This window comes from Bombina bombina, chromosome 6, assembly GCF_027579735.1.
Source record: "Bombina bombina isolate aBomBom1 chromosome 6, aBomBom1.pri, whole genome shotgun sequence".
Lineage (NCBI taxonomy): Eukaryota > Metazoa > Chordata > Amphibia > Anura > Bombinatoridae > Bombina > Bombina bombina.
In genome coordinates, this window is record NC_069504.1 from 424125663 (window position 1) to 424197751 (window position 72089).

Here is a 72089-nt window from a genome sequence, read left to right on the forward strand (position 1 = left end):
GGTGAAAATGATCTGTAAACTACATAAACTTCCCAAGTTGAAATAAATATGTTTATGGTGTGTCATACATATGATGTCAAGTTATTTTTACATTAGCTGTCAATTTGAGATACAGTACAAGGACATCTCTGCAATGCATGATTTACTTTATTATACAGATTGTTATTAGGATGGCAGTCATACTAAAAGACACTGCATAACAAATTATTACAGATAAATTCCAAGGACAAGGATTGCAGAGGCTGAGTCATTAATGTGTGTTGAACAGGTGTGAACAATAATTGCATGCATCACAATATACAGTTAAAAACTCTGCATGGCGCAAATTAAAAATAGTAAACAAATTGATGCATAAATGTGACTTTGTGGTGATATTTTTTGCAATGAATAAAAGCTGCTCTTCAAGGACTCAGCTACCAGACACAGTTATAATATATGGCTTAGTAGCCCTTTCTTGCAGCTAAGAGGTTAATAGAGATTTAGCATCTGACATATCTGCATTCCTCTGCCAATATACAACTGCTTTCAGAGTGAATTCTACACATGCATATTCCACTTACTTTTATGGGCTGCAACCAACGACTTTCCATCTTTGATGAGCTCTTTAATGAACTTATTCGTTTTCTCCAGCTCTAGTTCGTGTGATTTCAGCCTCTCCCTGAACTGAGGGCTATCCAAGTAACAATCACTGAACTCCAAAGGAGGTAATCCCATTTCGCACTTAAAATTCAATGGCAATAAAAAAAAATGCAATTAAAACCAGCAATGCATTAAAACCAGATCATATACACACACCTCCAGCTGTGTAGGGTGTGTAGTATCAGATTGAGTATCCCCAGCAGTTCCTGTATCCCTCTCTCTCTCATGCACCAGCATTTGGCTCCAAACCACGCCCCTATCACAGCCTCTCTCCCATTTGCTTCCTTAAGGTGGAATAGCAGAATTGTATTTACATAAATATTATTTAAAATTAAATTATATAAATATATACATTTTAAATATAAACAAATAGATAGATAGATAGATAGATAGATAGATAGATAGATAGATAGATAGATAGATAGATAGATGATAGATAGATGATAGATAGATAGATAGATAGATAGATGATAGATAGATGATAGATAGATATAGATAGATGATAGAGAGATTAGATACATAGATAGATAGCTAGATAGATGATAGATAGATAGACAGACAGACAGACAAACAGACAGACAGACAGATAGATAGATAGATAGATAGATAGATAGATAGATAGATGATAGATAGATAGCTAGATAGATAGATGATAGATAGATAGATAGATGATAGATAATAGATTGATAGATATATTAGATGATAGATGGATGATAGAGAGATAAGATAGATAGATAGATGATAGATATATAGATAGATTAGATAGATGATAGATATAGATAGATAGATGATAGATAGATAGATAGATAGATAGATAGATGATATAGATATATAGATAGATTAGATAGATGATAGATATAGATAGGCTTACCAGAAGTCCCAGTTTGACTGGGATTGTCCCTGTTTGGAGGCGCTGTCCCAGTGTCCCACCCGGTTGTTCATTCTGTCCCAGTAGGGTTGCCACCTCCGAGTTTCATATATACACACACATTATACCTATACAGTATATATATATATATATATATATATATATATATATATATATATATATATATATATATATATATATATATATATATATATATATATATATATACTGTATATATATATATATATATATATATATATATATATACTGTATATATATTAATTTACATAACTTCTTGGGTCTGGTTTTTGTAATCCTAGGAATTGGATTGCACAAATCGGTAAGCAAGCTGGGTGTGTGCCGCCACTTCCAGAAAAAAATTCCATTTGTCAAGAAAATGTTTATGGTGAGCCGGGTGGGTGGTGCAATGCCTCCATATTTTTGGGTAATAGAGTGCTCAGCTCACTATGTAGGGAACTCAATGCACATGCCTTTGGCATGATATAGTGTGGGAGTTAAGACGTGGGCGCGGCGATGAGCAGACCAGGCCGTGGTTAGAGATAAAAAAAAGGCAGTATACTTTTTAACATTTTTCATTAGAACTCTTTTTTGGGCCCCACCACTGGTAGGTCTGCCCCTGATCATCTATCTATCATCTATCTATCTATCAATCATCTATCTATCTTTTCAGAGAGAGAGAGAAACTGCCAGTCAATAATTATTGTAATATATCACCAATAAATTTGGAGGTGGCTGCTCTGAGTATTGAGCCAGATGAACAAACTATTTATATAGAAACAAGAAAGCGGCAGCATTCAATAAATAAACCAGAAATCTGAATTGTCCCCCAATTTCTAGATATTTAGGACTATGATATAGTTTTGAGTTTTCCAAAGAAAGGCAGATTGAACTATCATCAGGCTATTGGTCACAGATTGAGGGTCCAATGGATGGCAAATCTAATTAAAAATGTTTTTAGTTTATATTTGAAAAAGCAATGTAATGTTTTATCTTTTAGATCAATCTGACAGTGACTGTTCCAACATGGTTGCTGCCAGATGTAAATATTAATGCGAATGCACTCCTCTTGGGCGTATGCACATTGGTAATGTTTACTGGTGGTGGTCATTGTTAAATTAATCTGCCAGTACTTGAAAGGAAAAACACTAAATACATTTTCTGTACCTCCCTCTAATTATGGGTGCTGCCATTATAGAACATTGGTTACACTGCAGGTATGTAAAGGAAACACGTCAGTACTTGAAAGTAGTAAAAGATAGATTTTACAACTTTCCAATTTACTTCTATTAAAAAAAAAAAAAAATAGCAATGCACATAGATGGGCCAATCACACAAGGCATCTATGTGCAGAAACCAATCAGAAAGCTACTGCGCCTATCTAGATATGCATTTCAACAGAGGATATCAAGAGTATAAAGAAAATGAGATAATTAAAGTAAATCGGAAAGTTGTTTAAATGTGCATCCTCTTTCTAAATCATGAAAGAAAAAATTTGTGTTTCATGTCCCTTTAATTTTTCAACGCCCATGACTATAGGGAGGTGGGGCATAACCTTAAAGTGATGGTAAACTGAAAGCAATGTCTACTTCTCATACGATCCTAAAATAAAAATAAACAGTTTAAGTCATGAACATTTTTAATTTTTTCTATTAATACCTTTATTTTCAACGCAACAGGTACTATTTATTGCGATCCGCCGACAGCCCCCAGACAAACAACATTTTTTTTTTTTATGACGATTATTGCGTGGTCCAATTAAATCCATGGCGTTTTGGCATTTTTGCATCGGGTTGAAAAAATGTATTTAATTTGCGCATGTGTTAGTGACGTCATGCAGCTTCTGATCGTTCCTTATTCGCATGCGTAGTTTAACTTTGAAGAAATCTGCCCACAGTTATTTGGAATATAGATATTCAGCGTAGTAAATATTTGGATGAAACTTAGTGTAAGTATATTAGCGCTGTCAGAATATACTTACATTAAGTTTCATCCAAATATTTACTACGCTGAATATCTATATTCCAATAAATTGTGGGCAGATTTCTTCAAAGTTAAACTACGCATGCGAATAAGGAACGATCAGAAGCTGCATAACGTCACTAACGCATGCGCAAATGAAATGGGTTAAACACAGAAGAAATACAGCTCGGGACCATCAGAGCACTGTTTGTTTTGAAAATAAACTGTTGCTGATCCAATCAGCAGGCCCACTCACAACACTCAGCTGCATGACTAGTGCTGCTGATTGAACCAGCGGCAGCTTCCACTCTAGACCCACAGAGCACTGCTGGTATTTCTACTACAGGTTGAAAAATGTTATCCAAATTACTTGGGAACGGAAAAGGTTTGGATTTTGGAAAACTTGCATCTTTAAAATGGAACAGTTGGTGGAGGGGATGGGACCATGTGTACACAATATATTGTATGTCATTTAGGCAATAATTAAATGTCTTAATACAGCTTATACATGCAACTAAAATTCGTTTATATCATTTGTAATACTTTTGTGACTTACAGGCAGGAAAATAGTAATTTTTGAAAAGTTTATATAAAAAAAATATATATAATATATATTATATAAATATATTTTGTGGGGGTTAAACACTTAGCATTAAAAGGGTCACTAGACTTAAAATGACATGCTCTAACAAATTGTGTGAGGGATTTAATGCACTCACACTATCCGACATGCAGATGTTAGTGCACACTAGACTGTCACTTGAGCGATAAAAAAATGAGTGCAAAAATGAAAACAGTATGGATTGCGCTCAAGCAATATTAGCACACCATAGCGCTAATATTTTTGTGATACACTATCTAGGCCTTTGTATCTTCCCACTAGATTTAACCATAAGGTTGAAGTTGGTATGATCCAGTATATGTATACGCAGGTGGCACATATACATAAACAATAACAATTAACCCCTTCATGCCAGTAGCAAGTGTTTAACATTGAATGAAGTTCTGATGTAAACAAAGGCTGGAATCAGATCATAGGGGACTACCTACACTGCTAGGCACACCCCGGTCTGATTTTTTTATTCCCTAGAAAAAGGAGGCTGCAGGACACCATATAAGGTAGGACATTCCATGCCATCCTAATGGCGTTAAAGCCCAGTGCCTTTAGGACAGCATAGACCGTCCTAGCACGGTGAAGAGGTTAACATCTTCACAATTTTGGCACTAATGCAGGTATAAACAATTATATTTACTTTGATAATATATTCCTAATTAAAGGGATAGTAATGCATTTCAGTTTTAAATAGAAGCATTTTTTGCAATATACTTCCTTTGTCTAGTAAAACTTATTAATGTTTCGTGCACAGATATGCTAAGTGTGAAGATCGGGATTCAAACACTATGCCATGGGTAGTGCTTGCTGATTGGTGGCTTAATAGGCCTGCTCCTAAGCTTACATCCCTGCCTTTTCAAATAAAGAGAACAAGAGAACAAAGAAAATTTTATATTAGGGGTAAATTAAAAGTTGCTTAAAATTGCATGCTTTATCTGAATTATGAAAGAAAATATTTGGGTTTTATATCCCTTTAAGTATTGGCCTTTGGTTTACAGACAGCGAAAATATAAGGAAGCGTGTGTGTACAAAAAAATGATAAAATAAGGAAATCTGATTTCCCTGTAAGCTCAACCCATTTTGAGGAGTTGTTGTTTCAAATAACAAAACAAGCTATTTCAAACACAAAAACAAACATAAAGAAGCAAGTTCCGATACATTTTCTACTCTGCAACTGGTATAATAATTCATTAAAAACACATTAAGGTAAAAACAATTGTACAGTAAACTGTCCCTTTAACATTGAGTAGACTATAAACTTTTTCCTTCTGGACTAGTAGCTCATTTTAAAAGGTGAGCACATCCGATACAGTGGTATAATATGCAGGGTGTGTTATTAGTTGATATTTTTGTAAGGACCTCTGTAATGAAAAATCGTCTAGGTTTATAGAAAGTTAAAACCAATACATTGTACTTGCCATTGTACTAAAGCAAACCATTGTTAAGAGATATACACATATGTTTCTGTGTCAGTTTATGGGGTCATGTGCTAGGATGATATTAGCCATGGATATGTAGCTGTGTAAGCTAGTTTGTTGTAAACTATTCAAATCATTTTTCATAATGCCTTAAATGCTCTGCTCCTACATTACCCATGCATTATAATAGCTTTAAAGGGAAAGTCAACACCAGAATTTTTGTTGTTTTAAAAGAAAGATAGTCCTTTTATTAACCATTCCCCAGTTTTGCATAACCAACACTGTTATAGAAATACACTTTTTACCTCTGTGATTACCTTGTATCTAAGCCTTAGCAAACTGCCTCCTTATTTCAGTTCTTTTGACAGACTTGCATGTTAGCCAATCAGTGCTCACTCCAGGGTAACTTCACGTGCATGAGCTCAATGTTATCTATATTAAACACATGAACTAATGCCCTCTAGTGGTCAAAATGCAATCATATTAGAGGCAGTCTTCAAGGTCTAAGAAATTAGCATATGAACCTTCTAGCTTTATCTTTCATCTAAGAATACCAAGAGAATAAAGCAAAATTTGTGATAAAAGTAAATTGGAAATTTATTTAAAATTACATTCCCTATTTAAATCATGAAAGTTTTTTTTTAGGACTTGACTGTCCCTTTAACAACATATTATGGTACAGAAGTGTGCACCAGAACCACTTGTTGGCAGCTGTTTAGTCCTTACTGGAGCTCGTCAGTCCAATGTGGGTTTTGTTTGAAGCTCAATCAACCTGGTAAGGGGTACTTAAATCAGACTTTCCAACAGTCTGTATTTTAGAGGGACAGTCCCTTATTCTGAGCTCTGCCAGCTGTCCCTCTAAGACAGCCATATGTCCCGGCTTGCAGCCCAGACATTCCCACAAACCACCCAGATATGTCCACCAACCACCCAGCCACGCCAACAACCCAGCCCACTATCAACCCATAACCCTACCCAACATGGCCTGCCCACAAAGTAGCAATGGCCCCCCTCAACCTCCAAATTCCCTAATACCTAGCCACAAATGTAAGGAGGTATGCGTAAACATGCATTATGCTGCTTATTTCCATATTGATGGTTCTGTTATTTACACTTTATCCAATGCTATGCTTTTAAAGCTCTCGTGTACAGTGTGCCCCAAATATAGATATCTAGTAGTGACCAACAATTTACAAGACTGTTGTGTGTTTTCCCATTTTCCTCCCAGCCAGAAGAGATATTGTCAACATAAATGTAAAAAAGCATTAGAGCGTTTTATTATTGCTTTTTATGTATGTTTTATGTATGTTTAGAAGCCGCTTGGGCTTCTAAACATCTCAGCACTCTAGGTGTCCATAGCCTCAGTCAATTATTTGTTATTAGGAGAAAACAGGTGCACAGCCAATCATAAGCTGTACTGTCTGCACCATTGTGAAATAGGACAGTACCCCCCCATGCTTCTTTCTACTTCACTGTTCATATTCACTGACTGATATGTCTTGCTACAGTGCACGTGAGACCCATCAATCAGTGTATACTGTGAAGCAGGATGTGTCATAGTGCTCTGCTATTTCTCAGTGGGGGTTATAGATTCACATTGGCTGTACCATCTGCTTTGTTATATAGAAAAATATGTCCTAACAAATGTAAAAAAAAAACACAATATCTCCATATTATAATCCACGAATGGATTAAGGAACCTTGATGCAGGAACCAACAGGTCAGGGACGCAATATGGGTGCACTAGGCTTTCATGGGCAATGTGTTGATGGCCCAAAGTTTTTTTAAGAGAAACTGGGATGCAGATATGGTTTATAAAAAAAGGAAGGACTCCCGAGGGGGGGGGGGGGGTTGGGCACACACCAAGTCAGGATGCAACTATTGTGGCTGGCAACTTGCAGTTTAAAATCCACCACTATATTTAACTTTGTAAGACATCATTCTCATTATTTGCAGGATTCCGATTTGCTTTACCAGATCTTTCATTTAATACTACTTTTTGGAAAACTGTAGCCCTGATATTCCAGAATGGTGTAAGCATTGGTGATCCTGATATTTAAAAGCCCTTTATATAAACCACCATACATACACACACACTGGTGATACAGGTTAGCAGTGACACTATAATGTCAGAATGTCAATGCAATTCTTCCAGTAGAGCTGATTTTCTTTGCTTTTCTACAATTCATACTGGAACTGCTATTTAGGATTAGGGACTATTATCCTGAGTTTTAAATTTAGTCAAACAATCAAGCCCTCAAGACAATAAAAAGGGAGAGGTAAAATGCCCAGATAGATATGGTTTTTTTTATGTCCTAACTTTCTGAGTTTGAAAAGGTTTTCTGTGAGTTTGTATACTCAGCATTTGGTGTTGGGTCCCCTGCCAGAAGAGATGAGAATCAGCAGCAAGATCTCAAGTGTTTTGGATCAGGACTTGCTGCCCATTGTACGCTCACATTGCCCAAGAGTATATCATGTCATTGAGGAGAGGAATTTATTTATTATTTTATTTATAAAATATTTTACCAAGATGGATACATTGAGATTTCTCTCATTTTCAAGTATGTCCTGGGGAATCAGCCTAGGCTGTGTTTGCCAAGACTGAATCTTGGAGTTGGGGGCTGCTTGGATAGCAGTAATCATAATGAAGGAGACTATTTGTTTCTTAATACCTGGGGATGTTACTTACCTGTATCTGAAATGAAGTCTCCTATGACAGTCTGGGGGCTGACACAATCACCACTGCAAATTATTTCCTTACTTATGCTGTCACTTTGGAGACAGGTGTGGCTGCTTATAATAATTTATTTGGTTGGTTTGTGTGACCTGCTGTAACGTTACCTATGTCTATTACTCGTGGGGCAGTCAAACTTCACTAATTGGACATGTTGATCCTTCTTTGATGTATGTCTTACATTGTGATGTTTGGACATGGCAATCTCTTCTGCACTGTATGACTTACAATTTGAGATAAAATCAATACATCTTGTGAAGGAGAGAAAAAGATGCACTCCTTAGTAAGAAGAAAAAGTAAAAATAAATCTGAATCTCTAATTAATGTTGTCCATAAAGGATTCATATTTTGTTCCCCTTCTTCCCTCTGATTCCAATGTTGAGACATTAGTCAGTTATGTCTAACCAACTAAGCCCTAGTTTCCATTGAGGTGGTAAAGTTTTTAAACTGGTGGTAACATAACAATTCTCCATAGACTTTAAAGGGATAGTCTAGTCAAAATTAAACTTGAATAATTCAGATAGAGCATGCAATTTTAAGCAACTTTCTAATGTACTCCTATTATCAATTTTTTAATTGTTTTCTTGCTATCTTTATTTGAATGCAAGCTTAGGAGCCGGCTAATTTTTGGTTCAGAACCTGGGTAGCACTTGCTGATTGGTGGCTACATTTAGACACCAATCAGAAAGTGCTACCCAGGTGCTGAACCAAAACTGGGCTGGCTCCTAAGATTACATTCCTGCTTTTTTCAAATAAAGATACCAAGAGAACAAAGAAAAATTGATACTAGGAGTAAATTAGAAAGTAGCTTAAATTGCATGCTCTATCTGAATCATGAAAGTATAATTTTGACTAGACTATTCCTTTAAAGGAGATAAATGTTTTTACAACCAGTTACCAAACTTTACCAGCTCAATGGAAACTAGGCCTAAGTCACTTCACTATAACATTGTTTATAGGGTACATATATAATTTAGAATGAGTGGTCAGATATTTCTGACATATTAGGACAGTTACATATCATACTGGACTAAATTGTGTTATTCCTGGACTCATATTAAATAAGATAACCTTGATACTGACATATCTATGTATGGCCATGTTTATATCTTATAACATTTGGTGCTTTACATGTTTATTATTATAGTATTTGTAAATCCCTTATAGTAAATCTTGCATATGTTACCTATACCCAGAGTTGTACATTTCCACTATTCCCAGACAAGTAAGAAATGTCAATGTTTGAGTAAAACTCTTGATTTTTCTCCATTCTTTAAAGGGACAGTAAAGCCACAATTAGACATTCATGATTTAGACAGAGCATACAATTTTTTTTTTTTCTATGTTTTATTTTATTTGTTTTAACAAGAATAACATTGTCTGGGGATTCGCAGATCCCCTGCATATCATGGTACAAAGCAAATCCTAGATTGTTAGAATGAAATGCAATCAAACAAAAGGGAGATAGATCGTTGAAGAGGATACAGCTAAATTGTTAAGTATCCAAGATAGAAGTCAGTACATTACATGAGTTATTACAAAAGAGAAAAGAGGGGGGGGGGAATGAAGGGGTAGGGGTCATCCTTATGGGTGGGGAGGGAGGAAGGGGAAGGAAAATATCTATCAGAATTCGTCAAGAGCGGGAGATATGTGCGTTACTATACCCTGACCTGGGGGAGCCATGTGGTGTCGTGTATTTCCGTCCAGTCGGCCCAAACCATCTCAAACAGGTCACTTTTGTCCAGACTATAGAATATATCCCTTTCCATGGCCTGTAAGTAGGCCATGTTCCTAAGGATATCAGACCATCCGGGGGGGGAGGTTTTCTTCCAGCATCTAGCAATGCAGGTTTTAACCGAGGTCAGAAGATAGATACAAAAGATCTGTTGGTGTTTGGGGAGGGTATGTAAGTTCAAGTGTAGGAGTGCTGTGGCAGGGCTTTTGGGCAGTTGTATCTTAAGAGCAGATAGAGTGCGGAAACATAAGCTCCACAAGTGAGACAGCTTGGGGCAGTCCCACCAGATGTGGATCATGCTCCCCTGGGCCCCACATTCCCTCCAGCATTGTGGGGAGGACGTCGGGAACATCTTGGCTAAACGGACTGGGACTAGGTACCATTGAGAGATAACTTTATAGTGTGTTTCAAACATTGTCACACAATGCAAGGATTTCCTAGTCAGGGTAAGAGATCCCTGCCAGGCACTAGCCGGGATTCTAGTGTGGAGAATGGTGTCCCACTTATTCAAATGCGGGGCCAGGTCTGGGGGCACAGTGCCCTCAAGTAGACAGTAATGTCTCGACAGAGGTTTGTATAGTCTACGCCCTCCCTTCCAAGTAGACTCCCATGGAGTAAGTGGGCGCGTAGCGGAGGGGGAAAAACCCCAGCTAGATAGGAAACTCTTAATCCTAGTAAGCTCGAAGTGTAGATGGGGTGGGACGTCTTTACCAAGACTGTCCCTAGACAAACTGATATAACCATCTTCGCTGGCCGTAGACCAGAAATCCGAAACTTGTGACACCCCCATTCTGGCCCATGTGTTGGGGTGTGTATCTGGGAGGCCAGTAAAGAGGCCGGGGATAGAGGTAATTGGGGAGGGATGCGGCGCGATAAGCTTACGATGCCGGATCTTATTCCAAACCTCCAGGCATTCTATGATTACTAGGTTATGGATGTTCAAGGATCTGCGGCTGTGGGCCGGAGTCCAGATTAAATCTTTTAAGTAGATATCAAAGGGCAGTGAAGCTTGTTCGATATCTCTCCACCTGTCTTGAGATTGCAAAACTCCCCACTGGGAGATATGCGTAAGCATGGCTCCCTCGTAATACTTAAGTATGGATGGGGAGGCCAATCCCCCCAAATGAACCGGGAACTGGAGCGTTTTGTGGGCTATCCTCGGGGTTTTATTCTGCCAAATGAATTTGGTGCATTCGCTTTGGAATTGCAACAGTAAGTGGGAGGGTACCCTGATCGGTAGGCACCTAAACAGATAGGTGAGCCGTGGGAGGAATGACATCTTGAGAGAGGCTATGCGGCCCATCCAAGAGATGTTCTTATGGTCCCAGGTGTTTTTTAGCGCTCGCAAGTCTGCCAGCAAAGGTGGAAAGTTATCTTTGACCATTTGTTTCGGGTCATTTGATATTTTGACTCCAAGGTGTGTGATATTTTTACTAGACCATTTAAAATCAAATTGCCTCTGGAGGGCCGAGATATATTTTTGGGGGAAGCCCCACCAGTAGATTTCTGTTTTAGGGACGTTAAGTTTATAAAAGGAAAGAGAGCCAAAGGCCTCAAGTATATCCAGAAGTTTAGGGATGGTGTGGAGAGGGTCCGCTGAAAACACTGTCACGTCATCAGCAAACAGGGCAATGCTATGTTTAGAGCCCGAGAGTGTAATACCCATCAGGGCCTTGTTAGTGCGTATAGTTTCTGCAAGTGGTTCTATTGCTAGGGCGAACAGAAGTGGGGATAGAGGACATCCCTGCCTCGTGCCATTTCGGATGGGGAACGGAGTTGAATGGAACCCCATTCCCCTAACTGAAGCTGTGGGGTTGGAATATAGGGCTTGGATAGCGAGGCATATATCACGGGGGAATTTAAGGACGTCGAGGGTCTCCCAGAGATAGCTCCATCTAACCCTATCGAAGGCCTTCTCGGCATCTAAAGAGATAACCGAGAAAGGCTTGTTCATTCTTGTCGATTCACAAACTATATTAATAAGGCGCCTGGTGTTATCTGGGCCCTCCCGGTTGTGTATAAACCCCCTTGGTCTGGGTTGACCAGGGTAGGCAGAAGTTTGCAAATTCGATTCGCAATAAGCTTGGAATAAATTTTTATGTCCACATTTATAAGCGAAATAGGCCTATAGTTGGGGCAAAGAGAGGGGTCTTTATTTGGTTTCGGGATCATAATGATCTCAGCTTCCAAAAATTCTCTTTTAAAGCTTCCTCCTTGCCTGGCACTGTTAAAAAACCTAAGGAGAAGCGGCACTAGTTCTTGATTGTAGGTTTTGTAGAACTGTGCAGGAAACCCGTCAGGACCCGGGGCCTTAAGCGATTTGAGTCGCTGGATGACCTGTTTGACTTCCAACTGAGTGAACGGGGTAGCCAGGTACTCCTGTTGTTCCGTCGAAAGGGAGGGTAGATTTAAGGAATCGAGAAAGTCTCTAATCTGTTGAGTGGAGGCAGGGGCCTTGATCTCATTACCCTCAAGATCGTAAAGCTTTGAGTAGTAGTCTGAAAAGCAGTCCCCTATCTGTGAGGGGAGTTTGTGAGTCTGGTTGTTATAAAAGATTTGGTGAATGCGGGACGTACTGTTCCGTTGGCGTAGTTTATTCGCCAACAGTGTATCTGCCATATTGCCCTTATAATAAAACATCTGTTTGAGCCTGGTGAGATTCTCTTGGGTGCGTCGCAACTCAAGATGGTTGATATGCGAGCGCACCTCAGAGATCTGGGAAGATAGCGCTTCCGTGACTGTGGTTCTGTTAGCGGACTCCAATAGTCTTAGTTTACAGTGGGCTTGTGCTAGGGAGAGCCCAGCTAGTTTCCTAATGTGGGGTGCTTACGGATGATGTAGCCTCTGGTAACCGCCTTAATGGCTCCCCAGAGTGTGTCATCCGCGGTCTGGCTATTATCATTGAGTTGGATGAGATCTATAAGATCTCTTCGTAGGTCTTCCCTAAAAGGGATGTCCGCTAAAATGTTACGTGGGAGAGACCATCTGCTTTTATGGGGACAAGGGTCACTAAGTTGTAAATCAACAAGCACCGGGTCATGGTCAGACCATGGGCATAGAGGAATGTTGGATTGGAGTACTGAATCCAGGGTCCCAGACGAGCAAAAAATATGGTCCAACCTAGAATAGGTTTTGTGGACCTGAGAGAAGTGAGTGAAGTCTCTGTCTGTAGTGTGTAGAGATCGCCAGATATCATAATATCCAAACTCAGACATGATTGCTTTAAATCTCGTAGAGAGAAGGGTCAGTTGGGGGGAGGGTCTATTTGGGTTTAATGCCTTACGATCAAGATCGGCGTCCCAAATCATGTTATAGTCCCCTGCAATTATGACTCTGCCCTGTTTATGATGGTCAATCAACCTCAAAATTTTCCTGAGACAGGCAGGCTGTCGGGAATTGGGTAAGTAAATCGAGACAAGGGTGTGCGGGATGTGGTCTAGTTTACATACTACTATTGTAAATCTGGCCTGGGGGTCCCTAAGTACCTGGATTTCCTCATAGGCTATCCTCCTGTGAATCATGACAGCGGTCCCTCTCGCTTTTTTTATAAATGAGGAGCACTCAATGGTCGTGTACGATCGGGAGTGGAATCTAGTGGGGGAAGATAACAGCCAATGTGTTTCTTGTAGAAACACTACGTCGGGGTTGTGGTGACGTAACATTCGTGAAAGTAAACTCCTCTTGTAGGGGGAATTTAAGCCTCTGGAGTTATGTGTGCATAGTCGTAAGTGGGACATTCTCTACCTCCTGACTAGGGAAATAAGTGTGCAGGAGAAATTTTTAGGATACTTAGATCCTCTTGTCTGTGGGAAGTGTGAAGAGGTAAGGGGTTGGGGTGAGTGGTTAGCATGTGAGAAGAAAATGTACTGACAGCACAGGTGGAAATAGTCCACCAAGTTGGAACCCTGGCGTGGGTTAACCAGTGGGGGGGGGGGGGGGCTAAGAGCGAATATGTGACGAGGGGAGCTGGAAAGTCCAGCCCCACTCCATTATCTATATAGGTAATCTATAAGGAGGTAAACAAAAGTGCAAGTGGGCGAGTATGAACCTATATACCCGCTAAGGGCATAACCCAAACAAAAACTTCAAGTTGAACATGGAAACCTGACAAGGAACAGAAAATGCAATAAGGTCTAAACACATAAACATAATATATAAAATGGAGTGAAGACACATATGAATATATAGGTGCATATTTAAGACAATGTAGGCCCCACTCATTATGACATTGGTATAACCCTCTAAAGTAGGGGTGGGAAAAAGGGAAAGACGTTCCACCACATCACGGCCAAGGGGCCCCCGGCGTAGAAAATACGAAGGCCAGGTAAATTGCGTTGGTCATAAAGGGGGTAGAAAGTACCCAGGCCTGTCGTGAGGCGGTGGAACGCGGACCCATACAGTTAGTAGTCACATTTATCAACATATTCTTCACCACATTTAATGATCCCATAGGATAGAGCATACAAGGGCGAGGTATACTTGTCTAATCACATTAGGCCTGTAAAATATGTTGGGCCTGTAGGTCTGTCAAAATAGTACAGAGATCGTAATTACATTTCTAAACACCTAACCCTAGCATATGTGAATCCATAAGAAATGGCCGGGGAGACCTTGGAAGGGGCATATGAGAGGCCAAACCGTCACAATTTCTCTGCCCAATAGCAAAACTTAGCTGGTAGGCCAAAGTGGGCATTCCTGTAGCCCGTCAGGTTCCTGAGGTGTGGAAAACCACAAGTGTCACTTATCATGAGGGCCGGGACTCCAATTGGGTAGGATCTGGGGGCTGCGATGTTTTAAGTCTCTTCAGTCCTTGTTCTTTCACCGACCACTCAGGGGCCGAGGCTCTCAGCTTGGATTGGGTCGCGGGGGGTCCCCTGGGGTCCACTGCCATGAGGCCCCACTGACCCAAGAGGGTCGTACCCTGAGACAGAGAGGTTACCGTGAATGACTTGTTGATAAACACCTAACCCTAGCATATGTGAATCCATAAGAAATGGCCGGGGAGACCTTGGAAGGGGCATATGAGAGGCCAAACCGTCACAATTTCTCTGCCCAATAGCAAAACTTAGCTGGTAGGCCAAAGTGGGCATTCCTGTAGCCCGTCAGGTTCCTGAGGTGTGGAAAACCACAAGTGTCACTTATCATGAGGGCCGGGACTCCAATTGGGTAGGATCTGGGGGCTGCGATGTTTTAAGTCTCTTCAGTCCTTGTTCTTTCACCGACCACTCAGGGGCCGAGGCTCTCAGCTTGGATTGGGTCGCGGGGGGTCCCCTGGGGTCCACTGCCATGAGGCCCCACTGACCCAAGAGGGTCGTACCCTGAGACAGAGAGGTTACCGTGAATGACTTGTTGTCCTTTGTAATTATTAATTTAGTAGGGTAACCCCATCTGTATTTGATGTTCTCTCTACGGAGAATCTGTGTGACCGGCTGAAAGTATCTACGATGTTGAAGAGTGTGTGCAGATAGATCGGGCAGCAACTGTATTTCTTTGAACCTTTCTGAGATCTGCGGTTTCCTGAAGGCCGCCTGCATGAGCCTGTCTTTGAATGGAAAGCTATGAAAGCAGACTATGACGTCTCTCGGTTTCTCCTGTGAGACAGTTCTAGGTCGTAAGGCTCTGTGAGCTCTTTCCATGGTATCGTTAACTCCGTCTGTTGGGCCCAGCAGGTCCCTAAATAGGTCCTTCAGGAAAGTTTGAAGTTCTGCAGGTTGGACATCTTCTGGAATTCCTCTGAATCTTATGTTGTTTCTACGAGACCTATCCTCTACATCAGCCAGTTTAAATTCTAGTTGGCTGATCTGGTCTGCCAAAGATTCAGAGTATGCCAACAGGTTGGTATGATCGGTGGCAAGATCGTCCTGTTTCCTTTCCAGGGAGTCCACTCTGTCCCCAATCTCAGAGATGTCCTTGCGGAGTTCAGCATGATTGCGCTGAATTTCCTTAGTTATGGAGATAGTTTGGTTTGCTAACATTCTTTTGAGAGTGTCCTCAGTTATCAGGTGTTGTGATCTGACCTGAGGTGTAAGGTCAGGTTGAGATCCATCTCCAAGAGATTCAGAGTCACTCTGATCCTCGAGAGGATCTTCCTTCCGGTGTTTATTTGGATGTGTGAAGTGGTCTCGGACGGTTTTCTGCCCCTGGCCTAGTGTTTTCGAGTGTCTTTTGGTATTATTAGGCATTTTCAAATCAGGCAAGAATAACCTATTCTTGACAGGCAAAACTGGTATTTAGAAATTGCTAAGGAGAAGTGTAGGCCCTATAAGTTGACACCTTGAGTAAAAAAAAAAAAAAAAAAAAAAAAAAAGCTTGTTTGACACCTCAGGTACCCCTTGATGCGGACGCCACCTCCGGAGCGGAGCCCCGACCCTCCGGAGGGATAAGGCCTAAAGCTGTAAGTCGCCTCTAAGGTTTTTCAGCCAGATATATTCGTGGATGTAAAAAAGTTATTAGGACTTTGCCACTATGTCTGAGGCTGATAAATATTTTTCAGTTCAGGCTGTTGATATAGCCGTGGTGCCTGTATAAAGTTGACTGTCAGTGAAAATTTACCCTTGGGAAGCTGGGCAGACCTGCCGGGTATTATTTAGTACTATTTAGGGCTGGCGTTAAGTATTTGCCCTTACCTCTTCTCTCAACTGCCGCTCCAATGCAGTTAGTTGTTGGCTGATGGCGTGCTCCTTCACCCCGGGCCCCAAAATGGCGCTGCTTCGCGCCAAAACAGTGTCCGGCAGGCTCGGTCTTCAGAAACAAATCTTGGGTTCCCTAGATCTCCACGGCCGACCAAGCATGGGCTGGCTCACCTCCGGAGCCGGAAACTTCCTCAATACGGTCAGTGGCAGGCACGGCCGCCGGAGAACCCAGGGAGATCCACAGCTGTCAGGTGATTGTCTGCCCTCCGCTCACTCACCAGATGTCTGCAGCGCCTCTCTGCTGTGCAGGAGCGGAGCCCCGACCCTCCGGCCAGCAGTGACAAGTGAGCCGGTAAGATGGTTTGTAGGCGAGCTAGGGAGCCTAGCCGATTGGGTGACCTCCGATGCTCCAATAAACCACAGCCTTCTATAGGTCTCCACACTTTAGATGGCGGTATTGCCGCTTCTCCACTCAGCTCTGCAGATCTTCAAAGGCAGACCAGATAGATCGCAGATCACAAAAGGTGTTTGATCAGGGTGTTCTAAGATGAAAAATCCAGCACTATATAATATAAACTAGACAATTTATTTAGTTAATTTGTGCCTAATCAAGTTAGATAGGAGAGAGCTCTTTCTCAAGACGTCTCTCCTGTTCGGCAGTTAGCTCCGCCCCCAGAGCATACAATTTTGAACAACTTTCCAATTTACTTCTATTATTTAATTTGCTTCCTTCTCTTGTTATCCTTTGCTGAAAGGTTTGTCTAGATAAGCTCAGGAGCAGCAAAGAACCTAGGTTCTAGCTGCTGATTGGTGGCTGCATATATGTACCGATTGTCATTGGCTCACACATGTGTTCAGTTAGAAACCAGTAGTGCATTGCATCTCCTTCAGCAAATGATACCAAGAGAATTAAACACATTTTGTAATAGAAGTAAAGTATAAAGTTGTTTAAAATTGTAGGTTCTACCTACATCATGAAAGAAACAATGTCCTTTTCATGCCCCTTTAACTTTGAGTGTACTAATAACTTTTTTCCCCTGACCAATGAACTATAGTGACATTTTCCACCCCTACGTATACACCTTTCTTTCCTATACTTTGTCAGTTTTACACTTTTCTTAGCGTTATTTATTACTTATATGAAGTCTTAACAAGATCTTACTAAATAGCTACATTATTTGAAATGTAATAATGGACCATATGGGGGTACTGGGAGCTTAGTTTCACTATCCTAATCATGGTTAATAGAAACATGTTTTATTTCTCATATTTGCAGGTCATCTGATTGAAATGTAATTTATAGTATAAAACTACCTATATTTTGTAGTCTGCTATAGCACCTTTTGATTATTCTCTATACATTAAAAAGTACTAATTTTATTCAGAGTATTTTTGCATATAGTTGATGGTATGTTAACCCCTTAATGACCGGACCATTTTTCAATTTTCTTACCCTTAATGACAATGGCTATTTTTACATTTCTGCAGTGTTTGTGTTTAGCTGTAATTTCCCTCTTACTCATTTACTGTACCCACACATATTATATACCGTTTTTCTCGCCATTAAATGTCTTATAATTTACTAAAAAAAAAATAATAAAATATGAGGAAAAAATGGAAAAAAACACACTTTTTCTAACTTTGACCCCCAAAATCTGTTACACATCTACAATCACCAAAAAACACCCATGCTAAATATTTTCTAAATTTTGTCCTGAGTTTACAAATACCCAGGGCCGGATTTGCCATTAGGCACAGTAGGCATGTGCCTACAGGCGCATTGCAGCAGGGGGCGCCACAGAGTCAGTTTTTTTTTTTTTTTTTTTTTTTTTTTAAAGTGAAGTTTTTTTTTTTTCCTGATTTTGTTGAGCCTGTGAGTGAGTGCTTTGTTACTTTCTGTAGTGTTTAATTTGTACAGTAGGCAGGGGCTAGTGCTTATCAACTTTATCAGAACAGATGTCACAGTGAGCAGAACTAGGAGACTAGCAAGCAACAACTTTAGCAAGTAGCAGTAGCAGCGCACGCACTGCAGTCGTCTCCTCGCGTCCTCCTAGGCTGACTCCCTCCCACCCCTGACTCCACCCTCGCTCCCACGCTCCAGTTGGTAGTGCACAGCCTGCACAAGTGAAGTGACTGACAAGTCATCTCATACATACTCCAGTCCCCGGGCCCAGGTGAGTGTGCTCGCAGCTGCTCTGAAACTGCTGTGGTCGGCGCCGCGGGCAGCGTCACGCCCACGTCCGACCATCACATGATGCCGACTGCCGCCCTCTGCCTCTCAGAGTCAGAGTACTAGGCGGGAAGAAAGTGAGCTGATGTGCGTTCTCATTGCTGCTGGCCTGGGCTGGCTGAAGTTTTGGTTGCTCCTCCACGGTCCACCTTCTGACGCTGTTGGAGCGGAGCCTGTCGCCTGCCCTGGGCCCTGAGACGCCTCAGCCTCTCTACAGCATATAAGTGAGTGTGACTAGTAGTCTGTGAAAGACAAAGTGAGTCAGAGTGACCAAGGCCAAGCGCACTAACTGTAACACTTACACAGTAAAAAGTTATTATTAGACTGACTGGACTGTGACTGTGACGCAGGTACCTGTGTGAGAGAAGGTTCCCTCTCATAGTGAGTGTGACAGTGTGTTTGATCGCCCCAGCGGTGGTGCTAGCCATGTATTTCCTTCTGCTTAAAACATATGTGTTGGGACTGGAGACCGTACTGAGCTACATCCTGCTGTTCTATAGGTTACAGTTTATTCTGAGCTGTGCAGCCTTGGTCATGTTTAGCAGAGATTTGTCTGTATATTCTGTCTCTATGATGTTTGATCAAATTCTGAATTATAAATACTTGAGCTGTCACTATAATCTCAGTAACTTCACTGTTAATTTATTAACTCTTTTAGAAACTAGATATCATGTAAAATGCATGTTCACATGGCTGCAGAAGTGTAATTGGCTTTGTTCGTCTCTTTTAAATCCTTGCAATGCTTTTCCCTTGCCATTTAAATGTTCCTCAAATAAAAGAATTAGGGACATTTAGTACACATAAAATTATTGTGTGTGTGTGTGTGACTGTGTATGTGTATGGGTTTATGTTTGTTTGTGTGTGTGTGTGTGTGTGTGTGTGTGTATGTATGTATATGTGTGTGTGTGTGTATATATATATATATATCAGGTAATAGATCATTGTGTTATCCCTTTGTGTACACACACTTGCTTACTTATATTTGTAAATTCAATACTTAGAGAGGACAATGGGGAATTTATATTTTATTACCTAAAGGGACAGTCTACACTAAAATTGTTATTGCTTAAAAAATATAGATAGTTGTCCTAAATAATATATAAAAAAAGTCCTCACTTTTTCACTTTTTTGGGAGGGGGGAGGGGGGGGTGGGGGGGCGCTTCAGGTTTTTGTGCCTACAGGCACATGAGATGTAAATCCGGCCCTGCAAATACCCAATGTTTACATGTTCTTTGCTTTTTTTGCAATTTATGGGGCAATAAATACAAGTAGCACTTCGCTATTTCCAAACCACTTTTTTTCAAAATTAGCGCTAGTTACATTGGAACCCTGATATCTGTCAGGAATACCTGAATATCCCTTGACATGTATATATTTTTTTTAGAAGACAACCCAAAGTATTGATCTAGGCCCATTTTGGTATATTTCATGCCACCATTTCACTGCCAAATGCGATCAAAAAAAAAAAAAAAGTTCACTTTTTCACAAAATTTGTCACAAACTTTAGGTTTCCCACTGAAATTATTTACAAACAGCTTCTGCAATTATGGCACAAATGGTTGTAAATGCTTCTCTGGGATCCCCTTTTTTCAGAAATAGCAGACTTATATGGCTTTTGGGTTGCTTTTTGGTAATTAGAAGGCCGCTAAATGCCGCTGCGCACCACACGTGTTTTATGCCCAGGAGTGAAGGGGTTAATTAGGGAGCTTGTAGGGAGCTTGTAGGGTTAATTTTAGCTTTAGTGTAGTGTAGTAGACAACCCCAAGTATTGATCTAGGCCCATTTTGGTATATTTTATGCCACCATTTCACCGCCAAATGCGAGCAAATAAAAAAAAAAACTTAACATTTTTCACAATTTTAGGTTTCTCACTGAAATTATTTACAAACAGCTTGTGCAATTATGGCAGAAATTGTTGTAAAAGCTTCTCTGGGATCCCCTTTGTTCAGAAATAGCAGACTTATATGGCTTTGGCGTTGCTTTTTGGTAATTAGAAGGCCACTAAATGCTGCTGCGCACCACACGTTAATTATGCCCAGCAGTGAAGGGGTTAAATTAGGTAGCTTGTAGGGAGCTTGCAGGGTTAATTTTAGAGATCAGCCTCCCACCTGACACATCCCACCCCCTGATCCCTCCCAAACAGCTCTCTTCCCTCCCCCACCCCACAATTGTTCCCGCCATCTTAAGTACTGGCAGAAAGTCTGCCAGTACTAAATAAAAGAGGTTGTTTTTTTTTTAAATAAAAATAATAAAGTATTTTAGCTGTGATGGACCCCTGCCTTAGCCCCAACCTCCCTGATCCCCCCTCCAGCTCTCTAACCCTCTCCCCTACCTAATTACCACCATCTTGGGTACTGGCAGCTGTCTGCCAGTACCCAGTTTGGCCCCAAAAAGTATTTTTATTTTATTTTTACTTAAAAAACTATTTCTGTAGTGTAGCAGCCCCCCACAATACCCCACCCCCACCCCCTCCCAGATCCTTTTATATATTTTTTTTTTTTTAAAAATCCCTTTTTTTCCCCCTTTCTGCCCTCATTCATTGGTGTCAGTGTGACTAATGGGTGCATGTGCACGCGCTCACGTGCACACACGCGCACCCTCACACCCGGCACTATCGCTACCGGTGCAGAGAGGGCCACAGAGTGGCTCTCTCTGCATCGGGGGCTTGTAAAGTGGTATTGCAGGATGCCTCCATATCGAGGCATCACTGCAATACCCTCAGAGCTGCTGGAAGCATTTGTGATCGCTTCCAGCACTCTGTTAGACAACTGACGTACCAGGTACGTCCATTGTCATTAACTGCTTGTTAATGCATGACGTACCTGGTACGTCAGTTGTCATTAAGGGGTTAAAAGGAGAGTAAATGATATATATATATATTTATTATAATTGTGCAGCATATGCACAAATAGTTACTTCAACTATATCCTTGCGTTATTAGAAATAAAGCTATATTTATTGAGATGCTTTGTGAAGTCATTTCCCAAGTCCTTCTTCTTTGTGCAGCATTTTTTTTTAACTGTTGGCTGCTTTATCCAGTGTGTTTCAATTTGCATCAATTGTTCAAACTGCCCATTTGGGAGCTTTGTGTGTGTGTATACATTGCAATATGTAGCTGTTCCACCATTATATTTTTAGTTTTTGCTATATAATCCTATCAGCTGTATCTGAATAATATTAAAAGGACACAGAAGTGACCAAACCGAAGTGCAACATGTAAATGAAAATAAAAACATTGCATATATTTATTGTTACACATCCTGTAAATCATTGGTAATAATCCAGATTACTTCAGTCTGAGGTGCCGATTTATCACGGCCCAAATGGGGCCGTATACACCAGTTTCCGCACGAGCCTTCAAGCTTACTGGAAACAGGAGTTAACTCGTCCGCTACCTCTGAGGCAGCGGACAGCAATCAACACGATAAGATTGATTGATACCCCCTGCTAGAGGCCAATTGGCCGTGAATCTGCAGGGGGCGGCATTGCACAAGCATGTCACTAGAAATGCTTGTGCACTTATAAATGTTAAATCTGCCCCAGAGTGTGAAGGTTTCATGCAAACATTAATGGAATGCTTGGGGTATCTGGAGCATTAAAAAGGCTTGAGAACCACTGATCTAGAAGCATTATATATATTGGTTTTTTTTTTTTAATATACATTTTTAAACCATGGAATTAAAAAAAAAAAAAATTACTTGCTTAAAGTGAATGTAAAGTTTCATCAAGTAGTGCCCGGTTTTTTAAAATACTATTAAAAACAGGGGCACTTTCATTGATGAAACTTTACATTGCACCATATTTGTAGAAATACTTACCTCTTTGTCTTGAAAGCCGGATTGCTGATTGTCGCTTCCCCCACCCGTTGCAAGCCTCTTACTACGTCAGAAATTATAATTCCGGCCTTCCTCCAATCACGGCGTTACTATAGGCAATGCTTCCACGGGGGGGGAAGCCGTGATTGGAGGATGCCTGAATCGTAATTGCTGACGTAGGAAGAAGCTTGCGACGCGCTGGTGAAGCACTGGAGCGGCTTTCAAGACGAAGAGGTAAATATTTCTACAAATATGGTGCAATGTAGTTTCATCAATGAAAGTGCCCCTGTTTTTAATAGTATTTTTAAAAACCCGGGCACTACTTGATGAAACTTTACATTCACTTTAAAAGGGACAAGAAAGTAAAAGGGGCTCATGACCCCTTTTACATAAAATGGAAAATTCAAGAACAAGGGGTCATGAGCTCAAGCTAAAGGATAGTAGATTCAGGAGTAATTTGAGGAAGCACTTCTTTACAGAAAGAGTGATTGATTTATGGAATAAACTTCCTCAAGAGGTAGTAGCAACAAACACTGTGGGGGACTTTAAAAATGCATGGGACAAGCATAGGGCTATCCTACGAACTAGATAAGTTTATACTGTTAGGTAAGGTCGGGCAGACTTGCTGGGCCTATGGCTCTTATCTGCCGTCAATATCTATGTTTCTATGTTTAAAAATGAAACTTTCATTATTCAGATAGTGCATGCAATTTTAAGACATTTAATTTCACATTATCAAATATACTTTGTTCTCATCCTAGGCTTTGTTGAAAAGCAAATGTACATATGCACAGCAGCAGCAATGTACTACTGGGAGCTAGCGATTGGTGGCTACACGGTCTTGTCACTGGCTCAACAGATGTGTTGAGCTAGCTCCTTTTAGTGCACAGCTGCTCTAGATATGACTTTAACTATGCATTTAATTCCTTTGCAGGGATGCAAGCAACAGTGCAAAAATAAAACTGATTTAACAGCTTCTTTTTTAAACTTCCATATTCCGAGTCCTATGAGACACACTTAGGACCAACTCCAGATATCCACCTTAAATTAACAAATGAGACAGCGTGTGGAAGGCGTGGTAGATACTGGTTCTTGAGAACGTGTGAGCGGGACACAGGAACTGCTGGCGATACACTATTTGATATACTGCATAACCGATTCAGTAAACAACTGCAGAGCTCATGAGGTGCTAGCACCCTCCATGTGCTATGCGTGCAGTTGTTGCGTTTCTGTATCGCAGTCTAAGGAAGTGCCTGAGGCAACTGCACATCGAGCTAGCGATGAGGTAATCAGCCTGTAATGGCATCTCGCTGTCACTGTATCTAAGAACTTATGTAGCACGTAATCAGCGCAGACACTCTTAGTAAACCTTTGCTTTTAGCAACGAGGCTGCCAAAAATGGTTTAAAACGCCCTTGTACATAATAGATTACAGCACTTTCTGGCAGGCAAGCGATTAACCAGAATCCTCCCACTCAAATAAAAGGAAAGGGAAGTTGTAGGGGCCTTAGCGATAAACCCCTATGATCACAAACGCTCTTTTTGTGCCTCCTACTACTCAGCCCGCAATCTAACTGGTGTCTGACCGCTGACACTTGCTCTTCCTGCGCAACCTCGAATAATTAAAGCACGGCTAGTATTCCCGCCCTACGCACTTGGCTTATCAGTTTACATTCCGTAAGAGGAATGAATGCGTTGTCATTGTTTTGAAACGTCACGTGGTGTCTCAGGTGTTACCATTGTAACTTTCGACGTTTTAGAATCTGATATGTTTGCTCTATTTTTGAGTTTTTGTTTTGCTTACTCTACAAAACTAATTTTAGGTGTGTTCAATTTTTGAATTTGAGTTAGGGAAGACTAATCATATGTTGCATTTCTTGGAGTAAATATTTAACAAAAGCTATTGTATGTGGCGTATTCTAATAGAGTTTATCAGTATATTTTTTATTATTATTATAAAATTACTCATTTAAGTATTCAGAAGTCTTCCAGGAAAGACATTTAGCTGCCACTGGCTCATTTCTTTAAAAAAAAACAAAAAAACACTACATGTTAAAGATATATAAAACCAATCCTTTTAAGACTAAATTTAAATGCGCTTGAAGGAAAAATGTACTCTGGCAAGAATTTGATTAGAGTTCATTATATTCAGAGCTGCTGCATGAACACCATTTCAGATGGGGGAAATCCCTCCCACCCCGACGGGGTGGTTGTTTTTTTTTTCTACTGCTTCTGGTAAAACCAGCAATAGCATTGGGAACACATTAAATGAGGGAACATTTTACAATATCCCTTTAACCCATTAATGCAGACATCACAACTTGCAAAAACTAATTTCAGGGAGGTGGCTTCACCCTCTACTGCTCTGCCACCCCCCCCTCCCAGTTATATATTGGACACTTTGAAACCCTAAATAAGAGAGAGACTTATCATTAAAGTAGCTTCCCACATTAAAAAAGTAGCTTTATTGCACAACCACATACAACAAACCTATTTTCCAGTGACCGTACTCGTGTTGAATGCTTAAATATTTTAGAATATGAAGTTTAATTGCGTGCAGTAAATAAGGTAGTATTTATGTTTTATTTTATTAAAATCAGTGGGGGCTTTTTGGTTACTGATGCATGCTTTGAGGGTTCTATAACGTCCCAGCAACTAAAGGCATTCCTTAAAGGGTCAGTAAACCTTAAAAATAATGTTATATAATTCTGCACAGTGCAGCTCGCTCCTGCTCTGTCTGACAGCGGGAGCAAGCTGCACTGTGTCTAATGGCGCGGTCGGGCCGGGCTGTGACTATACAGCTGGCCCGATGCGCTCAGTAAAAACAACAGACCCGCTCAGCAGAGTACAGAGAGCGGGTCTGTAAAACAGCGGTATTTTTACAAAATAAAAACGGAATATTATGATTTAAAAAGTTTGGCTAATGTAATGTTATATAATTCTGCACTATGTGCAGAATTATATAACATTATTTTTAAGGTTTACTGTCCCTTTAAAGAAACACTTCTGGATTTGGGCCACATTGGATCATGGTACTTGGAGTTTCAGGGAGATTGCATTCCAATTGCTGACATCAGGGAGCCACTATTATAATGAGGGAGACTCCCTGAACTTCAGGGAGAGTTGGGATGTCTGTTAATGTATTTAGTGCTGATGACGGCTACACATCGGGCCAACCCAGCACTTACCTTGCATCCCTTGTGGTGAGGTGGTCCAGGGCTCTGATGTCACCCAAGGATTTCATTGATTTCACCATCACCAAGTCCTGGAAACCCAGAAATGCTTGGATAGACCACAGAACTTAAAGATGCTGGGGGAGGATTGAATACCCCACAATCTCAGCTCCCTTTATAGTAATGGTAAACTCTCCCCTTTATAAAAACACATCCGGATTGTTAGTGATATTTTAGATGGAGTTCAATTTATCAGATGTAATGAAGATGCGCTATAACTTCCTTTTTAATGTAGCTATGAAATTGAAATACTCGCACTTTGCCGCCCAATTCAAAAGTAAATTTTTCTGTAAGCTAAAAGTTACTCTCCCCATATGGCACTTTAGTTGTAGCTAGAGCGCTAATTGGAGGACAGTTCAAAACTTTAGCTCACAGAAAAATCTGAATTTACTTTTATCATCAAATTTGCTTTGTTCTCTTGGTATTCTTAGTTGATAGCTAAACCTAGGTAGGCTCATATGCTAATTTCTAAACCCTTGAAGGCCGCCTCTTATATGAATGCAGTTTGACAGTTTTTGACAGCTAGATGGCATTATTTCATGTGTGCCGTATAAATAAAATTTTGCTCATGCACGTGGAGTTATTTAAGAGTCAGCACTAATTGCCTGAAATGCAAGTCTGACAAAAATCTGAGATAAGGAGGCAGTCTGCAGAAGCTTAGATACAAGGTAATTACAGATGTAAAAAGTATATTTCTATAACAGTGTTTGCTATGCAAAACTGGGGAATGGTAAATAAAGAAATTATATTTTTTAACCCCTTAGTGACCAGACCATTTTTCAATTTTCTTACCGTTAAGGACCAGGGCTATTTTTAAATTTCTTCAGGGGTTTGTGTTTAGCTGTAATTTTCCTCTTATATCATTATTTTCATCATATTATACAATTTACTATAATTTTTTTGATATAAAATATGATGAAAAAAACACACTTTTTCTAACTTTGACCCCCAAAATCTGTTACACATCTACAAACACCAAAAAACACCCATGCTAAATAGTTTCTAAATTTTGTCCTGAGTATAGAAATACCCAATCTTTACATGTTGTTTGCTTTTTTTTGCAAGTTATAGGGCAATAAGTACAAGCAGCACTTTGCTATTTTCAAACCACCCCCCCACCCCACAAAATTAGCGATAGTTACATTGTAACACTGATATCTGTCAGGAATCCCTGAATAATCCTTCACGTGTGTGTGTGTGTATGTGTGTGTGTGTGTGTATATATATATATATATATATATATATATATATATATATATATATATATATATATATATATATATATATATTGTTTTTAAGTAGACAACCAAAAGTATTGATCTAGGCCCATTTTGGTATATTTCATGCCACCATTTCACCGCCAAATGCGATCAGTTGTTCAGAAATAGCAGACATATATATGGCTTTGGCATTGCTTTTTGGTATTTAGAAGGCCGCTAAATGCTGCTGTGCACTACACTTGTATTATGCCCAGCAGTGAAAGGTTAATTAGGTAGCTTGTATGGTAAATTTAGTAAATTTTAGTTTTAGTGTAGAGATCAGCCTCTTACCTGACACATCGCACCACCTGATCCCTCAAACAGCTCTCTTCCCTGCCCCATCCCACAATTGTCACCCCCATCTTAAAGGGACACTGAACCCACATTTTTTCTTTCATGATCTAGATAGAGCATGCAATTTTAAGCAACTTTCTAATTTACTCCTATTATCACATTTTCTTTGTTCTCTTGCTATCTTTATTTGAAAAAGAAGACATCTAAACTAAGGAGCCAGCAAATTTTTGGTTTGACCATGGACAGCACTTGTTTATTGGTGCTGTCCAATCAACAAAGACAACCCAGGTTGTTTACCAAAAATGGTCCGGCATCTAAACTTACATTCTTGCTTTTCAAATAAACATACCAAGAGAATGAAGAAAAAAAAAATTTATGCTTACCTGATAAATTTCTTTCTTTTGTGGTGTATCCAGTCCACGGGTTCATCCATTACTTGTGGGATATTCTCCTTCCCAACAGGAAGTTGCAAGAGGACACCTACAGCAGAGCTGTCTATATAGCTCCTCCACTAACTGCCAATCCCAGTCATTCGACCGAAGACAAGCAAGAAAAAAGGAGAAACTATAGGGTGCAGTGGTGACTGTAGTTTAAAAATAAAAAACACCTGCCTTAAAGTGACAGGGTAGGCCGTGGACTGGATGCATTACAAGAGAAATAAATTTATCAGGTAAGCATAAATTTTGTTTTCTCTTGTAAGGTGTATCCAGTCCACGGGTTCATCCATTACTTGTGGGATACCAATACCAAAGCTTTAGGACATGGCTGAAGGGAGGGACAAGGCAGGAACCACTGCCTGCAAGACCTTTCTCCCAAAAATAGCCTCAGAGGAAGCAAAAGTATCAAATTTGTAGAATTTAGAAAAAGTATGAAGCGAAGACCAAGTCGCCGCCTTACAAATCTGTTCAACAGAGGCCTCATTTTTAAAAGCCCATGTGGAAGCTACCGCTCTAGTGGAATGAGCTGTAATTCTTTCAGGAGGCTGCTGGCCAGCAGTCTCATAAGCTAAACGTATTATGCTTCTCAGCCAAAAAGAAAGAGAAGATGCCGAAGCCTTTAGGCCTCTCCTCTGTCCAGAGTAGACAAAAAACAATGCAGATGTTTGACGAAAATCCTTTGTAGCTTGTAAATAAAACTTTAAAGCACCAACCACGTCAAGATTGTGTAATAGACTTTCCTTCTTTGAAGAAGAATTAGGACACAGTGATGGAACAACAATCTCCTGATTGATATTCTTATTAGATACCACCTTAGGAAGAAACCCAGGTTTGGTACGCAAAGCTACCTTATCTGCATGGAAGATCAGATAAGGGGAATCACACTGTAAGGCAGATAACTCTGAAACTCTTTGAGCCAAAGAGATAGCTACCAAAAACAGAACTTTCCAAGATAAAAGCTTGATATCTATGGAATGCAGAGGTTCAAACGGAACCCCTTGAAGAACTTTAAGAACTAAATTTAAACTCCGTGGCGGAGCAACAGGTTTAAACACAGGCTTGATTCCAACTAAAGCCTGACAAAACGCCTGAACGTCTGGAACATCTGCCAGACGCTTGTGCAGAAGAATAGACAGAGCAAAAATCTGTCCCTTTTAAGGAACTAGCTGACAACCCATTCTCCAATCCTTCTTGGAGAAAGGATAATATCCTAGGAATCCTGACTTTACTCCATGTACAAAAAGGCTAGTGGTCGCTAGCTCATCCAACATGCACCTGGCCAATTGGCCGCATCCTAGTTTGCTGGGTCCACCTACATTTGCTTGTGACGACTTTACTCCATGAGTAACCCTTGGATTCACACCAATGAAGATATTTACACCATATCTTATGATAGATTTTCCTGGTGACAGGCTTTCGAGCCTGAATTAAGGCATCAATGACCGACTCGGAGAAACCACGTTTTTATAAAATCAAGCGTTCAATCTCCAAGCAGTCAGCCGCAGAGAAATTAGATTTGGATGTTTGAATGGACCTTGGAGTAGAAGGTCCTGCCTCAGCGGCAGAGTCCATGGTGGAAGGGATGACATGTCCACCAGATCTGCATACCAAGTCCTGCGTGGCCACGCAGGTGCTATCAAAATCACTGAAGCTCTCTCCTGCTTGATTTTGGCAATCAGACGAGGGAGGAGAGTGTCAGGGAACATCACTTATTTGTGTTGCACACTTTACCCATGTACTTAATTTACATTATCTATAATGTTATGGTGGGAACACATAAGCCAGACCGAAGGACCAGGGCACTGCTAGAGCATCTATCAGCGCTGCCTGGGGATCCCTTGATCTGGACCCGTAACAAGGAAGCTTGTCGTTCTGACGTGATGCCATCAGATCCAGTTCTGGTTTGCCACATAGTTGAAAAGTCTGCCGACTTAGAAAATCCGCCTTCCAATTCTCTACTCCTGGGATATGGATAGCTGAGAGATGGCAAGAGTGAATCTCTGCCCATAGAAATATCTTTGAAACCTCCAACATTGCCAGGGGGCTTCTTGTTCCCCCCTGATGGTTGATATAGGCTACAGTCGTGATATTGTCCGACTGAAATCTGATGAACCTGACCGCAGCTAGTTTAGGTCAAGCCTGAAGAGCATTGAATATCGCTCTCAGTTCCAGAATGTTTATCGGAAGGAGGGCTTCCTCCTGAGTCCAAGAACCCTGAGCCTTCAGGGAGTTCCAGACTGCGCCCCAGCCTAGAAGGCTGGCGTCTGTCGTCACTATAGTCCACTCTGGCTTGCGGAAACTCATTCCCCTGGACAGATGGACCCGAGATAACCACCAGAGAAGAGAATCCCTGGTCTCTTGATCCAGATTTAGCAGAGGGGACAAATCTGTGTAGTCCCCATTCCACTGATTGAGCATGCAAAGTTGCAGTGGTCTGAGATGTAGGCGGGCAAACGGAACTATGTCCATTGCCGCTACCATTAGGCCGATTACTTCCATACACTGAGCCACTGACGGCCGAGAAGTGGAAAGAAGAGCACGGCAGAAGTTAGAAGCTTTGATAACCTGACCTCTGTCAGAAAATTTTTCATTTCTACTGAATCTATCAGTGTTCCTAGGAAGGAAACTCTTGTGAGAGGGGAGAGAGAACTCTTTTCTTCGTTCACCTTCCACCTGTGAGACCTCTGAAAGGCCAGAACAATGTCCGTATGGGACTTGGCGATTTGAAAAGTCGACGCCTGTATCAGAATGTCGTCTAGGTAAGGCGCCACCGCTATGCCCCGTGGCCTTAGAACCGCCAGTAGGGACCCTAGAACTTTCGTAAAGATTCTTGGTGCCGTGGCTAACCCGAAGGGAAGAGCCACCAACTGGTAATGCCTGTCTAAGAAGGCGAACCTGAGGAACTGATGATGATTTCTGTGAATCGGAATGTGGAGATAAGCATCCTTTAAGTCCACAGTAGTCATATATTGACCCTCCTGGATCATCTTGAAGGATGGGACCCTGAGAAATTTGTTTAGGATCTTGAGATCCAAGATTGGTCTGAAAGTTCCCTCTTTTTTGGGAACTATAAACAGATTTGAATAGAAGCCCTGCCCCTGTTCCTCCCTTGGAACTGGGTGGATCACTCCCATAACCAGTAGGTCTTGAACACAACGTAAGAATGCCTCTCTCTTTATCTGGTTTACAGATAATTGTGAGACATGAAATCTCCCCTTTGGAGATGAAGCTTTGAAGTCCAGAAGATATCCCTGGGAAACAATCTCTAATGCCCAGGGATCCTGGACGTCTCTTGCCCAAGCCTAGGTGAAGAGAGAAAGTCTGCCCCCTACTAGATCCGGTCCCGGATCGGGGGCTACTCCTTCATGCTGTCTTAGAGGCGGCAGCAGGTTTTTTGGCCTGCTTCCCCTTGTTCCAAGCCTGGTTCGGGCTCTCCAGACTGGTTTGGACTGGACGAAATTTCCCTCTTGTTTTGCATTAGAGGAAGCTGAAGCTGCGCCACTTTTGAAGTTTCGAAATGAACGAAAATTATTCTGTTTGGTCCTTAATTTATTGGACCTATCCTGAGGAAGTGCGTGACCTTTTCCTCCAGTAATATCAGAAATGATCTCCTTCAGTGCCGGCCTGAAAAGGGTCTGTCCTTTGAAGGGGATGTTAAGAAGCTTAGACTTTGAAGTAACGTCTGCTGACCAGGACTTAAGCCATAGCGCCCTGCGCGCCAGAATGGCAAAACCTGAATTCTTAGCCGTTAGTTTGGTTAGATGAAAAACGGCATCAGAAATAAAGGAATTAGCTAACTTGAGAGCTTTAATCCTGTCTAAAATATCATCTAACTGGGTTTCCACCTGTAGAGCCTCCTCAAGAGACTCAAACCAAAAAGCCGCTGCAGCAGTAACTGGGGCAATGCATGCAAGAGGCTGGAGAATAAAACCTTGATGGATAAAATTTTTCTTAAGGAGACCCTCCAATTTTTTATCCATAGGATCTAAGAAAGCACAACTGTCCTCGACGGGGATAGTTGTACGCTTAGCTAGGGTAGAAACAGCACCCTCCACCTTAGTAACTGTCTGCCACAAGTCCCTTATAGCGACATCTATGGGAAACATCTTTTTAAAAGCAGGAGGGGGAGAGAACGGAACACCTGGTCTATCCCATTCCTTAGTAATAATTTCCGAAAACCTCTTAGGGACTGGAAAGACATCAGTGTAAACAGGCACTGCAAAGTATTTGTCCATTTTACACAATATCTCTGGAACTACAATGGGGTCACAGTCATCCAGAGTCGCTAAAACCTCCCTGAGCAATAAGCGGAGGTGTTCAAGCTTAAATTTAAAGGCTGTCATTTCAGAATCGGACTGAAGTAACGTCTTCCCTGAATCTGAAATCTCACCCTCAGATAGCAACTCTCTTGCCACGGCTTCGGAGCATTGTGAGGGTATATCGGACATAGCTACTAAAGCGTCAGAAAGCTCTGTATTTGTTCTAGCCCCAGAGCTGTCTTGCTTTCCCTGTAACCCTGGCAGTTTGGACAATACCTCTGTGAGGGTATTAGTCATAACTGCCGCCATGTCTTGTAAGGTAAACGCATTGGACGCGCTAGATGTACTTTGCGTCACGAGCGGAAGTTATAGTTTCTGACACGTGGGGAGAGCTAGATGGCATAACCTCCCTTTTGTCAGTCTGAGAAAACTCTGGTGATAAATCTTTAAATGCCATAATATGGTCTTTATAATTTATAGAAATTTCAGTACATTTGGTACACATTCTAAGAGGGGTTCCACAATGGCTTGTAAACATATTGAATAATGAGTTTACTCTGTCAGACATGTTTAACAGACTAGTAATGAGACCAGCAAGCTTGGAAAACACTTTAATAAATGTGAAACAGCAATTAAACAAAAACGGTACTTTAAGAGAAAAAAACTATTACATAAACTGCAAAACAGTGTTAAAAAGTAGTAAACTCTTCGAAATTTTTACAATGTGTATAAGGGACTAAAGCAGCATTGCATCCACTTGCAAATGGATGATAAACCCTTTAGGCCCCAAACCGGATTTGAAAAACGTTAAAAAAACGTTAATAAACAGTTAAACACCTTGCCACAGCTCTGCTGTGGCCCTACCTGCCCTCAAATACGATTTAGGGGAGAAATAAGCCCTCTATAGTGGTCCTCAGATGCTAGAGGACTCCTTTAGGGAAGCTGGATGTCTCAGCCTGAATAAAAACTGCGCATCTAGAGTGCGAAAATAGGCCCCTCCCACCATGCACTCGATGTCAGAGGGCCTTAAGAAAATACTCCTAGGAGTATCTGACTAGCCATGTGGAAACTAGGCCCCAAAAAACGATTTATCACCCTCAGAGAAAAAATGTTCTTTCTATATAACCTGTAAACGTTTTGTCACTAAGAAATATGAGTATTAACATGAATATTACCCTTTTTTGTAAGCATGATCCCAGTCGTTGTTAAATCACTGCATCAGGCTTACCTCAATTATACAAGGCTCTGTCAGCATTTTCTAGATCTTATCATCTCTCTAGAAATAAATATACTGAACATACCTCAAGGCAGGTAATCTGCAAACCGGTCCCCCAACTGAAGTCTTTCCCATACTCTTCAGTTATGTGTGAGAACAGCAATGGACCTTAGTTACAAAGCGCTAAGATCATAAACCTCCAGGCAGATTCTCCTTCTAATTTCTGCCTGCGAGTAAAACAGTACGACGCTGGTACCGTTTAAAAATAACAAACTCTTGATTGAAGGTAAAAACTACACTAAGTCACCACATATCTCTTGATACTTCTTATCTTGTCGAGAGTTGCAAGAGAATGACTGGGAGTGGCAGTTAGGGGAGGAGCTATATAGACAGCTCTGCTGTGGGTGTCCTCTTGCAACTTCCTGTTGGGAAGGAGAATATCCCACAAGTAATGGATGAACTCGTGGACTGGATACACCTTACAAGAGAAATTGATAATAGGAGTAAATTAGAAAGATGCTTAAAATTGAATGCTCTATCTGAATCACGAAAGAAAAAATTTGGGTTCAGTGTCCCTTTAAAGTGATGGTAAAATTACCTTAATCTCAATGAAGAATAACAATGGTGTAAAATTAATATAAGTTTCATTCATCTTTTTTTATATATTTGCGTATAACTCAAGTTATCACCTTTTATAAAGGCAATTTCTAAACTTACGAAAATTCAACCCGTATTTTTTTTTTTTTACTTTTGATCACGTTTTTATTTCAGCCAATGGAAATATCGGCCGTTAGGCGGCCGTCTCTCCACGTCATCTGCATCGTTAATCATCTGCGCATGCGCTATTGATATTTTCTTTGTATTGAAAACCGCGCGCGCTCCCGTGTCATGCATGCCTCTTCATTACAGTTAGGAATCCCTCACTACGTGATAAGCTTCTTATTAACGATACGGACATGGTGCATGCGCAGTGGAAAGCCGCATCAGCAAGTAGCGCATGCTCGGTTTATTCTGTATTGGGAACGCGCTTTTGAGAGGCACAGAGAGGATGTGGGACCATCAGACAATGCAGAACACTGAAGTAGGGCTTAGGAGGAGTCGGCAGCAAAACGGTAGGGAATTTGAAATATATTTGTTTAGAAAACTATAGCAGTAAACTAAAAAATAACTTAGCGACTATATTAAGGTAATATTGAGAAATGCTTGGTTGTCTTCAATACCGGATTACTTTACCTTCACTTTAAGTACTGACAGAAAGTCTGCCAGTACTAAAATAAAATGCTTTTATATATATATATATATATATATATATATATATATATATATATATATATATATATTTCTGCAGTGTAGGTTCCCCCCCAACCTCCACAATCCCCCCCACCAAACAGCTCTCTTAACCTCTCCCCTCTTCCTATTTGTGGCCATCTTAGGTACTGGCAGCTGTCTGCCAGTACCCAGTTTGTAATAAACAGGCTCAATTTAAATTTTTTTTATAAACCCATTTTTTCCGTAGTGTAGCTGCCCCCCCTCAATATCCTACCCCCTCCCATATCCCTTTCCCAACACTTATCCCCCTCTCCCTCCTTCCCTTTCACTACAAATTTTCCATAGTGTAGCGGTTCCACCCGCTCCCGCCCCCTCGCGCGCTCCCAGACCTCTCTATAACGGAAACGGAACTCCCAGCGATGGGCGGCCCACCTGCCTCCCTGCTATCCCTCCCATGCCACCAACGGTTGGCACCATTGCTGGCCGATGCAGAGAGGGACATCGAGTGGCTCTCTCTGCATCGTTTGCTTAAAAAAGGTTATTGAACAATGCCTCAATATCGAGGCATCGCTGCAATACCCTGAAAGCGCCTGGAAGCGATCACGATCGCTTCCAGCGCTTGAAACCCCAGAGGACATGCCAGGCACGTCCTTGGTCGTTAACAACCGTTTTTTGTAGGACTTGCCTGGTACATCATTGGTTGTTAAGAGGTTAAACAATAATATTTTTGGTGTTTACTATCCCTTTAACATCTCTTTACAGCAACACCATTAGAACCCTTGCTTAGAAATGTACAGGGCTAGATTTACCTGCAGGCAGACAGGTTTGCAAGTGGTGAACCTGTCCGCCTTCAATTGCTACTTGCGATGTTGCGTTGCACAGCGAAATTTAACATTACCAGAATATTCTTGTGTAACGACGCCCCCTACTCCAGGACAACCAATTGTGCTAGAACAGGGAATGTCAATCACTCCGAACAAGCGAATGTCGGGGTGGTTGGTGTCGCCACCTCTGAAGTGGAGTAGAAGAAAAAGAAGCGGTTTCTGCTTCTAAAATATGTTGCAGCAGGATCACTTGTGCGAATCTGCTCCACATAGCCGAAAAAGATGTGAATGCAGCTTAATAAATTAAGTGCACAGTCTCAGTTTTGAAAGACCTATATGTGCTTAAAGGGACAGTATACTGTAAAATAGTTTTTCCCTTAATGTGTTTGCAATTGCTTTTTTTAACCAACTGCAGAGTAAAAAATGTATGAAAATTAGCTTTTTACGGTTTATTTGTGTATATTAAAGCTCTGATTTTGTGTTTTGAAGCCACAGCGTATATTAAAGCTCTGATTTTGTGTTTTGAAGCCACAGCCTAATAAAATAGGTTGAGCTTGTAGGTATAATCAGATCTCATTACTTTATCACATTATGTTCATATACCTGCTTCTTTATCTTATATCTGTCCTTGAAACAATCACCAGTACTTTTAGAGAACAATGGAAAATCAACATTGTATTACCTTATCTCTGCTATAGCCCACTGGGAGTGTAATTTCTTCTGCTGGCTGTGTTTACAAAGCTTATCTATAGCTTGGACCTGCGGCCACAAACTTTCAGAATAGGTGGGGATACCACATGCTAAATCAACTATTTCAAATGCCAATATAAGGGAAAAGGAGCTACTTGTAAACAATTTAATACACTCCAGCAGGTAAAGTGGATAATTGGGAACAAATTAAAGGGGAGAACATTTTTGAGTAAACTGTCCCTTTAATAAGGCCATAATTCTACATTTTTAAGTGACAAAATTCTCTCTCTGAACAGTTCTCTAATCTTATTCTAAAAAAAGCATTACTTTTTAATGTCCTCCTCCACTTATTTTAACGTCAGTGAGAACTTCGATCTTCAGTAACTTAGTCATCTGTTGACTTGGAAACAGCAGTCTTGTTAACTCTTTCTCTTCTGGTTTTATAGTGAGAGTATATATTATGCAGTAAACGTCTATCCTATAGTAATTGGTGTCATTCAAAACAGCACTGAAAATGTTGCAACACTATATAATGCTGTTAATTTAAGCGCTGTTTAGAAAGTTGACATTTACATTAAATGTGTACATTTTGTAGGAAGTGTCAAAAATATTGGGGTCCCAGTATAGTATTGGGGTCCCAGTATATATTGTCAATTGATTCTATTATCAAAATGGCCTACACTGCAGTGAATCAAAATGTCTAAATTTAATGTTCAAAATACTATTGTCATTATATGTAAGACCTTGTATTCTCACCTAAGTTGCAGCTGCATTTTTTCACCTTTATGAAGTGCAAGGGGTACAGCCAATCAGAAGTTTACTACCCTCTCCATGGAAGCCTTTAGCAATGTGATTCTGTTGCACCACTATTAAGATAAAGCTACTTTGTGTGCAACAGTTCAGTCTGCAGTGAGTTCCAATAATCCACCTGCTTGTCATCAGGTTAAACAAAAATTTGATAAGAGGATCGCCTGGCTACAACTTAGATGGTGATAATAAAAATATCTCATATAATGATAAAATACTAAAATTAGATTTAACTATGTGTAGTCAATTAAGATTGTAATACCCCACTCTGAAATATATTGAGACGTACTATAGCTTTAACTATGGTGGGAAAGAAAAGCAATATAAGCTGTGCTTTTTAATCTTGCATCTTCCTTTCCATATTTACTTAAGTCATCTTAGAGATTCATGATGCTGTCCATTGAAAGTGTCTGCTCACATTTATGTTTAAATATTTTTTATTGTCATTATTTTGAAACTTTGAAAACCAATTACAGACATACCTTCCCCTCCATGTAGTTCCCTCTGCATGAAGGTTAGGAAGAAGACAATCAATATAACATCATTTATGTAGCAAACAATATAGCTAATGAAGTAGGGTTTATCATGCTCTACACATTCCCAAAGATATTTGAATGTCCTTTTAGGTTCTGGGATGAAAGATAGGTGGTAATATTCGTAGGTCATCTTTTTCACGTGATGATTTATTTGAGTATCTTCTATAGTGTTAGGGAATCTCTCTTAAGGGGTAGAGCAAATATCTAATTTAACTTCCATATTAACCTGTTGTTGAGTTACGGTAGCAGTTTCACAGTATCTGAGGTCACTTGAATTAACTCTACATAAATTAACTTTAAAGAGGTATATCCTCCTTAGGAGGTAAAATTATATAAATAGGGTATAAAAAGGGGAAGGGGGGAAGGGGGGGGGGGAGGGGAGTGACGACACAACCTGTTGTGATTATTAGGGAGTGATTTCGCAGTAGGTAAGATCGCTCATTATTTTTGTGTTTCAATGTTTTATTTAGCTATCCAGTAATACCATATCGCTAGGAAAGTTTCTCTATTGTCTAAGGTGTGAGATGCCAGCTCATACATAGTATATGTATATTGGATTTTATTATAAATTTCTGTCCAGGTTGGGCTGCCTGTCTTCCAATATCTGGCTATACATGTCCTTGTGATTGTACACAATATCCTAATAAATGTGTTGATATGTTTATTAAGTGTACTAATATTTATGTGTAGAAGGGCCTGTTGTATGGTAAGATCTATATTTTCGTTCAGTATGTGACTAAGGAAGGAGGATAGCTGTTGCCATATCCCTGTAATTTCTTTGCAGTCCCACCACATATGTTTATATGTTCCTGCCTCTCCACACCCTCTGTAACATAAGGGACTTCCCTGTGTGTGCATATGAGCCGTTCTAATGGGTGTTAGATACCATCGGTGTATAGTCTTGATTATGTTCTCCTTAAGGTCTACACTTATAAGTCCCTTCTCAGCCTTTAGAAATATCGTTTCCCATTCTTTAGTTTCTTTAGAAATGTGGAGATCCCTTTCCCAAGCTATCATAGCAGGGGTTTTGATTTTATTCTGTGATATTTGAATATTTGTATAGAGGATAGAAATAGTATGTTTATCTCGTTCTTGCGATTTACAAAGATGTTCTAGTGGCGCAGTGTACCTTTCTCTTGGGTGTTTCATATATATCTGGGTGGCTGAATGAATCTGTAGGTATAAATACCATCTCAATTTCAAGGGGGATAATTTTTCTTGAAGTTGGTTAAATGTAAGTGTAGTTCCTCCCTCTATAAAGTCTGCTACTCTATAGAGACCCTTATTTTCCCATTTCTGCAGTTGATCCCAGAGCTCTCTGGGCAAAATATATTTTATCGGGATATATAAGGAATATTGTGGAATAAGATTGTATTTGGTTTTTGCTTTCTTCCAAGTTGTTATTGTGGTGTTTGTAGTGTAAGGTCTATATGATTCTTGTTTGGATTGTGTTTTCTCAGGATCCCAGATAATGGTATCCATTTCCCCCCAACCACCTAGCATTGTTTCTAGAGTGGGCCAGATAATTTCTTTATTTCTTTTTAGTAATAGACTATCTTGTGCTAATCTGGCGGCGTGGTAATATTCCATTAAATTGGGGACCCCAATGCCTCCCAGAGTCCTGTGTCTAGTCAGGATTGATTTAGCAATCCTGTTCGTTTTGTCTCCTCTTATATAAATTAGTATCTCTTTTTGCAATGAGTCTATATCTGTTTTGACAATTTGGATAGGGAGTGTTCTAAAGAGATACAAGATCCTTGGCAAGATTGTCATCTTAACCGCGGCCACTCTGCCTAGCCATGAAAATTTATAGGTTTTCCACTTTGATAAATCTTTTTTAATTTGTTTGAACAATGGGATATAATTTACTTTGTATAGATGTGAAGGGCAGGAAGGAAGGTGAACTCCAAGGTATTTTAATGAATGTTTCATCCATTTAAAGTTGAAATTAGTTTCTAATAGCGTCTGAGTCATTTGTGGTAGTGCAATGGGTAGAGCTTCACACTTTTCTGTGTTTATTTTGAATCCCGATATGGTAGAGAAGGTTGCTAATGTTTGGTAAAGGTTGGGTAATGATACTAAGGGGTTAGTCACAGTCAATAAAATATCGTCCGCAAACAAAGCCAATTTATGTTCCACCTTAGCTAACTTAACTCCCGAGATGTCTAATTGAGAGCGGATTTTGGCGGCCAGAGGTTCAATGCAAAGAGCGAAAAGTAATGGAGACAAAGGGCAACCTTGTCTAGTCCCATTACGAATTGGGAAGGGTTGTGATTTGTATCCTGCAGATGAAACCTGAGCTCCCGGCATGGAATAGACAGCTTTTAGTGCCTTAATGAATGCCCCCTCAAACCCCATTTTATGCATTACTACAAACATATAATTCCAGTCAATTCTATCAAACGCCTTCTCCGCGTCTAATGATAAGAGCAGAGAAGGCGTTTGTGTTTCATTTAAGGTCTGAATTAAGTTGGTGACTTTGCGGATATTGTCTGGAGCTTCCCTACCTTTGACAAAGCCCACCTGATCTGGGTGGACTAGGTGTGGTATAATATGTTTTAATCTGTTTGCCAATATCTTTGTAAATATTTTAAGATCTTGGTTAATCAGGGATATTGGGCGGTAATTTTGGCATTTCTTGTGATCTCTCCCTGGTTTGGGAATTACAACTATTTTTGCTGCCAGGAGCTCAGGTGGGATGGCCCCCCTTCCATGAGATGATTACATAGTTTGACAAGGTGTGGAATCAGTGTTACTTTAAACAATTTATAATAGTCGCCTGGGAAGCCATCTGGGCCCGCCGCTTTTCCCGGTTTGAGGTCTTTGATAGCCCCTAGTACCTCTACAGTGGATATGGGGGAATTCAGGGATTCTAATTGTTCCTTAGATATAGTCTGTAGTAAGTCGTGGTTGAAGAAGGTTGAGGTAAGTTTTTCAGTGTCTGTGTTGTGTAGGACTTTTTCCCCATCGTATAGGGCACCGTAATATGTTGCGAAGGTGTCTACAATTTCTTGTGGGTGTGAGGTTACTGTGTTATGAGGTGTTTCAATCGCGGAGATTACTGAGGCTCTACAGCGTTCTCGGATTTTATGCGCCATGAATCTGTCAGGCTTATTAGCAAATATAAAATATTGTGATTGTTGGCGTTGTATTGTTCTGGTGGCTTGCGAATGAAGCAGTGTAGCTAATGCTGTTTTTTTTAAGTGGAGAGCATTTGCATTGGCCTTTGTCTTAGTGAGCTTATGTCGTTTTTCCAATTCCTCAATTTCTGAGTAGAACTGTTCTAGTTGTTGTCTATATTTTCTAATCTGCTGCGCTTTTTCCTTAATAAGTATCCCCCTTAGGACCGCTTTATGAGCCGCCCACGTGATACCTGGATTGGTCGCTGTATCTATATTTATATGCCAGTATTCAGTTAGTAATCCCAGTACCTTGTCATGTGTTTGGGGGTCTCTAATGTATGATTTGTCAAAGGTCCAAGTTTTACTTCTGTTTGGGTCACACAAACCTTCTACCTGAAGAGTGAGGATCGAGTGGTCCGACCATACGCAAGTGTGTATCTGGGAGTTGTGTAATAAGGGTTGTAATATCTGACTTACATAAATGTAATCTAATCTGATGTAGGATTTATGTGCAGCGGAGTAAAATGTAGTGTCGTTGGTCGAGCCATATAGTGTTGTCCAAGTTTCTATGAGGGAATGAGGTAGTAGGTGTTCCTGGATTGATTTGACAATGCGATTGTGTCTGTTTTGTTTGTTGGTTAAGGGTTTGGATTCGGTCGGGTTAATAGGTCTCATGGTGATGTTAAAATCTCCTGCTATAAATATTTTGGTGTGGGACCATTGTGTTAGTAAGTTTGAAATTTGTTGGAAGAAGCTGTGCTGATTCTCATTTGGAGCATAAACATTGCATAGGGTAATTTCGGTATCTGAAATTCTACCTTTCACTATTATATACCTCCCTTCAGTATCTGCGATAGTGTCTTCCTGTTTGAAGTTAAGTGAAGAATGAATGAGGATGGATGTGCCCCGCTTTTTAGATGTGGCAGTTGAGTGAAAATGGGTATTAAAATTTTTTGCCCAATACTTTGGGATATTATCTTTAAGTAGGTGGGTCTCCTGAAGAAATAGAATGTTGGCATGTAAAGAGGTGTACTGTGTCATCACCATCCGTCTTTTTATATTGGTATTTAATCCCCTAACATTATGGGATATTAGTTTTATTTTGGGGATCATGTTAGTGTGTTTGTTTTGGATTGGTGTAGTGAGATTTTTATTACCTGAGGATCTCCGGGCTGTAAACCTGACATTACCGGCTGTAGTCGATCTGAAATGTGATTGATAGGGAATGTTGTGTCGTCACTGGGGATGGGAGGGAAGCTAGGAACAAAATACAATGTTAATAACATAGCAAACAGTGCTGTGGAATCCTCAACAGGAGGATTCCTAGGAGTAAAAATATTATGCATTCTAAGAGTAAACATAAACTAGTATGATACTAAATTGTCTTGGGGGAAATTAAATTTCTATAACAACTGATAACTTTTCTAGTAGTGAAACTTAACAGGAGTCTCTGAGTGATAGGTGGGAAAGGTCCAGAGATTTGTAGTTGCAGATGCTTTCAAGGTGAGCGAAGGCTATCTCTGGATATTGTTCCCTCAGTCAATCTTTCTGACTCTCAGGCTCCTAAAGAAGTATAGTTTGAGTTCCTGTATCCATGCCACAAAGAGGATACCATCTAGGAGGTTTTCCCTCTTGTTTCCTTTATTTTTTGTTTTTTATAATTGATATTCTGCCATTTTAGAGAATCTGGGTGTTTGTCTTGGCCTTTGTTTTTCTCTTGATTTGGTGTTGTGTTTGGGATACTGGGTGTCTCCAGTGATAGAATGTTGCAGATCTCAGGAATATCCTCAGGGTCTTTTAGTGTGATTGTTTTGGAGTCTTTAATAATGTGTAGGGCAAACGGGAACCCCCATCTATATGGTATCTGGTGTTTTCTGAGCATTGTGGTAAGAGGGCGCAGGGATCCTCTTCTCTGCAGTGTTCTGACACTGAGGTCTTGATAAAATTGTATAACGTTGCCCTGGTGTTTATAAGTTGGGTTTTTTCTTGCTGCTTGTAGGATTTTTTCTTTGTCTGGGAAGAAAGTTAGTTTAATTATTATGTCCCTTGGGGGCAGGCCTGGTTTGGGTTTGGCTTTTAGTGCCCTGTGTGCTCTTTCTAAGTGGAAAACATAGTCAGCTGGGGAGTTTGTGATTTGGGTGAAGAGTTGGGCAAGATAGCGTGGGATTTCTGTGGGGCCCACCTCCTCAGGAACTCCTTTAAGTCGAATGTTATTCCTCCTGCTCCTGTTCTCCAGATCTTCCATTTTATCCTGGAATTCCTCCAATAGTTGTTGTTGTGAGGACATGGTTTGGGACATTTCGTCCATTTGTTCCACCATGGAGTCTTTTTGATCTTCTAGTGTTTCAATTCTATTGCCCATCTCTTGTAGGTCGGATTTGATTTCGGATAGGCTGCTGGTCACAGATGAGTGAATAGTGTCAATTTTCTCCCATAGCCTGTCAAAATTCTCTGCAATGTCCTGCTTAGATACTAAATTTCTGAGGTCAGCTTTTGTTAAAGGACTTTTGTCTTGTGGTGATTGTTGATGGTCAGCGTCCAGCTCCTCCTCTGCTTCTGTGTCTGTCAATTGTTTAGCTGTCTGTGATGGCTTGAAGAATGTGGACACAGCTGTTGTTTTGGTTGTTTTGTCTCCCTTAGTGAGCCTTTTAGTGGACATCTTGTCGTATCACAGATATAGCCAAAAGAGTGGTATTGTTTACTGCTAGGGATGAATCTGCTATCTTCTGGAGTAGCTGTTTTTTGCCAGATCAAAAGCCTTACAGTGTATGTACTTGTATTTTGATTGTGGTAACCCAGATTCAGTTTTAGTTGTTTGTCTCGGGGAGGCAGCTCATTTAGGATAACAAGAGGTATGTTTATCAATCTTTAAAACATGGTATGGCTCATATCAGTGTTATGTTTATTATTTTAGATCTCCTTCGGTTCCCCCATTAGAAATGTTTTCCTTCTTAGGATGTAGTTTACATTTTATTACCCTTGTACTCCTATGTTATTGTATCCCAGGAGTATATCAGGAGGTAGGTAAAGGGTAGTTGGACTCTGGGGAGTGCTGAGAGGTATGTGTTTTAGCACCCAATGTGTCTACTGTAGGTTACTTTTCTCAGTTGTAGGGTGACTTCAAGGTTAGTTATAAAATATTGTAAATTAGTGATCTCCCTCTCCTCAGGGTAGGTATCCTCACAGGATGATCTCGGGAAAAGGTTCAAGGGGTATGACCTGCCACCACTTTGGGCTGGCAGGAAAGGGGGGAGGAGAGGGAGGTGACAGGAAGTCCTCCTATAGCACTGCTGCTATGCTATAGCTGATTGTTGGAGGGAGCTTTTAAATGTCCACTTAGTGATAGGAGCAGACGTTAGAATGTGGATAAGGAGTGGATAAGGTGATTCTGATGTGCCTGCAGAACGTTACTTTGAGGGCTCTTTTGTAGTGGTAGTTGAATGTATACTTCTGTCTTGTGGTTAAGGAGTCAGTGTGAAGGTTCAGCTATGCAATGGAGCCTTTAAGGTAGCTACACTATATTGTAAGGGAAAAGCAGTGAACGGTGTGTAGTGTAAAAATAACCTTCTCCCTTTTTATTGACAGGGTGGCGTGTTTGGTGTAACTGTAGGGGTTGAATCTGAGGCCTCCCTGCTTTCAACTTGTTTGTTTTTAAACCTAGAGAAGGAGCGGGTGCTTTAACTGCTAATATCGCTTTAGCACTTCTGAGCCGCCTGAGTATCTGATTAAGAGGCTCTAGTACAGATTAGTTGGCGTGTTTGTAGCTGTATGTGCTAATTCTTTACTATTGGCACTTTACTCCGCTTCCCCTCTCGACTCAAATCAGCCCACAGTTCTCTAGTCAAATGTCTGTTACAGAGCTCGCTCCCACCTTCACTTCCGGTTTCTGAGTGTGGTGTCCCTGGGTAATGGCGCCGTTTCGCGCCTTTTCGTTGCCGCTGATTGCAATAACTCCCGGGTGAGTCCCCCAATGTATTTTTAACTCACCGGAGTTTTTCTGCTCAACCGCTCTGATTGTTTGTGGTGTGGCTTTGAAGGGGTGTAGGTTCTCTGGTCTCCGGTGTAGCGTCTGGGTTTCTGCAGGGTCCGGTCAGAAATTTCCTGTTAATTGCTTGCAGAGTTGCAAATCTCTTGTCTGCCGGATGCCTCAGATCCCCCACTGTTCAGCCATGTCGATTTCTTTTTAAAATATGTATAAAAAAGCACCTTTATTGTGCAAATATAGGCAGCTTGTGTGAGAGCTCATGCACAGCACGTCTGTCTCCTTTGCTAGGCTCAGAATGAAGGTTGTCTGCTCACATTTAAAGGGACATAATACCTATATGATAAATCACTTGAAAGTGATGTAGCATAGATGTAAAAAGCTGACTAGAAAATATCACCTGCACATCTCTATGTAAAAAAGGAAGATATTTTATTTAAAAATGTTTTTAGCTTACCAGAGTAAGTGCTCTGTGAACAGTTATTCTTCAGCTGCTGTCAGTTGCAAGTTGGAAAAAAAAACCCAGCCAATCAGCCTTATTGTTGCTGTTTTCGCACTTCTCTTATGAAATTTCCCTGAAATCTTGTTAGATTTCATAGTAAGCTTTCTTAAACTGAGGAGGGAAATAACTTGATTGTGCCTGCACATGCCAGATGCACACTCCATCGCAAGGCATGGGACTAGGATCCTGATTTGCTGCTTAAAGGGACATAATACTCATATGCTAAATCGCTTGAAACTGATGCAGTATAACTGTAAAAAGCTGACAGGAAAATATCACCTGAGCATCTCTATATAAAAAAGGAAAATATTTTACCTCACAATCTCCTCAGCTCAGCAGAGTAAGTTCTGTGTAAAAAGTTATACTCAGCTGCTCCCAGCTGCAGGTAAAAATAAAAAAAAAAATGAAGAAATGAACAGCAGCCAATCTGCATCAGCAGTGCTGAGGTCATGAACTTTTACTGTGATCTCATGAGATTTGACTTAACTCTCATGAGATTTCATAGTAAGCTTCCTTTACCTGATTGGTGAAATAATATGAGAGTGCACGAGGCTCATCCCCTAAGCTGTCCTAGGACAGACAGACTAAAATGCTGCTTAGAAATCCTTTACAATGGGAGGTGGCTACGGAGGAACTTTTGAGGTAAAATATCTTTCTTTTTTACATAGAGATGTTCAGGTGATATTTTATAGTAAGCTTTTTACAGCTATGCTGTATCACTTTCAAGTGTTTAAACATTTGGGTATTATGGCCCTTTAAAGTCCCTTTACAATCGGATGTGGCTACTGAGGACATTTTGATGAAAAATATCTTCCATTTTTGCATAGAGATGTTCAGGTGATTCTTTTCTAGTCAGCTTTTTACAACTATGCTTCATCACTACCAAGTGCTTCAACATTTGTGTATCGTGTTCCTTTAAAGTCACTTTATTGTTTTTAGAATAACTGCCAAATTTAGAGATTTAGGGTGGCTGAGTTATTGAAATAAAAAATAAAAATGCTGCAGTATATAAATGCAGGATTGTGTACATCATTCACTGTATCTGTGGTGCTGCAAGAGATATTCAGTTATTCGAATCTGAGCCATTTCACAACAAATGCGTATAGATGTTAATTAAAAATGTTGGAGGCCTGTAAACGTTTAATAGTGGATAAATTATTTTGTGCAAAGACACATAATTAATTCTATCATATTAGTATGATTGTCTTCTTAATAAGAATTGTATTTAGTCATTTTGAGCAGTGACACAGACAAGATGGTAAACACATTTCATGAGGCAGTCTCTCCAACTATAACCCTTCCTATTTTATTCTGTTATGGATTTACTAAAGCACGCTCATATGTCCTTTTTTTAATTTAATTATCTGTATAAAATAATTTATACACTGGAGAGGATGGTGCAGATTGAGAGATCCTTTAATTAATTTTGCCAAATAATAATGCTTCTTGTAGCAACATAAAGGTAAAATATATTCTTTTTTTAAGTAGAGATGTTTATGTGATATTCTATAGTCTGCTTTTTATGGATATGAATATGTTGTATCACTTTTTCAAGTGATTTAGCATATAAGTAACCTGTCCCTTTAATATGACTACCATAAAACAATTTTTTATAACTATATCTATTAAAAGTGCTTTATATAACCCATCAATAACTTTATTGAATTTAGTCATCAAAAATGTGTTAATTTATTCAGGATTTGATTTAAAAAAATGATTATCTGTTGTTATTTTTCTCTACAAGCTCAAGTACAAAACAGTAGAAGAAAAGAAGAAACTATCTGTCCCTCTCAGGTGAAGAAGCAGACTGTCCAAGGGGAAAACGGGATACTGTACAGTCTCATAAATACATTATGGCACAACTGAATGTAAGAAGATACATTCGAGCGTTTGTCAGTGGTTTTTTTGTAGCTGTTCCAGTTACAGTAACTTTTCTAGATCGAGTGGCATGCATCGCTAGAGTAGAAGGTGTTTCAATGCAACCATCATTAAATCCACATGGAAGAAATGGATCTGATGTGGTGGTTTTAAATCGTTGGAGCGTTAGGAATTATGAAGTTCACCGTGGTGACATAGTATCTCTAATGTCTCCAAAGAACCCAGAGCAAAAGATCATAAAAAGAGTAATTGCTCTTGAAGGAGATATTATAAAGACAATTGGGCACAAGAAACGATTTGTCAAAGTTCCAAGTGGCCATATATGGGTGGAAGGTGATAATCGTGGACACAGTTTTGACAGTAATGCTTTTGGACCAGTTTCTCTTGGGCTTATACATGCACATGCTACTCATATTTTGTGGCCTCCTAATAGATGGCAAAAATTAAGTCCTCTTCTTCCTCCAGAACGCCTACCACTACAGAGTGAAAGAGACTGACTTTGAGAAGGAGATTATGTAATAATGCAAAAAAAAAAAATAGCATGTCTTTTTCAGAAGAACCTTCACACACACACACAAGTAATTATTTATTACTTTTTATTGATGAAGCTGAATTATAAGATACATTATAAGTTGTTTTTTTATAGTATTCTATTCAGTCACAATTATCTGTTTTGAAGCTCACATTTAGTTTTTTAACCTTTTAACGCCGTTATGCCGTTCTATTCCGTCATATTTACACTGGGCTTTAAAGCCGTTATGACGGAATAGAACGTCATATCAAACGGCTGTCCTGAAGCCTTCTGCGCTTCAAGGACTTGATCGCGGTCTGGAGGGCGTTCCTAGGGTTGTAGGGACGCCCCCCAGATGCGATCCAATAATTGAAATCTCGCGATCGTATGCACGATCGCGTAGTTTCAATTTGTCTACATCGGAACAGGTGTTCCGATGTAGACACTTTAACCCTGTCACGAAAGGGTTAACAAATAATTTTGCATAAAATGTGTAGAGTCATAATAAAACAGTGATTATCAAAGTTATCAAACATTTTTTCTTGAAGCTTTATAATGTGAATAATCTTAATAATAAGTTAACGACTTAAAACAGACCTTCCAATCATTAGTTAGGGGTCTAGAGATTTGTGACTGGCTGCTGACATGATTGTCTCCGTTTGGTAATTTATACCTTTCGAAATTTTTGACATTTGCCTTGTTATGGTTTGAATTATAGTAATAAAATATTTTAGTAAGGTGTTTTGCATGTTTGGAGGTATTTTCTGTTTGTACAGTGTATAAAGATTAATTATTTTTTAGTAGATTGCAAAACTTAATGCACTCACAATGCTTTTAGGACCTCAGGTTTCTAACAGCTTATGCAATGTAATTACCTTTTTCTTAAAAGGATTAAATTCTTTCTCACGGTTTTTCATTATATTATTTTTCTTATAATTTATTTTTTAAATGAAAAAATTACTACTTATGTTACTATTGTCTCAAACCAACCAAAAGGTCAAAATTGTTTTGTTTAGCTATTCGGATCTACACACTGATAACAGTGTGATATCAAATATACATTTTTTTAACATGATGACAGTGCATTTTTTTCCCAACATTCTAGTTCCCTTCCATTTAGAAATAGATACATTCCACATTTGTGATATGTTTACTGGAAGCAAAACAAACGCACTTTCATATATATTGATACAAATATACAAGTACAGTGAGGCCCCGGTTTACGCACGACTCGGTATACGAAATTTCGGTTTACGAAATCGAAATTTGAAGAAAATTTGACTCGGTTTAAGAATTTTTTTCGCAATACGAAACAAAATGCCGGTTTGCCCCCTCGGTTTACGAATATTTTTCGCAATACGAAACCAGTGGCCCCTGTGCCCCCTGCATACTCAAGTATGATTGAATTAATATTGAATTAATGAAGTTTGGGTACCAGTGTGGAGGTGTTGGAGAGGTTTTGGAGCCATTTTGCAGCAAGTTGTTGAGCCTTTTGGAGCCATTTGCAGCAAGTTGTTAAGCCTTTTGGAGCCATTTGCAGCAAGTTGTGGAGCCTTTTGGAGACATTGGAGCCATTTGCAGCAAGTTCTTAAGCCTTTTGGAGCCTTTTGGAGCATTTTTTGGACACTTTATTTGAATTTTTTCGGACCTCCGGAACGCATTAATTGATTTTCAATGCATTCCTATGGGAAACCGTGTTTCGGTTTACGAATTTTTCGCAATACGAAACGACCCGGAGAACGAATTAAATTCGTAAACCGAGGCCTCACTGTATATACTAAAATATAATATTTATAAATGTATATACCTAAAGCAATACATAACAAATGAACAATTAAAAACCACAAGTTACAACCCCAGGTATTGTGTCAAAATCATGAAATTATACTTTTCATCTTAACACTGGTTCGTGTAAAGGTTTTTAATATAGGACTGTATATGATAATATAATGTATAATTCAGCCTATTTATGTTTTAGGAGGTCTGGAATATGATCATTTCTCTGTGTATGGTCGATTTATCCTTTTACATTCCTTTTTTGTTTTATATACATATATTTTTAATCATAATAAGATATAATGCTGAACAGTTTATTACAATACACCAGGAACTCCCACATGTATGTAAAACGTATATACAGAAGAAAGACATGTTTCATTATTAAAACCACAAAAATATTCCAGAGGAAACAGCCAGAGTGGCTGAGAAACGTGTTGTGATTCTTTTTTAAGAGCAATGACTGACAATTTGCTCTAATTATTTTAAACTTTTAAATAGTGTTTTATTTACAAAACTGTCTATGCTTCACATCTACAAATCTCTCTCTTTGGAACAGCAGGGTGTAATTGGAACAGCAGGGTGTAAACTGGGTCACTGAGTTTAAGCACATTTATGGTGCTGCACCGTTTGTGAGTACATTGTCTACACATCATGCTTTTTCCATTCAGTGAAATTTCACTAGGTGGCACCTTCTTTTGTCTTTTTGTCATTTTAGTTGGATTTGGTTACTATTTAAAGGGACAGTCTATTCCCAGAATTTGTATTGTTTAAAAAGATAAATAATCCCTTTATTACCCATTACCCAGTATTGCATAACCAACACTTGTATTAATACACTTTTACCTCTGAGATTACCTGGTTTTTAAGCTTCTGCAGACTGCCCCCTTATCTCAGTTCTTTTGACAGACATGCATTTTAGCCAATCCGTGATGACTCTTAATTAACTCCACAGGGGTGAGCACATTGTTATCTATATGACACACATGAACTAGCAGTGTCTAACTGTGGGAAACTGTCAAAATGTACTGTGATAAGAGGCAGTTCAATGGTTTAGAAATTAGCATATGAACCTGCCTAGGTTTAGCTTTCCCATAAAGAATAGCAAGAGAGCAAAGCAAATTTGATAAAAGTAAATTGAAACGTTGTTTAAAATTGCATGCCCTATTGGAATCATGAAAGTTTAATTTTAAAAAGCAGCCAAAGTGAGAGCAAGATTTATGGTGCATCTACTAATTAAAAGACTTTCCTATAGTTAAAGTATTCCGTTTCTGGACTAACATCAATGACTGTATGTACATGCGTCCCCTGTAGATCTCTAGTCTAGCATTTTGGGACTTCTATATAATGTTTCATTATTAATTTAATGAATATCTCCATTTATCTTTTATTTATCTCAGGTAAGTTGTGTTTTTTTTCTTTTCATTTTTATTAAACAAAAAGAAAATGGAGAAAAAAATATAACTCTCACACCCTCCCCTTTACCTTCACATTTGTTGAAATAAATTAACTCACTTTGTAGGTCATCAATGCTTAAAATTCTAGCAAGATGCGCCCCTTTGCTGTGATCAACAAATCCCTCTAGGAAAATATCCATTATAATATGAGGTGTCTTTTGTAAAGGACACATTATTTATTGTAAAACCCAGCTTATTATATTTCATTACTGTTTTGCAAGAGGTAATTTCTAAATCTGCAAAAAAAATGTTTAGGTGCTGATATAAATGAATAAATATTAAAGGGACACTGAACCCACATTTTTTCTTTCGTGATTCAAATAGTGCATGCAATTTTAAGCAACTTTCTAATTTACTCCTATTATCAATATTTCTTCGTTCTCTTGCTATCTTTATTTTAAAAAGAAGGCATCTAAGCTAAGGAGCCAGCCAATTGTTGGCAACTCAGTGGCCCTCTCTGCACCGGACATCGATGGTGCAATCGTTGGTGGGCGGTGGGTGGGCGGCCATCGATGGCTTCTGTGATTAAGAGGGGGCGCGCATGGACGTGCACGGGGGATGGCGGGCGTGTGCACGGGGAGGGAGCAGCTGGGAACCACTGCACTACCGAAAAAAATTATAATTATAAGTGAGAGAAAGGGTGGAGAGAGTGGGTTAATAAAATAGCTAAGGGATGTGGGGTGGTCTTTGGGGGGGGGAAGCTACACTACAGAAAAAATATATATATTTTTTTAAAAATCTATTTTTGTGTAAACTGGATAAGGTAGAGGGGGAGGGTTAGAGAGCTGTTGGGGGCTAAGGGGGGACCCTCACAGCAGCATATGTAAATATGCTTTTAAAAAAAACCTTTTTATTTTAGTACTGGCAGACTTTCTGCCAGTACTTAAAGGGACACTGAACCCAATTTTTTTTCTTTCGTGATTCAAATAGTACATGCAATTTTAAGCAACTTTCTAATTTACTCCTATTATCAATTTTTCTTCGTTCTGTTGCTTTCTTTATTTGAAAAAGAAATCATCTAAGCTAAGGAGCCAGCCAATTTTTGGTTTAGACCCTGGACAGCACTTGTTTATTGGTAGGTGAATTTATCCACCAATCCGCAAGAACAACCCAGGTTGTTCACCAAAAATGGGCCGGCATCTAAACTTACATTCTTGCTTTTCAAATAAAGATACAAAGAGAATGAAGAAAATTTGATAATAGTAGTAAATTAGAAAGTTGCTTAAAATTGCATGCTCGATCTGAATCACAAAAGAAAAAAATTGGGTTAAGTGTCCCTTTAAGATGGCGGTGACAATTGTGGGGGAGGGAGGAGAGCTGTTTGGGAGGGATCAGGGGGTGTGATGTGTCAGGTGGGAGGCTGATCTCTACACTAAAGCTAAAATGAAACCTGCAAGCTCCCTACAATTAACCCCTGCACTGCTGGGCATAATACACGTGTGCGCAGCAGCATTTAGCGGCCTTCTAATTACCAAAAAGCAACTCCAAAGCCATATATGTCTACTATTTCTGAACAAAGGGGATCCCAGAGAAGCATTTACAACCATTTGTGCATAACTACACAAGCTGTTTGTAAATAATTTCAGTGAGAAACCTAAAGTTTGTGAAAAAGTGAAAAAAAATTTTATTTGATCGCATTTGGCGGTGAAATGGTGGCATGAAATATACCAAAATGGGCCTAGATCAATACTTTGAGTTGTCCACTACACTAAAGCTAAAATTAACCCTACAAGCTCCCTAATTAACCCCTGCACTGCTGGGCATAATACACGTGTGGTGCACAGCGGAATTTAGCGGCCTTCTAAATACCTAAAAGCATCACCAAAGCCATATATGTCTGCTATTTCTGAACAAAGGGGATCCCAGAGAAGCATCTAAAACCATTTATGCCATACTTGCAAAAGTTGTTTGTAAATAATTTCAGTGAGAAACCTAAAATTGTGAAAAATGTTACGTTTTTTTTTTTATTTGATCGCATTTGGCGGTGAAATGGTGGCAGGAAATATACCAAGATGGGCCTAGATCAATACTTGGGGTTGTCTACTACACTAAAGCTAAAATTAACCCTAGAAGCTCACTACATGCTCCCTAATTAACCCCTTCACTGCTGGGCATAATACACGTGTGATGCGCAGTGGCATTTACAACCATTTATGCCATAATTGCACAAGTTGTTTGTAAATAATTTCAGTGAGAAACCTAAAGTTTGTGAAAAAGTGAACAATTTTTTTTATTTGATCGCATTTGGCGGTGAAATGGTGGCATGAAATATACCAAAATGGGCCTAGATCAATACTTTGGGTTGTCCACTACACTAAAGCTAAAATTAACCCTACAAGCTCCCTAATTAACCCCTGCACTGCTGGGCATAATACACGTGTGGTGCGCAGCGGAATTTAGCGGCCTTCTAAATACCTAAAAGCAACACCAAAGCCATATATGTCTGCTATTTCTGAACAAAGGGGATCCCAGAGAAGCATCTACAACCATGTATGCCATACTTGCAAAAGTTGTTAGTAAATAATTTCAGTGAGAAACCTAAAATTAACCCTAGAAGCTCCCTACATGCTCCCTAATTAACCCCTTCACTGTTGGGCATAATACACGTGTGATGCGCAGTGGCATTTACAACTATTTATGCCATAATTGCACAAGTTGTTTGTAAATAATTTCAGCGAGAAACCTAAAGTTTGTGAAAAAGTGAACATTTCGTTTTAATTTGATCGCATTTGGCGGTGAAATGGTGGCATGAAATATACCAAAATGGGCCTTGATCAATACTTTGGGTTGTCTACTAAAAAAATATATATACATGTCAAGGGATATTCAGGGATTCCTGAAAGATATCAGTGTTCCAATATAAATAGCGCTAATTTTGAAAAAAAGTGGTTTGGAAATAGAAAAGTGCTACTTGTATTTATTGCCCTATAACTTGCAAAAAAAGCAAAGAACATGTAAACATTGCGTATTTCTAAACTCAGGACAAAATGTAGAAAATATTTAACATGGTTGTATTTTGGTGGTTGTAGATGTGTAACAGATTTTGGGGGTCAAAGTTACAAAAAGTGTGTTTTTTTTTCCATTTTTTCATCATATTTTATTTATTTTTTTATAGTAAATTATAAGATATAAAAATAATGGTATCTTTAGAAAGCCCATTTAATGGCGAAAAAAAACGGTATATAATATGTGTGGGTACAGTAAATGAGTAAGAGGAAAATTACAGCTAAACACAAACACTGCAGAAATCTAAAAATATCCTTGGTCCCAAACGGACAGAAAATGGAAAAGTGCTGTGGCCATTAAGGGGTTAATACCAAAAGAAACTTGTCTGAGCTTCTCACTACAACAAAAACACCACACATACTAGCAACATGTTATAATACATTTCTGCATAAAATTTTAATTTGTTCTTATCTATTATTACTTATCTATTACTACTCACTGCATAATTAAATAATTTAACTAGAAATTGTTGCCTTTCTATTTAATACAATATATATATAATAAGTTTTATTACAAAACAGTTAAATTTAGTTTGCCTTTACAAACATTATTATTTTTCTCAGTATTTTATTGTTAAATAAGTTAAGGTTTAATATGTCTAAAGAGGACTCTCGGCCACTTACTGGGATATCTGTCTATCATATTATTATTAATTCCATGGAAAATGTAATCACCCAGTTAATAGTCACATTCAAAACATAATTTCTTAGGCACCTAAAAGCCACTGAAAAGAAAAAACTAAACATATAGAAAGGGGCTACAAGTCTGTCTATCTAAATCGGACAACTGGTTCTCTGCTCATCTAAAGAACAGCAAATCTTTCTGTGTTTCTTCCAACTTTGAAGAATAAATTACCTTTTATCTCTTAAAAACACACATAGATTGTATTTTTATAACCAAGTCATTGGACTCCTAATCAGACCCAAAAAGTACCTCATATAATACTTGGCAATGTGTTTCTTCTGATAATTCCAATTATTCAAATAAACAATGTTTCAGAGGCAATCTCTAAAATGTAATTAACATAAAACTTAATTTACGAGGACTTCTGGTGGGCGGGCCAGCAAAGCAGACGTACTCAGGCAGAGCTCCGCTGGTCGGAGCGCATATACCCTAAAAAATTACTTTATCTCTGCTGGGCCCCGCACGACTGACTTACTGGGCTAACGCTGCATAGTGCCAGTTGTCTACCTAAGTGCGTGGAGCATTTGCCATCAGCTCCGGCAACCGGAGGACACTGTCTGTTAGAGCGGTCACATACCGCCAGCGCCATCTTGGATCCTGTCCGTCCTTGGGGAGGAAAGAAGGAAAGGGAAGACACAGACCTGAAGGGGCTGAAAAGGTGGAAGGGAAATTGACTGCATGCCGCTTTTGACTGCATGCCGCTTATCTGTGGGTATAAAAGCCATCACATCGTGGGCAGCTGTAAGTAGCGTTTCTGAAAAGGCTGGGAACAGTGATTAAAAGGGGAAAGACCGCAGTGAAAGGTGAGACTCAGGGAAGGAAGGGGAGACGCAACGGGGAATTATAACACAGAAAGGTCACCAAGTACAGCATAATTGTGCAGGCAACATACCATTCTCTCTCTGGGGAAAATGTTTATAAAGACTGCTGTAAGGGAAGAAAACTGTGTAGCAACGCATTTCTTTTCTTTTTTTTGTTTCACTAACAGCCCATTCGAACTGCGTCACGCTGCCCCGGAGTTGGAAAAGTGTTGCTCGCATCCCAGCAAGAGCCTGAAAAATCCACGATCCTTATCAAAGGCCCCTTAAGACTCCCACATTTAACAGCTCCAGGCGTCTCCCACACCTCACAAAGTGTAAAGTAAAGACGCAGCTATTGATATACTTATGCCTGTATTGTTTCTGACTGCGTTACCTCCACCTGTGGCAGATCATATCAAAACAGGATATACCACTTAAATAGTTGGATAGAAGCTGCATAACAACGGAGAGGGTCTGGCCGAACACCCCTGCCCCTTACTGTAAGTCCAAGGTATTTTCCTGTACTGTCTGCAAGTTGCACCTGCCAGAATATCTGAATATTTAACCATCTAATTTGATTGATCTGCACTTAGAAGATTGTATACCCCACTCTAATGAAAGTGGACAAATACTTTCATAAACTGTCTCCCCCCACTAAACCAGATATGTCTCACAGATCAAAGACCAGTGAAAAGAGACTGAAACACTTGTCAGACACCCATGCAGAGGGCTCAGCTATGCCGGATCCAGCAGGGGTCTCAGACCCAGTTTCACACTCTGCTCTTCTACAAGAATTAAAATCCTTCTTTCTCCCAAGGATGGATTCCCTGCAAACGGGGGTGGATATGCTAACAAGTGAAGTACGGCAGTTCTCCACACGATTAAACGCAGCCGAAACCCGCATCGCTGAAGTAGAGGATAGGCAATTCGCCTCGGACACCACAGTCAAGCAATTAGTAAAGAAAACTCAAGTGCTCCAAGACTGCATAGATGATCTGGAGAACAGAAGTCGCCGCAATAATTTACAGATTATAGGAGTACCAGAATCAATTAAGGGTAAAGATCGCTCGAGTTTACAGCACTGAAACTCCCCAGGCTGCTGGGTATACATGCCGACATCCTACCAATCGATGTGGAGCGAGCACACCGAGTAGGCCCGGAAAGGGCCTTGGACCAGGCGGGAACGAAACCTAGACAGGTTATATTCAAGTGCCTAAACTTCCAGGAAAAATTGAAGATTTTGAGAGCCTACCGATCGCATAAAAAGCTGATATATGAGGGCTCGAAGCTGCTCCTGTTTCAGGACTTCTCACTGGAGGTTTCTAGACAAAGGAAGGAATTTGCTCCGCTCTGCTCCCAACTCCATGAGCAAGGACATCAAGTAGCACTCCTTTTCCCTGCGAAACTTCGTCTGCAAACACCATATGGTGTTAAATTCTTCCACTCACCACAAGCGGTGAAAAGTTATTTGGCAACAGAAAATCAGCATCCTCCAACTTGAAGATCGCATGCTCAAATCAGGAAGAGGCTTCTTCCTGGTTCTCTCCTTTTGGCTCCTTTTTTTTTTTCTTCTTTTAGGCCTCAGAAAATAAAAGATGGCTGAATCTTTTTGTTACTTAGCCTTTTTCAGGAATGGAAGAGACCTTGACTCCAAGGGTGTGATGGACTCCAAAGAGAGGCGGGACAATGCCTCTAGGGTAATATTGAATAGTGATATGTTCTATATGTTCTATTTGTTTTACTTGTTTTTCTTATTGTCTTGTTTGTTTTTAACTTGTTTAAAGTTCTCATTATGTTTTAAAAACGGGTCAATAATGCAATCAATCTCTCTCGGGGGTGAGGGGTCACAATATGTTGTGTTAATTACTGGTTATGATAATGATGAATCATCTAATATGGGCCATAATGTATATACATATCTAAGTTCTTTGATTACGTATGCTGACAGATATATTGAGGCAAACACAGAGATAGACATAGATATCCCACTTAGGAGGGAAAACAAGCAGGAAGATCCAAATCCAGAGGGGTTTTTCAGTCATCTGAGAGGCAATAGAGAATATCCAGATTATAATATACGACTCCCCAAACGTATTGCCTATAGAGACCCACACCGCCTTAACCTGGTCTTAATTTCAGCCCCTCTCGAAGGGAATGCTCCTTCTAACTGCACCCCTGCAGCTGTTAATGCCACAGAAGCCCCCATTACTTATGTGTATCTAACAGGCAAAAGGCGTATCATTGAGGTGTCCTGTTCGCCTCTCATCCAAAGGGCACCTCTTATATTTAAATCAGGGAGCCATGCAGGCTCAAACCCCCCAGCAACAGTATCTATCTCTCCTAGGGGTAAGGGTGTGAAACAATTGTGCTTGGTTAAGGTTAGAACTGGTATACTTGTAGCTATGGCTGCCAATGTCTACGCTGGGAACACACCATATATATGGCTCAATTGTGTATACGCTAAAGTTAACCTGTACTCATTGAATGTAAATGACTTTGCTGAAGGCCCGGAATGTATAGAATTTAATGTTTGCCGTATTAAAGTAACTCAAGGCACTGTCTTACCCTTTCAGTGTCCCCTCCCACTCCTTTTTCTTCCCCTCCCCCCCCTTTTTTTTTTTTTGTTTTCTTCTTCTATCCTCCTATATATCATATGTAACTGGGAATGTCGCTTAAGATAGTGACCTGGAACGTGGGTGGATTACCCTCGCCCATAAAACGTAAATTGATCCTTACTCATCTTAGGAAACTGGGCACAGACATAGCTTTATTGCAGGAGACGCATCTGATTCTGACAGACCCAGAACACCAGAAGCTGCAGAGGGATTGGGTGGGACAAGTGGTCTTTTTATCTTACACTAGCGCCAGCCGGGGCTTAGCTATTGTATTTGGGAAGAGGGTAACAGCTAAGGTAGACACCACTTATCTAGACAGGGACGGACGGTTCATGATAGTGCAAGCAACGGTAAACTCTGTGAAATATGTGTTCTGCAACCTGTATGCCCCCAACCATAGAACAGCAGGTTTTTGGTCAGATCTGACTCGACAATTAGCTCCCCATATAGGCTCAAACTTAATAATTGGTGGAGATTTTAATATCTCGCCCACACATATTTTGGATAGGCTCTGGTTAGCACCTCACTCTATTAGGGACCCAAAAATAAACTATAAAGCCAGATATGAAACAAAAATCTTTAGCATGCTGGAAGCAGATTTAGGGGTCTGTGATATCTGGAGGCTGCAGAATCCGGGAAAGACTATACCTGCCTGTCCAAAGCCAAGCATACCCTCTCCAGAATTGATTTATTTATGATTGCTGGAGAATTAATCACACAGGTACACCAATGCAGGATACACAATATTCTGATATCAGATCATGCACCAGTAGAATTGTCACTTGGAACACAGAGAATGTACACCAACAGGAACATTCTTAGATTTCCGACTTACCTGACCACCTCAGAGGCATTTACTAAATTCTTACAACACACCTGGACGGACTTTCTCACTGACAATGAAATACATACTGAAAACACCCAGCTCCTATGGGAAACGGCTAAGACAGTGTTTGCTGGTTCTATAATCTCATACGTCTCTAAGTTAAGACACAATATAAATTTAAGAACCTACATAAACAGCTGGGACTGACATACCAAACCTATCTACAGGTCAAGACAAAAACAAACTATGAGGCCTATTTAGCGGCAAAAGCAGAGCTTGAGGCTTTTATGAAACAACAAACGACTGCTGGACTGTTAAAGACGGCAGGAAAATTTTATAGATTTGGTGGAAAGGCAGGCAAGATGTTGGCTACTTTGTCAAAACCCCAGACAGCAAGAGCCAACATAACAGCAATTAGAGCGCATGGCCTAACGTACACTAAGACAGAGGACATAGCACGGTGCTTTGCACAGTACTATGCAAAACTTTATACCAAACAGGACGTGGCTCCGGATGGTGCCCGGACACAATTCTGGCAATCATTGCAACCCCCCCAATTGACACAGACTCAAGTTGACAGTTTAAACGCTCCGGTGACCCTCGAGGAACTCACCTTCACCCTGGGGTCGTTGCCAGTAGGTAAGGCACCAGGGCCAGACGGCCTACCGGACAAATTTTATAAATCTCTACAAGCCCAGATCACACCTACTTTGACCAGAATGTATAATACCTTCCTTCAAACGGAGACCCCCCTAACAACTTTACTTCAGCACACATTACGCTGATCCCCAAGCCAGGCAAAGATCATTCAAAGCCTGAGTCCTACAGACCGATCTCTCTATTGAACACGGACTACAAGCTGTTCATGAAGATCTTGGCTAATAGACTGAAGGTGATTCTCCCTGACCTAGTACACCCGGACCAAACAGGCTTTGTCTTCAGACGTTCATCGGTGGTGAAAATTTGCAGGGTCATGCAGGTAATAGAGCAATATTGGGCGCGGGGGCAGGACAGGGATAGGAAAGACACACCGGAGGCCTTCCTGCTATCTTTGGATGCAGAGAAGGCCTTCGACCGGGTGGAGTGGCCTCATCTTTTGGACACTATGCAGAGGTTCGGTTTTAAGGGCCCGTTCTTAGAGGTTATAGGCAAAGTGTATCATCGGCCAGTGTCGCGGGTTATTGCAAATGGTCTTTTCTCTTCTGATTTCCAGCTACGGCGGGGCACCAGGCAAGGCTGCCCCCTCTCGCCACTGCTGTTTAACGTAGCGCTGGAACCCCTCGCGATGAAACTGCGGCAGCTCTTCCCAGGGATCACGGTAAAAGGGGTCCCTCTGCATCTGGCGTTATACGCCGATGATATGCTACTGTTTGTCGACACACCAGCCGTTCATATACCACACATATTACACACGATCGCGGACTTCGGCCCCTTCTCGGGGTATCAGATAAACACCAAAAACTCAGAGGTACTGTGGCTGCATGGACACCCGAACTCTACGCAAAACTATCCATTTGTGGAGGCCTCGGAGGGGCTTACCTACCTGGGCATCAAACTTCACAGAGATCCTTCTAAGATGTATGATCTTAACATATCACATAAATATTCAGAATTGGCCTCTCAGCTGACGAATTGGGCTAACCTTCCTTTGGGCTTGTCGGGTTGTACTGGTCTGATCAAGATGACAATACTGCCCAAAATTTTATATCCATTGCTTATGCTACCGTTTCTGATGTCAAAAAGGGACCTGAAGATGCTCTCACGCGCCATGTCGCGATTCATTTGGAGGGGAGGTAAATCCCGAATAGTGGTGGACAAATTACATCTCCCATACCTGGGAGGAGGTCTAGGTTTGCCAAACCTCAAATTATACAATTGGGCGGCCCTGGCCAGGTTGGTCACCGACTGGCAGCTGAACACGAAACATTTCAACGATGCGGCATTATGCGCTCCCCTACGCGAAATTAACATCCCTACCACCCGTAATTACTAACAGTGTACTATACCGTGACCCACTGAACGCGTGGCAGCTGATTCACAAATTCTTGAAAATAGATAGTCCCCCCCGAGATATATACCCATTCGTGGGAACGCAGACTTTCCAGCAGGAAATGAGCATGCGCCATTCCGCATATGGGAAACCCTTGGTATCAGGGCAGTGGGAGACATCCTGGACCCATTGCTCCATACAATACACTCTTTCCAGGAGCTAAAGACGAAATACCAGCTCCCAAATCAACATTTTTATGCCTACCTTCAGTTGAGGCATTAAGTGGCGTCTCTGCAGGCATCCAATGACAGCTTCTGGGACAAATCACCCTTTGTCATTGCTCAGACATTATTCTTAGTTGGACGGTTCTCTCTCACACATTTCTATACACAACTAATAAGACATACTGAAGCTGCAATACAAGCCAATATGCTGACAAAGCTGGCTACAGACATCCCTATTGCGGTGTCAGTACAAGACTTGAAAGACAGGCTGGACAGCACAAAACAAGCAACTCCCGCAATAACTTATAGGGAAGCCCAGATTAGACTGCTACACAAGGACTATATTACTCCCAACAGACTAGCAAAATGGAACAACTTACATCCCAACCAATGTATTAAGTGCCGTAGTGCAGCCCCCTCTTTTCTACATTATTTATACGCTTGTCCAACTATCAGACGCTTTTGGGGTCATTTCCAATATTGGGTAAAAATTACGCTTAATATTGAAATAGAGCTCACCACAGCCGAGATCTATCTCTTCAAGTGGGGAGGTACACACCAACAGTATCATAGGATACTCACGATGTGCACCATACTAGCGAGACACTGTATTCTAACAAGGTGGATATCTAAACATCCCCCAACAATAGCACAATTTAAACACTTACTGATAAAACAACTATATATAGAACAATATGATGTGAGGTTGGATGTGACCCGAAGGTTGAGGCCCTTCTGGAAAAAATGGTGCCCTCTTATTAATACATTCAACACAGACTTGAAAAAGCAGATCATGAGACCATTTCTTCAGTCTGAGGTAATGCCCCAGCTTAATTTTAACTTGAATCTTAGTGGGACTGAACACTCCTTAGGGGACCAAAGGGAAACTCTTAATAATATTCAATACCCGACTGAGGAAATGCTTTTCTAGGCAACGGGACCCAATTCAATATTTTTCTTTTTTTTCTTTTTTTTCTTTATTTTTTCTTCCCTCCCTCTCCTTCCCCACTCCCCTTCCCTGCTTCGAACCCCAACCTATTGTTACAATATTAGTATGTTGTAGTTATTGTTATTGTTGTATATAATGTTACACAGTTGTTTATAAAATGGAGACAGATGTGGCACACAAAGTTTGCTGGATGGACTCTATTACGCTATTAAGTCGCAAGTTACAACTTTTGCAGGTGCTACTTAGCCCTCCCTTCTTATGGACTAATCTGGACACTTTGCATGGACAGACCATCTACAGCGATGTAATCAATATGGCAGTGAAATACTCTTGCATTTTATATGTTATCCATTATAATGTCTGATTTTCTATCATGTCATATCTGTTTCCAGTAATAAAAAAGAATTAAAAAAAAAAAAAGTAATTTACGAAGTTCCTAAAATATAAACCTTATTTATTGGATAATGTTTAGTGGCTTCTTCTAACCTATAAAATAATTATCTCATAGTATATTGATTGTTAGTGCTGATATTGGGGTTAGTAGTATTACTGGCCCCTAAGGTCAGCCTCCCATTTTGTCTTTCTATCTGACTTTGCATGGTCTTTAGCTAGTAACCAGTAAGTTAACTTGTAAATGTTTAATATCCCCCAAATGTATCTATCACACACACAAATTATACAAATCAAAAGAAAATATGATAGAGGGTAATTGTCACAATCCAGCAGATGAACACAAAAAAAGCTTATATATGGTGAAAAAAAAAAAAAATGATCACAAACTGGATGCACCAATGTAGATATGTAGCTGTAACATAAAACACAACTACCACTTTAAAGATTGTTACACAAAGTCCATTTCAGTCCAAATGGTCAGTATTCAGAAATCAGGGAGTAAATGTGTGTCAGGCTGCTTCCTCTTCAAGAAGGTGAACACACTAAAGTCTAATAAAACAGAAAAAGAAGAGGGCACTTAATAGTGCAATATGTCTGTACGATATTTTCAAAATACAATATCTTAAGTACAGAGTGTTCACTTTTAGTTTTACCAAATAAGCTTCTTTATCCCCAGATATTAATAAAAATTGTCTAAAATGTATTGAAGTCCCTGTTTAAAGCATCAAATGTTAGATAGATACTTACATTCTGTCAAAACAAAATATGGAACTCACTGGGCCCAATTACAAAAATTTCTGATTTATCTGAAGAGGCAATTTCCACAGATTCCACACTAGACTCATTAGTTATTTGTCAATGGATTCAAATTACTATATATTTACTTAGCAATGCTAAGAAAGACTGACACTAAATAGCTGATTTTTCCACTAATGAAATGGGTCACAAAGCTTACTTTTTAGGGACTTAAGCTTAAAGGGACATTATGCATTAGATTTTTCTTTGCATAAATGTTTTGTAAATGATCCATTTATATAGCCCATCTGGGTGTTTTTTGTAAAAATGTATAGTTTTGCTTATTTTTAAATAACATTGTGCTGATTTTCAGACTCCTAACCAAGCCCCAAAGTTTTAGATGTATACTGATGTAGACTGATCCACATTTCTTTTGCATGATGTACCAAGTCCACGGATTCATCCTTACTTGTGGGATATTGTCCTTCCTGACAGGAAGTAGCAAAGAGAGCACCACAGCAGAGCTGTCTATATAGCTCCCCCCTTAACTCCACCCCCAGTCATTCTCTTTGCTCTCTCTAAGCAGGAAGGGTAAAGAGAAGAGGTGTTAAACTGTTAGTTTTTATTTTATCTTCAATCAAGAGCATGCTCAATTAGTGGAATGGGGATTATGCAGATTTATCTCCTCAGATAAATCTGGATCAAGAGACCAGAGACTCTCTTCTTTGGTGGTTGTCACAGGATCATCTGTCCCAGGGAATGTGTTTCCGCAGGCCAGAATGGGTTATAGTGACGACAGACGCCAGCCTTCTTGGCTGGGGTGCAGTCTGAAATTCCCTGAAAGCTCAGGGTTTGTGGACTCGGGAGGAGGCTCTCCTATCGATAAGTATTCTGGAATTAAGAGCGATATTCAATGCTCTCCAGGCATGGCCTCAGCTGGCTTTGGCCAGATTCATCAGGTTTCAGTCGGACAACATCACGACTGTGGCTTATATCAATCATCAGGGCGGAACAAAGAGTTCCTTAGCGATGATAGAGGTCTCAAGGATAATCCGATGGGCAGAGGCTCACTCTTGCCATCTGTCAGCGATCTATATCCCAGGTGTAGAGAACTGGGAGGCAGATTTTCTAAGTCGTCAGACTTTTCATCCGGGGGAATGGGAACTCCATCCGGAGGTGTTTGCTCAGCTGGTTCGGCTATGGGGCGCACCAGAATTGGATCTGATGGTGTCTCGTTAGAACGCCAAACTTCCTTGTTATGGCTCCAGGTCAAGGGATCCTCAGGCTGTACTGATAGATGCTCTAGCAGTACCCTGGTCGTTCAACCTGGCTTATGTGTTTCCACCTTTCCCTCTCCTTCCACATTTGAATGCCAGAATCAAACAGGAGAGAGCATCAGTGATTTTGATAGCGCCTGCGTGGCCACGCAGGACTTGGTATGCAGACCTGGTGGACATGTCATCTCTTCCACCATGGTCTCTGCCATTGAGACAGGACCTTCTGATTCAAGGTCCATTCAAGCATCCAAATCTAATTTCTCTGCAACTGACTGCTTGGAGATTGAACGCTTGATTCTATCAAAGTGGGGTTTCTCTGAGTCAGTCATAAATACTTTGATTCAGGCTCGAAAGCCTGTTACCAGGAAAATCTATCATAAGATATGGCGTAAATATCTTTTTTGGTGCAAATCCAAAGGCTTCTCCTGGAGTAAAATCAGGATTCCTAGGATTTTGTCTTCTCTCCAAGAGGGATTGGAGAAAGGTTTGTCAGCTAGTTTCCTAACAGGACAGATATCTGCTCTGTCTATTTTGTTGCACAAGCGTCTGGCAGAGGTTCCAGACGTTCAGGCTTTTTGTCAGGCTTTAGCTAGAATTAAGCCTGTGTTTAAACCGCCATGGAGTCTAAATTTAGTTCTTTTATCTTGGAAAGTTTTGTTCCTAGTTGCTATCTCTTCAGCTCGAAGAGTTTCTGAACTATCTGCATTACAATGTGACTTATCTTGTGTTCCATGCTGATAAGGTGGTTTTGCGTACAAAGCCTGGGTTCCTACCTAAGGTTGTTACTAACAGGAATATCAATCAGGAAATTGTTGTTCCTTCTCTGTGTCCTAATCCTTCTTGTAAGAAGGAACGTCTGTTGTACAACTTGGACGTGGTTCGTGCTTTGAAATTTTATTTGCAGGCAACCAAAGATTTTAATCAAACATCTTCTTTGTTTGTTGTCTATTCTGGAAAGCGTAGGGGTCAAAAGGCTACGGCGACTTCTCTTTCCTTTTGGCTGAAAAGCATCATCCGTTTGGCTTATGAGACTGCTGGACAGCAGCCTCCTGAAAGGATTACAGCTCATTCTACTAGAGCGGTAGCTTCCACATGGGCTTTTAAAAATGATGCTTCTGTTGAACAGATTTGTAAGGCTGCAACTTGGTCTTCACTAAATACCTTTTCAAAATTTTACAAATTTGATACTTTTGCTTCTTCGGAGGCTATTTTTGGGAGAAAGGTTTTGCAAGCAGTGGTGCCTTCTGTTTAGGTTTCTGTCTTGTCACTCCCTTCATCCGTGTCCTAAAGCTTTGGTATTGGTATCCCACAAGTAAGGATGAATCCGTGGACTCGGTACATCATGCAAAAGAAAACAAAATTTATGCTTACCTGATAAATTTCTTTCTTTTGCGATGTACCGAGTCCACGGCCCGCCCTGTCTATTCAAGACAGATAGTATTTTTTTATGTAAACTTCAGTCACCTCTGCAGCTTATAGTTTCTACTTTTCTTCTTTGGCCTTCGGTCGAATGACTGGGGGGTGGAGTTAAGGGGGAAGCTATATAGACAGCTCTGCTGTGGTGCTCTCTTTGCTACTTCCTTTCAGGAAGGACAATATCCCACAAGTAAGGATGAATCCATGGACTCGGTACATTGCAAAAGAAAGAAATTTATCAGGTAAGCATAAATTTTGTTTTCTTTTGCATGATGTACCGAGTCCACGGATTCATCCTTACTTGTGGGATACCAATACCAAAGCTTTAGGACACGGATGAAGGGAGTGACAAGACAGAAACCTAAACAGAAGGCACCACTGCTGCACCTCTCTGCGAGTCCCTTCATTGGCTCCCCATTCACTCCCCATTCACAGCAGAATTAAATTCAAAATTCTCACCCTTACATACAAAGCTCTCACCAACGCCTCTACCTATCCTCTCTAATAAACAAGTATACTCCAGCCTGCCCACTAAGATCCAACAATGACCTGCTCCTTGCATCTGCGACTATTACCTCTTCTCATGTTAGACTGCAGGACTTCTGTCATGCAGCACCTACCCTCTGGAACACTTTCCCTCGTGCTCTCAGGCTTTGCCCTAATCTTTCTTCCTTTAAATGCTCCCTGAAGATCTTTCTGTTCAGGGAAGCCTACCACCCAACTCAATAATAAATTAATTTCACTTACCTAACATTTCCCTCATCTAACTCTGCATTAACATCTTTCTCAATCTTGCAGTCCTCACCTGCTGTCTCTCAACCTCCTACCCTTCTAGATTGGGCCCCCAATTGCTCCTGTATGTGTTTGTAAATTTTGTCCTGTCTCTTACAAGTTTTATATAATTGTTTTATTTAAATTAATTGTATACATGGACAGTGCTGCAGAATATGAGGGCTTTATAAATAAAGTATAATAATAATAATGTATATAGACTTCAATCTGCTTCTGTTTGTATAATGGGTCTTTTCATATCCAGGGGAGGGGGGAGGTTCGGCTATTAGCCCCCTTCAGTGGGTGTCCCAGGCTTATCTCATTAACAGCTTCTAAGTAAGTTTTTAAAAGGTTTTACACTGGATTTTTATATCAGTATCTGTGCATATTCTTCTTTATAGTAGTGTCTATTACATGCAGTTATATGAAAATTGGTGTATACTGCCTGTTTAAACAGCTTTATGCCTAGGTCAATAACTTTAACAAGGGAGAACAAACAGACCAGACCGCTGCAGATCCTCGTGTAGACAAAGGGAAGCCAGACGCCACCGGAGCTGGGGGAGGAGCCACACACAGACCCAAGAGGTGCAAGCCGCAAAAGATATACCAAAAAACAGAATGGTGCAGCACTCGGGAGGCACGGAATGAAATAAAAAACACTGTTTATTGATAAATCCTTATGCGTTTCGTGCCGCAAATGGACACTTAAGTATAGGAAAGTTTCCTATGATTAAGTGTCCAGTGTTTTTATTTCATTCCGTGCCTCCCGAGTGCTGCTCCATTCTGTTTTTCAATAACTTTAACAGCCAAAACAAGGTTAACACAGCTACAAAAGTATCTTTTATGCCGATCAAAATCAGATTTTTAACCAAAAGGTTGAGGCAGTTTTTTTTGCTGCATGTCTAAATAATCAAATTTGGCCTTCAGTTGGTGGCCAGACCCCCAAGCCCGTGCCGTCAATGTTTTGTTTTCAAACCTGGCCAATTCAGGGAGCTAACAATTTCCCTCCATACTTGATGATCTCCAAAGTACTAAAAATTATACTCCATTCTTGAACTTCTTTGTAGTTACCACTTTTCTCTGACCTTCCCAGTCCTGGTACCCCTCTTTCCTTAAAATGTCTTTGTAGTTTCCCATACCTGTTCTGTTATTTCACTCCCTACTGTCCTTCTGTCTCTTCCTCTGGTCCTTCAAGGTTTATTTTGTCTAGTATCTTGGAACATTTCACAGGATCCTTGTTACTGGCTGGCCTTTCTAGAGGAGCTAAACACCTCATGTTGGATTCTTAAGACTAGGTACCCAGAAATGCTATATTTCCAGATTGGCCAAATGTGTTTACTGGTGCTCTCAACAACAACTGGATACCTTTAAATTTAATTTAAAATTTTCTTTGCAATCTTTCTGACTTGGGTCTGGCTTACCTTACTATTAATTTACCTCACTCTGCTATTACCACGCTACATGTTCCCCTTTCCGATACTCCAGTCTACTTTCTTGAAAACGTCTCTCAGATTAATTAATTAAGATTAAAAAATGTTCTCCCTTCAATGTGTCATTCTCTCACTATGTCCTAGAACAAAAAACTTTTTCTTTTTATAAGGTAATTAGAGGATTACTTAGTTTTCTGTCTAGAACCAGTCCAGCAGAAGATGGGTAGTAGAAACCAGTCAGTGTGGCAGAAGGAAAATCTGTATCTGCATAGGCTACCCTGAGAATAAGATTCAACAGCAGTAGAGCTTGTAAATGCCTCTCTTGATGTGTCTCACAAAGTTATCTAGTAGTATGGTAAGCCAACATGCATAAAGTATAAGCACAAACAAAAGAGTCCCAAGTATTAATAATCTCATATCTCACTATTCTTCTGTACAAGGTTATAGGCCCAACTTTGGGGTTTGCCATTTAGTAAGGCTATGGCAGTGAGAACTTTAACAAAATCTGTAGCGTACGTTCCATGTTTTACAGAGAACAAAATCTGAAAGTGCAGAACTGCTGCCACTCTCAATTAAACTTCTCCAGTAAAGGCAGGCTTGGGTCAGCATGTGACAGGTAACTGGGTTGCTGAAGGCCAGAGGCTTATGACAAATTTATCACAGCCAAGCAGCCTGTCTTGAACCAGATGGGTAGAAGAAACCAGTCAGGAGGATGATACTATAGCAAAAACTAGGGAACAGTTCCAATAATCATAAGCCAGTAAATCAGTCCACACACAATGTATCTCAATAGATGGGTCAGACAGATTGTAAGCCTGAAATTTTGCCAGGGTCAAGGTCAGCAGAACAGGTTAAGAATAAGAATGCTTCAGTCTTCATGCAAAATAACCAAACACTGAATGGGAGTCTGAGATGAATTTTAAACTCCTCCAATGTAGGCTTAGAGCCAGGAACAAGGCCAGAATCACTTCCTAGTAGAACACGTATAAAGAGAGCTAAAACTAGCGTTGGTAAAATGCACATAACAGGCAGAAGAATATCCAGAGAGCTGGTCGCACTAATCCGGCATGTCCCTTTAATTTTTTACATTGCTCCTATTTCTTTCACTACTATTGCCAGATGGGTAAGATAGATCATGTTTAAGACTGTAGTACATATTTTCTTTTCTGCACTCTCTATTAGAGGAGCTGCTGCTTCCAAAACGTTTATTAACTCAGCTTCTCTCAAAGACATTTTAAACATGGCTGAATGGTCTTCAGAATCTTTTTTTTGCAAATTTTATTTCTCTCATAGATTTTTTGGATTGGTCTGTTTAGCTTTAAACTGGCAAAATATTTGTCTCTGGTTTTGTAAAAAATTGTGATTATCCTAACTTAGTGATGGAATAATTTAGATTTTATTAGACACATAGGGCCAATTTACAAGTGGAGGGCAAAATATCGATTTAGCTAAAGCAACATTTGCGATATTTAAAGGAGCCTCATTTTGATGCCGTCACAGCCAGCATCAGAACCTCACGCAACGAAGAGGTAAGTAGCGCAGCGATGGGCAGCAGTTAGTAAATATATATGTATATGACTATATACATATTTATTTATTTATGTGTTAATATATGTATCTACACATATTAACACATAAATATATATGTATATAAGCATATACATATATATTTACTGGGAATAGTTCCCATAGGCCGCAATGTAAAGGCACTTTTCAGTGCAGATTTTTTTCTAAAACTCCACAAACTTTAAAGCCCCAACACAGCCTAGTACAGTTTTTTCTTTTTTAAATTTAAAAAAAAAATGCTATTTTTTTTTAAAATAAAAAACTATAGTGCCCTCTATTTTGAGGGCATTATTAGAAAATTAACCAGAGATCAGATCTCAGGTTAATTTTCAGAGTGCTAATTGCTACCGCAAACACGTGGTAGCAATAACCAGCCACTTGTAATGGGTGTTTAATTATCATGCTCCCGCAAACGGGCAAATTTGCCTGTTTGCGGGAGGGCGATAATTGATCGCTCCACTTGTAATCTAGCCCATAGACAAGTATTTATCTCCCCTTGCTTTTTATAAAAAACTTAACTGATTTTCATCCTGTTCTTTAGTTTCTTAATCAAATGTTTATTTTATGTAGTATGCCTTTTCTTATCATCATTTTTGGTTGACCTATTTGCTTACTTTTAAACTAGGTGGATCTTCTTTTTTTCACAGTAAAAGGAAAGTTGTAACAAAATATTTGTCTCTATGGCCTCTAGTTATCAACGTGTCTACTTTCCTGCCTTCGCCGGCCCCAATACGCCCGCCTAAGTTCGCCTAACATCGCCGCCACAGACCTGAATACGCTCGCCAAAGTTATCAAAAAAGCTGTCAAAAAGCCGCGCACCAAGTACGGGGCGATGAGCAGCGGACTGTGATAGTTATCACTCATCAGATCTCGCTGCTCTTCGGCTTTTCCCCAGCTTTATTGATAAGCTGTCACTAAGCACCCACACTAAACTACACTGTTCTACCCCCTATACCGGCGCCCCCGGAGCCCACCGCAACTAAATAAAGTTATAAACCCCTAAACCGCCGCTCCTAGACCCCGCCGCAACTAAATAAATTGTTTAACCCCTAAACCGCTGCTCCCGGACCCCGCCGTCACCTATATTAAACTTATTAACCCCTAATCTTCCCCCCCTACACCGTCGCCACCTATAATAAATTTATTAACCCTTATCCTGCCTCCCCCTATACCGCCGCAACCTATAATAAAATTATTAACCCCTAAACCTAAGTCTAACCCTAACCCCCCTTAACTTAAATATTAATTAAATAAATCTAAATAAATATTACTCTTATTAAATTAGTTATTCCTATTTAAAACTAAATACTTACCTATAAAATAAACCCTAATATAGCTACAATATTACTAATAATTATATTGTTGCTATTTTAGGATTTATTTTTTATTTTACAGGCACATTTAAATTTATTTTAACTAGGCACAATAGCTATTAAATAGTTATTAACTATTTAATAGCTACCTAGTTAAAATAAAGACAAATTTACCTGTAAAATAAAAACTAACCTAAGTTACAATTACACCTAACACTACACTATCATTAACTAAATTATTCCTATTTAAAACTATATACTTACCTGTAAAATAAACCGTAAGATAGCTACAATGTAATTAATAATTACATTGTAGCTATTTTAGGATATATATTTATTTTACAGGTAACTTTGTATTTATTTTAACTAGGTAGAATAGTTACCTAGCTAAAAGAAATACAAAATTACCTGTAAAATAAATCCTAACCTAAGTTAAAATTAAACCTAACACTACACTATCATTAAATAAATTAAATTAATTAACTACAAATACCTACAATTAAATACAATTAAATAAACTAACTAAAGTACAAAAAATAAAAAAAACTAAGTTACAAAAAACAAAAAACATATTACAAGATTTTTAAGCTAATTACACCTAATCTAAGCCCCCTAATAAAATAACAAAGCCCCCCAAAATAAAAAAATGCCCTACCCTATTCTAAGTTACGAAAGTTAACAGCTCTATTACCTTACCAGCCCTTAAAAGGGCCTTTTGCGGGGCATGCCCCAAAGTATTCAGCTCTTTTTCATGTTAAAAAAATACAACCCCCCAACATTAAAACCCACCACCCACATACCCCTACTCTAACCCACCCAAACCCCCCTTAAAAAAACCTAACACTAACCCCCTGAAGATCATCCTACCTTTAGCCGTCTTCAGCCAGCCGACCACCGATGGAACAGAAGAGGACATCCGCAGCGGCCGAAGTAATCATCCAAGGGGCGCTGAAGAGGTCTTCCATCCGATAGAAGTCTTCATCCATGCGGCGTCTTCAATCTTTATCCATCCGGAGCGGAGCCTTCTTCAAACGAGCCGACGCAGAGCCATCCTCTTCCAACGACGCCTACCCGACGAATGGATATTCCTTTAAGTGACGTCATCCAAGATGGCGTCCCTCAAATTCCGATTGGCTGATAGGATTCTATCAGCCAATCGGAATTAAGGTAGGAAAAATCTGATTGGCTGATCCAATCAGCCAATCAGATTCAAGTTCAATCTGATTGGCTGATCCAATAAGCCAATCAGATTGAGCTCGCATTCTATTGGCTGTTCCGATCAGATTTTACCTTAATTCCGATTGGTTGATAGAATCCTATCAGCCAATCGGAATTCAAGGGACGCCATCTTGGATGACGTCACTTAAAGGAATATCCAT

General features: G+C 40.1%; 2 protein-coding genes across 4 annotated transcripts in view; one reads left to right on the forward strand and one right to left on the reverse strand.

Moving 5' to 3' along the window:
- Positions 1-820, reverse strand: part of ARHGAP26 (Rho GTPase activating protein 26) — a 1495203-nt gene extending 1494383 nt beyond the window's left edge. For both annotated transcript variants that reach the window (XM_053717161.1, XM_053717160.1), the window contains exon 1: positions 561-820. In XM_053717161.1, the coding sequence (XP_053573136.1) occupies positions 561-714 (154 nt within the window). In that variant the 5' untranslated portion in view covers positions 715-820. The remainder of the gene's footprint in view (positions 1-560) is intronic.
- A 22935-nt stretch (positions 821-23755) lies between these two features.
- Positions 23756-47670, forward strand: IMMP2L (inner mitochondrial membrane peptidase subunit 2). 2 transcript variants are annotated; one of them, XM_053719850.1, is made up of 3 exons: positions 25912-26022; positions 34271-34473; positions 46838-47670. In XM_053719850.1, the coding sequence occupies exon 3, from the start codon at positions 46947-46949 to the stop codon at positions 47466-47468; it is 522 nt and encodes a 173-aa protein (XP_053575825.1). In that variant the 5' UTR covers positions 25912-26022; positions 34271-34473; positions 46838-46946; the 3' UTR covers positions 47469-47670. The 2 variants fall into 2 exon arrangements, with proteins under 2 accessions (XP_053575824.1, XP_053575825.1); XM_053719849.1 differs by lacking the exons at positions 25912-26022; positions 34271-34473 and adding an exon at positions 23756-23949.
- The last annotated feature ends 24419 nt before the right edge of the window (positions 47671-72089 follow it).

Bases quoted from the DNA above. Each gene is read 5' to 3' on its own strand.
- IMMP2L (XM_053719849.1), top strand. From the start codon at position 46,947: ATGGCACAACTGAATGTAAGAAGATACATTCGAGCGTTTGTCAGTGGT.